Source organism: Heloderma suspectum, chromosome 1, assembly GCF_057233095.1.
Source record: "Heloderma suspectum isolate Gila_16-S chromosome 1, 16-S_ref, whole genome shotgun sequence".
Classification (NCBI taxonomy): Eukaryota; Metazoa; Chordata; class Lepidosauria; order Squamata; family Helodermatidae; genus Heloderma; species Heloderma suspectum.
The window spans coordinates 245,232,330-245,304,418 of NC_139458.1; the positions used below are offsets into that span (position 1 = coordinate 245,232,330).

Sequence of the window (72,089 nt, forward strand, 5' to 3'; positions counted from 1 at the left end):
ACCGAGCTGGCAGTCCGTCACCACTGATAGGCCACCTAGATGACTAACATGAGTTGAGTTGAGTCTTTTGTACTTTAGGCAAGGAGCCCCGAGGCACAGCCTGCTCCGGTGACCCTCCCAGATACACTTTCTCTGCCGGAAGGGATGGGATATCGGATGTGACAACACTGCAGACAGGAAAGGTTCCCCCACCCCACCCCCATCCCTTTCTTTTTTAAAATACCCCTCTAAAGATGAGGGATTGAGGGGAAAGTTAGAACGGCACTGCCCTTGGAGTTAGTGTTCACAAGTTTTCCCCCTCTTTTCTTTTGTTATAATTGCAAATAAAACTAAAATAAAAGAATAACAGTGGCACTTCCTTGGCTCTGCGAACTAGTCTGAATCTGGCCAAACCGAATGAATGAATAATTAGGAACGCAATTAGGTAAACAGAAGGGGGAGAAAAACCTCAATCGCCGGAATGCATGTGCTCCATTATTTTGCCAGTGACTGACAAAACAACAACAACAAAAAAGTTAGCTAGGAAAAGAAACTTATCCTTTCCTTCATCGTCATAATCCTCTGGGCATACAAGCATAAAACATTGGGTGGCGTAGATGTTTATCTTTGTATTAAGGAGACGGGAAGGCTTTGGTAACATTAAAATGGAAAGGGTTAATGGAATGAACTATAGATTAAATTGTAAAGCAATCAAAGGCGGAGGGGAAAAAAACACCCCACCACACACACACACACACACACACACACCAAAGTGTTTATAGCAGGCAACCATCTTCTGGTGTTTGGGTCTATGTCAAGCCATGGATGTGGAAAATTAAAGCCATACTGAGGAAGGAAATGAACCATGTCTAATACATCCACAGCAATAAAATGTTTTCACTAGGACTGTAAAACTGTGGCTTACATTAGGAAGGAGAAAATCAAACTATATGTCAATTCCACATCATGGGACATGAAGTGTCCACAAAAATTTATATTACTATTTAGAAGTGTTTCATTCTGGTGTTTTATTGTGATTGGATGCGCCCTTCTCGGTATCTTTTGACTGGTATGAAAATGATTTGAACTACTTTTTTTAGCATTTATTTTACATCTATTACCTGTTCTATTACTTTTTATTATTTTATTGTGCTTGTGTAGAGGGTTTTGCACAGTTTCCATTATAATGTAGCATTAAGTCAATTTATTTGTGTATTACATGCTGTATAATTGCACCTTTTTCTGGAACAATTTGGATTTCATTATCCAACAAATCAGCTGTGTTACATTTCAGAAAGCTCATGTTAGGAACCAAGTGCATTTTAAAACTATGACAGCAGAGGTTAAGTTTGTGTGTGTTTTTAAAGTGTGGGCGGGGTGGGGGTGTTGAAATTTGCCAGACCAGTTATTCAGCTGTGGAAGATCATACTGGAGACAGCTAGAAATGTCTGTGAGGAGGAGGAGGAGGAAGAGGAGGAGGAGGAGGAGGAGGAGGAGGAGGAGGAGGAGGAGAAGAAGAAGAAGAAGAAGAAGAAGAAGAAGAAGAAGAAGAAGAAGAAGAAGAAGAAACTATTTAAATTAACTTTACCTTGAGATCAATGGCTATCAATATTTCAAGCAAAGGAATACTGGTGAACAAGTGATGCTGATGTAGAACACAGAAATAGTTCACAGAAAGAACAAATGCAATAGAGAGAATATATCAAATATATTTTTGTTTATTATTCTGACTTTGAAGAAATCATTTTGCTCCTTAAATTACAAGTGCCATAAAATGCATAACTAACAATAGGGAAAAACTAAGCATCTATCCATCTGCTTGCGGGGGGAAAATGTTTTGCTATCAATTATCAGGTTTAAATCTCTCAGGAATTGGCAGAATGACTCATAAAGGTAAAACTAACAGCAGTTTAAAATTAGAATGTAAACTATTCTTTGATGTGTATCGAATCATCAGTAGATGACATCCTGTTATATGATTTTGCTCAAGTTGATGGCTATGAAACCTAAAGGAGATCACTGCTTCCAACAGTGTTTTGCATTCAGGGCCATGTCTTTAGGGGAGAGCCTCTTTATAATATGTATGCATTAAGGACTACAGTGAACATTGAACCATAGCTGAGTTACAGGTCCAATTTCACCATAGGAATCTAATGGTGGTAGGCAAATTACTTCATGAAGACTTCAAAAATCATGAAAGCAGCTGTAGTGGGATTGGAACAGAGTCCATCTAAACATATGAGTATTCTCCACTACATAAAGAGCTAGAAGGCCATACCTGGATGATAGTTTGCCAGTTGTAGTCCATGCTATCTTATCTTTGCCACTTGCTAGAGATTGTTGCAACTCAGGAGTGACATGAATTTAAAGATTTAGCCCACAGTCCAAACATGTGATATACATGCTCAGACATGGGCGCCCACCGGAATTTTTCCAGGAGGCAAAGCTGCACCGTGGTGCATGATTGTAATTCGCATACATAGCACGTGCTTCTACAACACACCTGTGCATTTTCCTTGTGTGTCTGCACATGCTTTTTTATTTTTTATTTGCTTAAAGTCATATTCTATTATATTTAGAAGCCTGTACAGAGTGGCAGAAAACCTTGGGAATTTAACAGCACCAATGCAGAACGGTATTCGAGTTAATCTTCACACAAGTGTCATACATCAACATGAGAGCCTCACAAGAGTCTTACATCAACGTGAGAGGTTTTAAAAAAGTGCCCGGTTTTAAAAAAGAAGCTAAATATAGTGGGCATAACGGAAACCTGGTGGAATTGAGAGGACCCATGGGAAACTGACATTTCTGGATATAAACTCTATAGCACGGACAGGGAAGGGCATACTGGGGGTAGTGTCACTCTGTACATTAAAGAGGGCATAGCATCAAGTAGGTATGGCCACTGTGTGAGCTGAGTAGCGGGCTGTTTCCTGAAAAGCAAGGGCAACAATTGCTTAATCTGTCCAAAATGACCAGTTGCTCCACATCAGAAATGAGAAAACAGCTAAGAAAATGAGGCTCTGCGGATGGTGCACCAGCCTACCAGCATAAATGCAAAGCTCTTCTTGATGAGGACACTGTTTAAAATGAGGCTCGAGAAAGGAGCCAGCTTGCTAGACCATGTAAATGCAGTCTTGCAACTTGTTCAGGAGCTGCAGGCAATTGGCTTAGAGACCCCAGAGGAGGAGGTTGTGGCCCTTGTTTTGTGCAGCCTAGATGACTCCTATGAACCCCTCATAACAGCCTTGGAAGGATGCCCTGAAGCAGAGCTAAAATTGGACTATGTAAAGGCCAGGCTGATTAGTGAGTGGAATCATGGGATGGAAAACATGGCTGATGCCTTGTGTAAGAGGACAACGGCTAGGCCAGAGACAAAGGCCATGAGGGAATCAGAGCAAGCCCTCAAGGCAAAGACAAAGGAATAGTACACGTGTGGGGCGAAGACACATTTCAAAAGAGACTGTCCTGAAAATGGCCAAAACAGGGAGTCAGAGAGCAACAGAGGGCAAGACAGAGTAAACTGCAAGCCATAAGGGTCCCATTCCTGCTGGTCTGTTTACCTTGGAGTAACCAGAGCTCAGATGCACAACCTAGTTTGGGTGCTGGACTCGGGAGCTAGCAGCCACATGACTAGCCAGAGGGAGTTCTTCGAGGAACAGGGTCGCCAAAAGCAGGGTTATGTTTGCCTGGCTAATGGGAAACAGATAAAAGCAGCTGGAATAGGAGAAGGCACCACAGAATGTATAGCAACACCGCAATATGGGAAAACAAAGCTAACAGACATCTTATTTGTGCGAGACCTGGAAGGGAACTTGACCATCCACTCTGACCTCTGTGGACCGATGGAGGCAATAACCCCTGGAGGGGGTGAGTACTTCCTCACCTTCTTTGATGATTATTCCAGGTTCACAACAGCGTACACCATCAAGCGTAAGGATCAAGTACTGAGCAAGCTGAAGGAGTTTGTTGCAGCAACCAAGAACAAATTCTACAAGAGATTGGGCACCATTCATACCAACAATGGAGGAGACTGCATCGGAAGAGAGATGGAAGTGTACCCCTGGGCCCAAGGCATTGCACACCAAAAGACGGTCAGCTACTCACCGGAACAGAATGGCGTGGCTGAGAGGCACAACAGATCACTCCTAGACATGGTAAGAAGCATGCTGTCAGATGCAAATCTACCCTTTAAATTCTGGGGAGAGGCGGTGTCTACAGCGGCCTACATACGGAACAGGCTGCCGACCAGGGCCACTAGCAGAACACCTTTCGAACTGTGGTGTGGAGCCAAGCCGAAGGGGGACCATCTTTGGGTGCAAGGCCTGTGCTCATGTCCCAGAACAGAGAAGGACCGAGCTGGCTGACAGAGCCATTGAAGGGGTCCTGGCAGGATACAGCCCCCACCATAAAGGCTACAGGATTCTTATTGCCCAAGACTGCAGCATCTAGCCAGCCGAAGTGTGCGGTTCGATGAGACTGCGAGGCCTGGGACTATGGAGCAGATAGAGGTGGACCTGACCACACCTGAGAGTGGAAGAGGGGAGCCCACAGCACCTGAGGAAGATGGGAGGGCAGCCGACCCATGTAATCCTGGCAGTGGGGCTGGTGACACCGGGGAGCCCAAGCGGAACGCAGCAGAGCAGCAAGAACCCATGAGGTTGGAGAGGGCCACCAAAGGCGTGCCGCCAGCCAGCTATGGCTATTACTTTGCAGGCAGAGCACAGTGGATCCAAGAGCCAGCGTGTTGGGAGGACATTGCCTCCTTGCCCAAGGATGAGCAGACAGGTGGAAGAAGGCAGCACAGGAAGAGATGGACTCATTACACCAAAATGGGACCTGGACCCTGACTGAACTTCCCCCCAGCCGCAAGGCAATCGGCCACAAGTGGACCTCCAAGGTGAAGCGCAACGCAGACAGTGAAGGTGAACGCGACAAAGCCAGGTTAGTAGCAAAGGGGTACTCAAGAGTTTGGGGAGGACTATGATGAAACTTCACCCCGGTGGTAAAGCGCACCACCATTACAGCAATGCTGAGCGTAGCAGCCAGCAGGGAGATGCCAGTTAGGCATCTAGACGTTCAAACAGCATTCCCGTACTCTGAAGTAGAGGAAGCCCTGTACACAATGCAACCGCCAGGGTTTGTAGATCCAGAGGGGGCAAGGAAAGTGTGCAAGCTGCACAAAAGCATTTACAGACTTAAGCAGGCTGCCGGGGCCTGGAACAAGAAAATTACTGGGGTTCTAGTAAATCTGGGCTTCACCAAGGGGAAAGCAGACTCCTGCTTCTCTACCAGACAGAAAGGGGGCAAGTGGGCATACATACTGTTGTATGTGGACGATTTGGTCCTGTGCTATGAGCGGGAAAATGATGGCACAGAAATTATGCTCAGACGGAATCAGAACTTTGAAATCAAGGACCTGGCTCCAACAGCACACTATCTGAGTATACAGGTCAAGAAGCGGGATGGCAGGAGCTTCCTCCTTAGTCAAAGACAGAAGATTGAGGAGATGCTGCTGGAGTTTGGAATGGCAGAGGCGAAGGGGGTCAAGACTCCCATGACCACAGATCACCTGAAGGGGCAAGATGACGATGTCTCACTGCCGGATAATCAGCAGTTTCAAAGGGCCATTGGTAAGCTGCTATTCATCGCGACAGTTACCAGACCAGACGTAGGTGCAGCCGTGGGCATCCTGAGCAGGAAAGTGGCCAAGCCGTCTCAACGCGACTGGAACGGAGTGAAGCGTGTGATGCGCTACTTGAAAGGTGCCACACGCACAAAGCTCAAACTGCCCAGCAGCATACCTGCAGGGCTGATCGGGTTTGTGGATGCAGACTGGGCAGGCGATGAGCCAGACCGCAAGTCCACAGCAGGAAACCTGTTCACATACAACAGCGGGACTATCAGTTGGGCCAGTAAGAAGCAGGCAGTTGTGGCCATGTCTTCCACAGAGGCAGAGTACGTGGCAGCAGTGTCTGTGGGGTCAGTGCGGGGAGGCTGGGAAATGTGGGATGAAACTAGGCTTCACCTCCATTAGGGTTTTTTGGCAGCCCCCCCCCAAGTTAATTAGACCTTTACATAAATTGTGCCTGCGATTTGCCTATTTTATGCATATTGCAGCCATAATTTGCTTAATTTGCACATATTTCAGCTGCAATATACTTAATTTGCACACATTCTGTCCACAATGTGTGCAAATTAAGTATATTAGAGCCGAAATATGTGGAAATGAAGCAATTTACAGCCGCAATATGAGCAAAAATAGGCACATTGAAGGGTACAATTTATATAAATGTTTAGTTATGGGGAAAAAACAATCCAGAAATCTGTGAGCTGGCCCAACTTGATGCAGATCAAGTTGGGCCAGTTTGCAGGGGTGGGGGAGTCTGAGTCTCAGGAGCCAAGTTGCCAAAAACTCAGCGGACTTGACAAAATCCTCTGACACACCCTGACAAAATCCTCTGACATCCCTATTGCCAAGCAGACTAGAAACCCTAAAAAGGACAGACTCGTCTGCAGAAGTGCTATGGCCTATGGGTGACAATACCAGGTTCAAAACATAATTTAGTACTGGGGACATGCTATGGTTCCCTGAACCAGAACATTCAGGTTGATTTTGAGATGAAAAATGAAATTAGGGAGGCATCCAAATGAGGAAGTGTTAAAATAATGGGTGACCACAATGCCTCCCATATTGATTGGATAAATGCATGCTCCAGTCATGACAAAGAATTTAAATTTCTCAGTGCCCTAAATGACTGTGCCCTAGAACAGATGGCTATGGAACCAACCAGAGGAAAGGTGACCCTGGACTTAATCCTAAGTGGTGCTGCCCAGGACTTAGTGTGAGATGTGTATGTTGTCAAACCAATTGGAAACAGTGACCACAGTGCTATCAAATTTAATTTATATTCAAATGCAAATTTGCTAAGGAAGTCCAACACAGTCACATTTGAGTTCAAAAAAGGAAATGTCTCTAAAATGAGGGACTGGTATAAAGGAAATTAAAAGGAAGAATCAAGAAGGTTAAATCTCTTCAAAATGTTTGGAGGTTACTCATAACCACAATAATGGAACCTCCGCTAGAATGTATGCCACAGGTTAGGAAAGGCGTCACCGGCATGTTTATGAGCAGTGTCAAGGAAACTATTAGAGAAAAGAAGGCGTCTTTCAAAAAATCGAAGTCTTGCCCAAATGAGGAGAACAAAAAGGAAGAGAAATTTGCACATGGAAATGTAAAAAATCATTTTGAGGAGCACACTGTAATAACATCATGGCCAACAATAAAGAATTCTTTAAATATATCAGAAGCAGGGAACCAGGTAGGGAGGCAGTTGGACAGTTGGATGACAACAGTTAGAGGAATACTAAAGGAGGATGAGGAGACTGTGGAGAAGCTAAATGAATTCTTTTCATCTGTCTTTACTGCAGAAGATGTAGGTCATATACATGTGCCTGAACTGATGGTTTCAGGAAGGGAGTCTCAGGAGCTGAGGCAAATAGTGATGACAAGAAATAAAGTTCTTGACCTTATTTACAAATTGAAAGCTAGCTAATCACTGGGCCCAGATCCCAAAGTTCTTAAAGAACTCAAATGTGCAATTGTTGATCTTCTAACAAAAATATGTAACTTGTCCCTAAGATCAGTCACTGTACAGAGGACTGGAGAATGCCCAGTGCAATTTAGACGAATCCAAGGGGGATCTGGGAAATTACGTAGCGTTAGCTTAATGTCTGTTTTGAATAATTGATGGAAAGCATTATTAAAGATAAAATTAGTAAGCTTATAGAAGCTGAAAAAGAATCAACATAACTTAACATGAGACACTGCAAATATCATACTGCCCTTATACAAATCCATTGTGCAACCACACCTGGAATAGTCTGTTATACAGTTCTATATAACAGTTCGTATTGCCAAACCTAAAAAGAGATACTGTAGAGTTGGGAAACGTGCAGAAAAGGGCAACTAAAATGATAAGGGATGGCAGAGAATTCCGCCACGGAATCCCCCCCGGAATCCGTGGTGGAACGGCGTCCTGCCCCCCCGCCCCTCCATGGAATCCCCCCAGGATGGAACTTACCTGGGGCGGATGTGGTGGATGCAGCGGCGGCGGCTCCGGTGCCTGGTCTCCTGGCCAGCTGCGGCCGGGCTGCTGCGGCTGCCATTGGAGTCCTTGCAGTTGTGATAGGCTACGTAAGTATTTACGTAGCCTATCACACCTAACCCCCCCCAAAAAACCCCAGCGTACGCAAATGGCGGCGGCTACAGCGGCCGCCATTTGCGTTCCCTATTTTTCACCGTTCTAGCCTACATAAATATTTACGTAGGCTATTACGGCAAAAAAAAGGGGAAGGCAAATAGCGCAGTGGGCGCTATTTGCGTTCCTTTTTTCCCCGCCGTCTTAGCCTACGTAAACATTTACGTAAGCTATTACGGCAGGAAAAAAAAGGAATGCAAATAGTGCCCACTATGCTATTTACGTTCCCCTTTTTTTTCGCCATAATAGCCTACATAAATATTTACATAGGCTAAAACGGCAAAAAATAGGGAATGCAAATGGCGGCCGCCGTAGCCGCCACCATTTGCATATGCTGTTTTTGGGGGGGGGGACTGCCATGATAGGCTACGTAAGTACTTACGTAGCCTATCATGGGCCGGCGTAGGGACGCAAATGGCGTCCCCTACACAGGACGCCATTTGCGTCCGCAGCAGCCCATCCACAGCCGGAACTCTGGCTGCAGATGGACCTGGCTGGCTGCTCCACGGAGCCGCCATGGAGCGGAGCCGGCCAGGCAGGGTTCCGGGGGGAGGACCAGATCGCCTCCCCCCCCATTGAGGATTCCGGGGGGAGGGACGGAGCGCCCCCCCACTGCGAACACAATCCATGAAAAGGTAAGTGACTTTCGTACATCCCTAAAAATGATGAATAGGCTGGAGCAGCTCCCTTATAAGGAAAAGTTATTACAATGTCTGGGCCTGTTTAGTTTAGAAAAAGGGGAGACATCATAGAGGTTTACAAGATTATGCATGGTGTGGAGAAAGTGGATAGGGAGACATTCTTCTCTTCACTCATAATACTAGAACCTGGGGTCCTCTCATGAAGCTGAATGACAGGCGATTCAGGACAGAGGAAGTATTTCTTCACAAAGCACATAGCTAAACTATGGAACTCACTACCACAAAATGTAGTAGTGGTCACCAGTTTGGATGGCTTTAAAAGAGGATTAGACATATTCATGGAGCATAAGGCTATTAATAGCTACTTAACATGATGGCTATATGCTGCCTTCGGTACCAGAAGCAGTATGCCTATGTACACCAGTTGCTGGGGAACACAAGTGGGAGGGTGCTCTTGCACTCATGTCCTACTTGTGAGTTTCCCACAGGCAGCTGGTTGGCCACTGTGCGAACAGAATGCTGGACTAGATGGACCCTTGGTCTGATTCATCACAGGTCTTATGTTCTTAGGAGGCATCATGAACTTCAACTAAACTCCTAGATTCTGCTCTCCAGACAGGCAGTAAACCTAGGCCCGATCTACATTGCGCCCGCCACCGCAATGAAGTCGGGCTCCTGCCAGCTTAAACACACCCGCATTAAAACGTGATTATCCACACTCACCCATCTTCCCTAGTTCCAGTGCTTCCTCGAATGCGGTATGCCGGTTCACACTCTACCGCCGTGCTGTTTACCTGCTCTCCAGCAAGGCGCCTGTCATTGGCCGAGTGGCAACTCCTCCCACCTCGGCAAACACATGCCCTCTCATCCCCCTCCCTCCGTGTCTTTCTGCTCTTGCTCAAGGCAAACCCCTACTGCGCCTGCGTTGCTCCCCCCCTTGATTCTCTTTGCACACCTTCCAGGCATATTGTATCCCTCTTCGGAGCACAATTCTGCCAGAAGACATGCCTCGAGAAATGGCAACATATTACTGGCTGCTTTTTGTCTCCACGAATGCCCTTATGTGCACTCTCAAGGCACTGATAGCTCTTGTCCATCTTGCATCCCAGCGCAGAGGTCCCGGGTCCAGATCCTGTGGTGGTACTGTCAGCGCCGTCTGAACCTCGCTTCAAGGATGCATCGAAACATGCTCACCCTCGCCCAGAACATGCGTTTCCTCCCCATCCCTCGCGTTTTCCGGAGGTACTGGGTACGGCCAAACAGCCAGGACTGGTGGGAGATGCTTGTTCTGAGGGTTTGGAATGACGAGAGATGGATTGATCATTTCAGGATGTCTCGTCAAACCTTTTTCCAAGTCGTGGCCGAGGTGTCCCCATTACCGAGGAGACATTTCACCCAGATGTGCGCAGCGATCCCAGTGGAGAAGAGGGTGGCCATCGCAATTTGGAAGCTCGCAAATCCCTCATTCTACAAGTCTGCAGCGGAGCAGTTCGGCGTGGGGAAATCTACTGTCGGGGAAATTTTTGTGGAGGTGTGCCTCACTCTGGAACATGTTCTACTACAGAGAACAGTGTGCCTGGGTGACATGGATGCGGTGAGTGGGGGTCTTGGGGGTAGGGGGAACACGGCTTTTTGGGGGGGAGTTGGGATCTTTGAAGAATCGAATCCTCGAAGAAGCGATGTTCTGCAGTTCGCTGCTGTCCTAACCTAGGTTTTCTGGGACTGCCTTGGTCACAATATGCCCCGCGTTGATAATTTGCGGAGGATAGTCCTGGAATGATCATGGGTGTGCCCCCAGATGTGTGTGTGTGCATGTGTGTGCGTGTGTGTTCGTGTGCACCATTGAGTCCCCGGGCGGGGTAGGCGAGCATGGGGGGTCCCACGGGGCGCTCCATGTTTGGCTGTGCAAGTGTGTGTGGAGATGGGGCAGGCCACGAGCGGGGATGGTCATTCACTTGGTGATGGGCTGTCATCCTTTCACTGCTCCCTACTAACTTGCCACCCCTCTTTCCAGGCACTGCTCGGCTTCTCCCAATTGGGCTTCCCGGGGGCCTTCGTGGCTTGCGACAGGACGCATTTGTCCATAGTCTCCCCACTCAGACAGGGCGGGGGATTTATTAATCGGAAGCAGTACTACTCCATGCTTCTGCAGGGCACGACAGACCATGCCGGATGTTTCATCAATGTCGAGATAGGGTGGAGTGGCAGAAATCATGATGCCTATGTCTTCAAGAACTCCGCACTCTGCGAGACCATGGATGCCAGGGCATTTGTTTCTGGGAACCCGATGTGGAGAGTGGGCACTGCGCTGGTTCCTCCAATGATACTTGCCGACGGTGCTTACTCCATGCGATACTGGCTGAGGAAGCCCTTCGGGGGAAACTTCTCCCCACAGGAGGCTCACTTCAACCGCTGCCTCAGCAGAGCTTGAAACGTGGTTGAGCACGCTTTTGGGAGGCTGAAGAGCAGGTGGCGATGTCTCACTGGGAGACCGGAGGTGGCCAAGGAAAATGTTCCCTTGGTGATTTCTGCATGTGTCATCCTCCACAACATCTGCGAGACCAACAGGGAGGCTCTGACAGATGCGTCGGGGGAAGGCAACCATATCGTGTTGGACATGTTGGGTCTTCCCTACGTGAATGACGACAATGTGCACAAGGAACAGGGGGAGTTGGTTCGGCAGGTGCTTTGCGAGTACATGTGGGAGAACCAGGGACGATTGTGATGTATATCGATTTCTTGCGATCCCCGGGGCGCACGTTCATGGGTGGGCAGGGATGTTGATGTGATCCCTACTGTCTCTCCCACTTGCTCTACATCACTTGAGGCAGTCTTCTGTTGCTGTTATTTCTCTTAATAAAACTCTTTGAATCACACGAAGGCTGTCCTCCATCCTTCTTAGCGTGGGGGGCGTGGTGATAAGTCTCACCTCTCTTCAAGGATCTTCGAAGATTCGAAGAAGTGTTTATTTGAAGCTCCGTAGACAGGTGGCACTGCACTGAAACAGGGCCAGCGAGGTACTCTATGGTCTCTGGAGAGGAACCCTGGTGTCCGTGGGCTGCCTCGAAAAATGGCGTCACGCAGGCTGGCCTACTTGTAGGACAGTGAGGTGGAGCTCATGCTTCAGCTGCTCCTGCAGGGCGGCTGCGCAGCACGCGTGATGCGCAGCTCAACACGCGTGAACGAGGCAGTATACAGGGCGGTGGCGAGGGGACTCTCTCAGGCGGGGTTCCCTCGCTCCCCCCTGCAGGCCAGGACCAAGTTTAAAGCCTTGAAGGCCTGCTTCTTTGACTCACTTGAGCAGCACTCGGGCCCACCACCCCAGGGAGTGGAACCTCCCCACTACTGCAGGCTGCATGAGCTGTGGGTGCGCGCCGGGCAACCAAGCTGGACTGAGCGGCACAGTGCGGGTCAGCCTGTGGTGATCTCACTGATTGATAATCTGGGGGTGGGCCAGGCTCTACTGATGACAGGGTTGGTGGCGTGCTCGCCACCGGCCCAGGCACCTCAAGGGAAAGTTGGGGTGATGGCCCCCCCATGGGGGGATGGACTGGGCTGAGACCAGGGCCCCCTGTATTTAGAGAGACACTGGTGGTTGTATCCCTTAGAGCGTGCTATGAGGTCTGCCCTTTCAAGGGGTGCCCTGACACAGGGGCTAAAAGCTCTTGCCAGCAACCTCCCCCCAACCGCAGCTGTGACAGTGGAACCAAGGGAGGGATGTCTCGTGGTCTCTGCCCTCTGGTATACCCAGGCCTCATCTGGGCGGAATCCCCCATTTTACATTGAGAGGGGTGAGGTGCTCACACAGTGGACCTTGCAGGGATTCTTTTGGGCCGTGGCAGAGCAGTCGGGCTCCCCTCACAATCCAAATGCCCCCGGGGGGGAACGCTCCCTAAAGTGGGACCCATCCTCTTGGTAGGATGCCGATAGGGTGGTGAAGGAGGCCCATGCTGTCCTGCGACTGAGGTCACACCATGTCTTGAGCCTTGCATGTGACTTCGTGGGTGGGTAGGGGACCAGGGCAGCGTGTGGTGTGAGTGGGGGCAACCGCCACCCTGGGGTCTGAGTGGAATGTTTACTATAGACCTCCTCCCCACAGTACTGCAAAGAGCAAGGAATCTCCCCCACGAGAGCACCTCCTCCGGCATGGGCGGAGCTGCTCTATCAGGAACCAGCGTGGCAGGCATGGCGGGTCCCTCGGCAACCAGTGTGGTGGCCGTGGCTGGTCCCTCCGGAACTGGCGGAGGAGGCGGAGCGGGGAGCAGCGGCCCAGGTGCCCCGGCGGCAGACTCCTCCAGGGTGCCCAGCATGAGGAAGCGTGGGGGTAACAGTGGTGAGAGCTGTTCTGAATCTCTGCCTGGCCATTGAATTTTCTGCTTGGTACTGCGTGCGTCCAGACAAGTCACGGCCACGGGACGTTCTGCACAGTTTGGCTGCATGGAATGCCAATTGACGCCAGGGGTCCCCCTCTGTGGGCACACTGGGGAGGCACCCCATGGGGTTTTCCACCAGACGTGCTATGCATTTTGGGCTGCCATGCGCTGCCCACAGCTCCCCTGACACCACCCTTAAACTGCCCTCCGACCCCCACCTGCTCCAAAGATGCCACCACTGAGGGGCTATGTTTGAGCAGCCCTCCCCTCTCTATACATGTACCTAGATGAACAGCCTGTGTAATGTCGCCTTACCTCCTATGACTACAGGTGCAGCTGTTCCAGGCCAGGTGGCGCAGCGCCAAGAGGGGGGGCCTGGCGGACCCACTGCAGGGCCATCCTCAGGTGTGGCAGGCAGGGGGAGAGCAGCACCTCCATTCAAAAGCGTGTGACCCGCCTGGAGAGGGAGGCCAGAAGCGCCAAGAAGACCTGTCAGGGGGAGGCGCTGGGGAGGGGGGGAGGTAAGAAGTAGGGATTTTCTCAGTTTTAGAGCTTTGTATATAAACCTAGAGCACTTACCACTCCAAAAAACATCAGCACTTAAATTTCTGTTAAACATTTGCACTTAAAACTATTTTTCCAAAAAAAGGCCTGTCTTGTGTCCTGTTTCCAGAATCACACTGGAAAGGAATAGAGCAAAACACTAAGCATTTGGGAATAATTTACTTCACAAAACGCATTGAAAAAATGTCCACGAAACATTACATTGGTGCTTGACAGGTGAGGTGGGTGGGTGGGTGGAGCACTCCAGGCCATCTCTCCGAGGAGTCACTCCCAGGCAGACCGGTGCTTCCTCGGTCCAGCTTCCAGCCCATGGAGCCTCAGGATTTTGGCAGTCATGGCACCGTCCTTGACAGGAAAAACAACACTGCCAACGACAGGAGCGGGGAATACGGATGTCAGAGAATTCCGCGATGGATCTCGGTGACGCCGAATGCCAGTGCATTCGGCCCCCCGAAATCCGTCGTGGAATGAAGCCCCTGCCACCCCGAACCCACGAAAGGCACACGGGACGAAGTTCCCGCTGCCCCCAACCCACAAAATGTGCATGAAACGGAGCACTTACCTGCTCCCGTCCGCGCTGCTTTGCAAATGGCGGCCATCCTGCGGCCACCATTCGCTTCCTCCTCTTCATAGCCGTGTTAGGCTACGTAAATACTTCTGTAGCCTATTACGGCTAATGCAGGGACGCCATTTGCGTCCCTGCGGAGGCCGCGATAGGCTGCATAAGTATTTACGTAACCTATCACGGCGGGGGGGCGGGGAACCCAGCGTACGCAAATGGCGGCGGCTACCGCCATTTGTGTATGCTGGATTTTTTTCCCCCCTGCCGTGATAGGCTACGTAAGTATTTACGTAGCCTATCACGGCAGGGGGGAAAAAACCCAGCGTACGCAAATGGTGGCGGCTACCACCATTTGCGTATGCTGGGGTTTTCCCCCCTGCCATGATAGGCTACGGAAATATTTACGTAGCCTATCATGGATCAATACAGGGACGCAAATGGCAGCGGCTACAAGAGCCGCCATTTGCGTCCCTGCAGGGCTGCCCAGTGGCCGGATGTCCGGCTGCAGGCGGCCGGAGTCGGCCGGCGGCTCCGCAGCTTGGCCGCGGAGCGGAGCTGGCTGGGCAGGATTCCGGGGGGGAGGAGCAGATCGCCTCCCCCCCCATCAAGGATTCCGGGGGGAGGGACGGAGCACCTCCCCCCCACACGGATTGCCCAGCGCGGAGCTAGGTAGGTGTTTCGTACATCCCTAGCGGGGAACAACAGAAACAGGGAAAGCGCAGCAGAGAACAACTTGCAGTGCCTATGAATGTGGCCAATCCCAAGTAGACACAACACAGCCCCGCCCACCCCACCAAGGGCAGGCCGGACACCTCACAGGGCCCTCCCTCATGGGGAGAAGTGGCCATTTATGGAGTCTTGCTGGCCTGACCTGACCACCCCCTGGGCATTTGGGTGTGGAGGTTACTGGGGACACCGGTTCCCGGCACTGCTGCGCAGATCTCCCCGGAGTCCCCGGATCAAGGCAGAGGTGCCCTCGCCCATGTGGTGTGAACGAGGTGGGTTCAGCATTCCGCCCACACGGGATGGGCTCGGGCTGGTTTTGGGAATGCGTGTGCGGTGCTTCCTCCCATCCATGCCGGGCAGAGCTTTGCCTGGAGCTGTGGTTGGGCATCTTATCGAGCATGGCTCTGAGAATGATGGCATGGGCATCGATGGAGCTGATGAGTGCCCTTCTATCCCTGCTTGCCACCTCGTCATCTAGGGCTGATTGTTGCACATACTCCCTAAAGACCTCCGCATCTCTCTCCATGACTGCGAGGACACAGTCATTCTCCTGGGTGGCATGATGCATGATACGCTCAGCAATGTCATTGGCTGCTCTACGCATCTTTCTATTCCGGATCATTGGCAGGCGCGTGGCAGGGGATAAGGTGGCCTGTCTGTTGGTTACTAGCTGCTCTGTTAGAGAAAGCAGAAATCATTTAATTGCACTGCGTGGACCTGCCTGTGGTGGGGTCAGGAAAAAAAACAAACAGACAGGAGCTACAGGGAAAGGTGCCCCTTGGCAAAACCAACTCTGTGGCTTTCTGCCGCCACAGAGGGAGTTCCATCCCTGGCCACAAGACATGGGCAAGGTGTGGGCAATGGTGGGATTTTCAAGCCAGTCTTCCCCAGGATGCTTGCCACATTAACTCTCCTCCTGAACAATATATCTCAACTCTCCTACTCTAAGGGAGCAGCGTTACTCGACCCAAGCCAGAGTGGGGGTGCCGGAGTCTCTCCAACCCCCATGGTTGGAGAAGAGGAGTTTTTTTGGAGAACCAGGAGGGGGGGATGATGGAGACTGGGGCTCACTGGGCACCCATGCCTGTAGGGGGGTAATTTTGCACCCAAGGGCCCCTGCTGGAGTGGGCACATGCAGCACATAGTTTACCCGTGTCCTCTAGCTCGTCGTGGCGGGCAGCGGTGACCGTGACCCCACGGTCACTCCAGCACGGGTCCCCGCCTAAAAGGCAATAGTAGCGATCAGCCACATTGCAGCACCCAGCAGTGCAAGAACTGCCCAAGAAACCAAGATTCATGAGGTAGCGGGCACGGGGTGACCCTGGGTAAGCATTGCAAGCACCCAAGCCTCGACCGACCTCACATCTTTGCACCCTCCTGTGTTATCACACTCATAAGTCATCCCCCCGAAAGCACGTGCCGGTTGCACAGTTCCCATTATACGTGCTTGGAACAGTCCATGAGCGGGGAGGAAAGCGGAATAGGCACCAAGAACCAGTGATGCATCACGCAACTCACCACTCCCTTCATCGGGCTGGTCCACCTCCTGTTCTGGGAATGGCCATTCCTCTCCCCGAACCATGCTGTCATCTCCTGTGAAAAGGCAGGAAACATGTGAGCTCATGCATACTTTAGACCTCGGCACCCCAACCCCCCAATCCCACCCAAAAACACACCCAGGAAATATTATTAAACATTGGGGTGCTGATTTCACGGTGAGGGAGAGACCATGAGCTACAGCTCTATCCGGGCCCATGCTAAGAATAGGGCCATTCCAGGACCCCCCTGAACAAGGTCTGTCGTGATGCATGACTAGGATATCAAAGCATGGTGCCCAGCATTGTGGATGCTCACCCTGGCCGGGACACCAAGCAACCTCTCGCTGCCCCAGGGCTAAGTGCCCCCCTCTTCCGCTGATCCCCCAATGGCTCCGAGGAAGGCACCCCAAGAGCTCTGGAGATTCCGCGCGCGCACAGGCCCCGCTGATCTGCAAACTCCCCGCAACATGTGCGGACTGTGGCATCCCCGTGAAGAATCCTGTGCAGCTGTGCGTAATACAGGTAGGTCGCCGCACTGTTTCCGAACCGTGAGTTGTGGTTCACCACCCGCCTGTAGTCCTGGCACATGGACTTGGTTTTGGACCTGCACTCTATTGCACTACGCTGGTGGCCACGTGCAGTCATCTCTCTGGAGATCTCCTCAAAGAAGTCCAAGTTCCTGTGGCTGCTACACAGCTGTTCTTGGATCTTCTGCTGCCCCCAAATGTTCAGCAAGTCCTCGATCTCTGTGTGCCTCCAGGACACCCCTCTTCCCTTGATGGAGGATGCCATTTTGGTTTTGCGTGGGTGGGAGAAGGCAACTGGGCAGGTCTTCCAACCTGCTCTTCCTTCCAACCTGCTCTTCCATGGGCCAGAAAGTCTGCACTGAAGGCCTGTCTGGATGGGATCCACCATGGAGGGCCCCTCCACAGCCAGTGTTTGAGGCCCCTGATCCTGAAAATAGGACAACAGAGGAACTCTGAGAGGGGGGAGAGGGGGGTCCTGAGCGAAGGGGGGGAAGGACACTCCCAGGGGCTGTGTGCCCTGATCTGGGCCATCTCGTTTGAATCCTGAAGGGAGATTCTGCACAGGAGCGTGTGAGCACCCCCGCCCCAGCTCACCTCCATTCCTTATTCAACCACGGGCATGCCTCAGCACGCAGCGTGACTGGAGAGACACGCCGCGGAGAGAACAACATCCATCGTAAAAGCAATTTGGGAGGGGGAGCATTCCCGGGGAAGTTATTCTAGGACCCTTGGGCGCCACGCGCAACACATGGGTACAGTCTCCCAAAAGCACATTCTGCGTTCCACCGTGGTGAAAGCAACTCCCAGCCCTGAAGTCCCCAGGTGGGTGAGGGGAAGTACGCTTGAGGAGGAGAGTTTGCAGAGAGAGGGGGAGCCGGGGAAAAAGCGGGTGTGTCATGAGGAAAGCGGTGTAGGGTTTGAATGGGAATACACACCGCCATTACAACATTCACTCTGAAAGAGGCGGGGTGGGTGAATGCGCATACAGTTTGAGTGCAGGGCACAGGGGAGCTATGGAGACACCTTCTGAACTCTGATTCTTCGAAGATTCGGAATTATTCTCCAAAAGAGGGGGGGGAAGAGAGACGGGGCAGGGGGGAAGGCTGGTGGCATGTTCTGGAACGCAGACTGGGGAGGAGGGGGCGACGCTATCAGTTGGCACGTGCTCAGAAGGGGGACAGGGAATATACTTACCACTCCAGCTCGGGAAAGGGAAGCTGCCACAACACTACTGGAACTCCGGTTCTTCAAAGATTCAAAGTTACTCTCTGAGGGGGGGGGGAAAGGGCACAGGGTGCGGGAGGGCAGAGGGTGGAACACGGACTGGGGAGGAGGTGATGCTCTCGGTGCCCAGAAGACGAGAGGGTGCCGTCGGGAGCTGTGATTGGGCAGGGCGGAAATCCAAAATAGGCCATATATGGACAGGCATGGGAGGGGCCCGAGACCACATTAAGTAACGAGCGCGGGAGCAGCAGAGCACATTGATGGGGGATCGGAAGCGGTACAGCAGAAGTGGGGAATCCTGATTCCGATACGAGGTGAGTGCTGTGTAGTGTGAAAGATGGGCGCTGAAAGCTGTTTGGACTCTGGAGGCATAAAAAAACGTGAGTGTAGATTGGCCCCTAGGTACCTTCACAACAGGGTTCATTATTACAATAAGGAGAAATCACTGACTTCTGAGGAGCTGCATAGCACACTATCTCAGCTCCAAGCCTTTACTAAAAGAGAGCAGGAGAGGCCCCACCCAGACCTCCTGCAAGAACTAAAATTTGTGCATTCTTGTAGAGCTATAAATGCACACATACAGACAGACAGATAACCCCCTTTAGTCCTTAATAAATTGCACTGCTGCTACAATCAATTTTGCAGCCCAACCCCTGCATTTCACTAAACAACCAGCACACAGGGGGGCTGTCTTCACAAGTGATTTGGTGTGAAGTTAGAGCAGTCTGAGGGCCTTCGTGACAGATGACATCATCACCAGTCCACTGCCAACCAGCCCCTTCCCTTTTGAAAAGCTGCATTTTCTGAAACTCCTTTTACTCCAACTTTTTTTTTTTTACTGAAAGCTGCTCCCTGGAGGTTTTACACAGTATGCCATGTCCCCCCCCCCACACACACACATTAAATCCTGGGCGTGCTTCTGTGACGTGGTCAAGGGGGTGGGGCACCCCATTCCCCCTTCTTTCCCCAATGGAAGTAGTTTTTCTCATTGAGAAAATCCCCAGGAGTGCAACAGCGACCCCTCACATTAACGCAGTAGTGGGGACACTCATTCACCTTAGGTAGCCTGCTTTTAATCTTTAACATAGCCCCCCCCTCTCTGTGCAAGTTTACTCAGAAGTAAGATTCCCCTGCAGTGAATCTTTAACATATCTCTATGCATTCAGAGCTGCGGGTCTCATCTACAAACCTCTTCCAGCTTCTCCAGGGTATTTCACTGAAGTGGTAAAGGGTTAAAGGCTAACTTCAGTAACTCGCCCTAAAGTGCTCTTCTCCGATGCTCTCTTAAATCACTACTGCAATGTTGTGCTTTTTTGATGTTCTGTAGTTTCTCCGATGTATAGTCCCTTCTCTGCTTTATCACAGCAACTATCAAGTCTATGGGAGCTTCTCATTGTGAGCAGGGAGAAGGGGCTGGGGCTGGAAGCAATAACACCACAGCCGAGTGCTGGAATGGGGCGAAATTGGGGGGCTGGGCTGCTCTCGGGGGTGGGGGCTTCAGATGCTGCACTCCAGAATTGGGGATTTTGGCTTCTCAAGGCAAAAGTGTGCACATTGAGGAAAAGTCTCCATTCATAATAATATTGTAGTGGGGGGAGCCTGAACAGGGGCGGGAAACAAGCCTCTCCCATTGGCTGAGCAGCCCCTCCCAGGTTGATGATGTTCAGTTCTACTCCCCACACTCCACCCGGAAGTATGTTCCTTTCAAGTGCTGTGTGACCCCCGAAAACCGGATTTTAAAGGTACAGTAGACTTGGCTTCATGTGTCCCATGAAACTCTGGGTAATACTCCAACACGCTTTTCATTCTGTTGTTGTGAAGATCCCCACTCCCACTGCAGTTTACACAGGATTGACTTTAACCCCCTACTTACTACTGGTGGTAAACCAAGGTTTGATCATGAGTGCATTTCTATATTTCAATGGCTGCATAATGTATATAAAGGGATGTCAACTCTCTTTCAGTTTGAGGCCCAAATTCAATTTGGAGAAGTGTTCGGGGGCCACATTTTAGTGGTGGGCAGGGCTGAAAGCAAGGCAGGTGGGGCCGGGGGCAAAAATGGTGGGGACAAAAATACAAACGAATACTAGCATATTATTGCTTAAAGTTTTTACTGCCAGTAACTAAGCCCCAGGAGAGGAATTTCAACCTTTTAGAATGGGGGAAAAAACTCTGCAAAAGCCAGGACACCACCAAATGATTGACAGTCAGGGGAAAGAAGTGGGACTAGGGGAAGGATGCCTGGCCATCCGGGGAACCCCAGATGGCTGGACTGGGTGGGCTGCATTTGGCCAATGGGCCTGAGGTTCAGCTTCCCTGGTCTATAATACATCAGGGGTCACACTTTCCTGCAAACCAAACACTCTGGCCCAGGCACTCTGGCCATACTTTCAAATATGTGTGGAAAAAGGACACAGCATAGGATTACCAGAGCAGGTCCTCAGCCGCTGTGAATGCTGATACATTTGGAGCTCTGAGGATGTGTGTGCTTAGATTCATGAGATCTAGAAACAGGAAATGGGGATGTGGGGGATTGCCAGAAAAACAGATTCATGACTGTGTATGAATCAATCCTTTCACCTGACATATGTCTCCATAGCTGTCTTTTGATTGGTGGTCTCTCTCTGTTCGGTGCCTCAATTATGTGGTGAAGCTGACTGTGTCCAGTTTTGATCTTTTAGTGCTACTGGAATAGGAGCACAAATATTCCATATTAATAATTCAGGAGATGTCCCTGATCTAATAGAACCTTGGTTATTGCGCAGTCTAAAAATATTTTAAAAATTAAAATAAATGGTAGTGAAAAGAATATAATACTCCACACCATCTAAACATCATCTGTTCACATGATCATACACCAGACAGTGGCTTATTTAAGCCAGAGGGGGCTGCTGTGTGTACGGGTGGCCATTTTGAATATCCAAGCTATGACAGCAGGTTGTTGTGTCATCTGAACCTGGCAGGGGGGTGGGTTGTGCAAGGTTTAAACAACACTTGCAAAACCTCTGGCCTGTTTTAGGGTTACGCGAGAGTTGTTTAACCCATGCACACACACACACACCAGGTCCAGACGACACAACATCATCATTATATCTACATTACAGGAGTCATGGTCTGATTGAGAGAGTGTGGGTTACATCAGCTCTGCAAAGTAGTCCAGTGTGTTATTCCCTTTATTACCTTTATTCTCATTTTCCTGGGGGAGGGGGTGGATAGAGTAGCGTATGACAACTCTGCAATGTACTCCAGTGTTGTTATCCAGTCTCTACTCCAAGCCATGGGTTGTGGTGTGGGTAAGAAGACATCCCTGCTGTGCACTATGCCAAGTCCAGACAACATGGCAACTCGCGCTGAATCACGGGTAATTATGCAAATCGAGCACGCAGCAGGTGTGGGGACGGGGTGAGGAGCCATAATGGCTTATTTTACCCCTGTGATTGTCCAAACACCCCCACTGTGTCTGTTCTGAAAATATATATAGGAGTGCCTAGCAGCTTTAAGAGAGGTTGGGTTTGCACAGTTGAGAAGTGCTGCGTGTTTTAAGGAAATAATTTTCATGAAATTTCAGCACCACACAAAATGTGTGGAGGACAGAAAATCTGAGCTAACTGCGTATTTGGCAGTCACGGATGCAAGTGTGGGTTGAATTACTACCTCTCTTGTCTTGTTCCTCCCTGCTGCTTGTAAATTCGGTCCTGTTTAACCTCAGAACTTGCACCAAATGGGTCTGAAGCACCCTGGTGGGTAACCAAGCTAGTCCCAACAGACAAACATCACCACAAACAAAATTGTAAATTGAAATCTATTTAAGGCTTTATTTCAGAAAAAATACAAAATAAATAAAGTGGCATGGTGGTTATATGAGCGTCAGAAACTTTCTCTACTATTACAGGGAAATGCAACAAAAACAGAAGATTAAGAAATAGAATTGCAGTTGCCAAAGCTGGTATTATGAATTTGGCTAATAAGATAACGGCTTGAGCTTCTACCATTGTTATGACTCGTCCTTCCAACTTTCTCCTGTTTACTACTTGCGGTTCAAAGCTAAACTAAAACAACCTAAACTAAGTTTTAACCCTCCCGTTACTTCCTCCTGCTTCCTACTTGAATATAAAAACTCCGCTAAAGCTTTATTATGTTCTTCTAGGCATGTGAAGAATATGGGTAGGAGCTAGACAGAATGGAAAACCCAAGACCTAGAAATAATTCCATTTGCCACCTCTGAAGATGGGATTCCAAATCCCATCCTCAGAAATAACCTCCAAGTCTCAAGCTTAGAAATCACTCTAAGTCCCAAACTCAGGAATAATTCTAAGTTCTACTTTCTGAAAATATCCTAAGTTCCAAAGTCTAAGAGTCTAAAGACACCCATAGTTACCCAAATCCTTGGGTCTGGTGGCACAGCAGAAAGAGTGAAGTGAAGTAGCAGCAGCAGCAGAAGCAGGAACCAGAGCCACCAGGAGCTCCCATTCCCTGGGCTTTTATACCCCTGCTCTGGTCAAAGGTGGGCCCCAAGGAGCAATGAGATGATCATCTTCCAATCAAAATGGACTGCACATGGTTAGAGCATTTACTCACCAATCAGAAGCAAGGTGCCCCATCTATCTCCCACAATTTCATGTGTTTGGGGAACATATCTGGCACCATTACAAACGGGTTACTTTGAAATGTCCCAAAATATGACCCAAAGTCTGCCATCTGGGCATGTTATCTTGATTGATGCATTTCTCCCTGGTATATCTTCTTTGAACTCCCGGTCATCTTTGGCCATCTGTGGTCATATCCGCCTGGGCACCTCCTCCCAGTTGTTGCTCATGCTCAGGGCTACAGCTTCCCTGCCCAACTAGCATCGAGTAAGGACATTCTCTTATCAGCAGGTGTACACCACAAGATGTCAAAAACAGTACTTTCCTACCTCTTAGTAGGCATTTGAGCATGCTCAGTTCTTCTGTTCATCTCACTCATACACTCTGCCAGCACACCACGGCCTTGAACAACCTCTGTGAAGCCGCTTGTAAAGACAGTTGCATCCCCCCCCCTTTCTTCAAAGACAGTCTTGAAAAAGCTTCGTTAGAGTAAGTAACCAGTCTTGGATGTAGGCTTAGTTACCTGGCTAGATATACTGACCAACATTTGTTGAGGCCAGAACAATTCTTATAGGCAAACTGGATTCACACAATTAGTGATTGTGTCACAGCTTTAAAAAAGTAAATACAGGCACAGAATGCCCGATTCAGCCAGGGCATCTGGAGCAGTGTGTGTGTGTGTGGGGAGGCCTTTTAAACTTTTGTCCCTGCAGAGGGTTAAATATGAATCCATAGACACACACCTGCCTTTTGCTTTGGAAGGAAAGCTCCCATTTGCACCAATGGAAATGTTTCTTCCAATACAAATAACAGTGGTGTGTGTGTGTATGTGGACCGGCGGCCAGCTGGGCAGAGATGATCTGATTTGGGACCACACCAAAGCAGGGGCTAAAGGGTTAGCACTCTCCTACGCCCCTCACCAGGGTCCTGGTCCAAATTGGGAGATGAGGGGATGCCTGCTGTTTATTTTTTAAAAGCCATTCACACCATTGCGGATTGTGTGGATGGCATCTTGTCTAGTTTGGCCCTCGGATTCAGCTGTAATGCATGCCTTGCTGTGAAGTCTGCTGCTCCAACAAATTGCACTGCACTGCAAACAAACCTATAATCTGGCCCAATCCCATCTAAACAGGGATTTAAAGCACAAAGGGGCAGAACTTTGCAGCTGCTATTACCCCCCCCCCCGGTCCATCCCAGAGGTCTTTTCCCCCTAGCAAAAACAAGCAAAGGAGTATCTTGTATTCCCCCTGCCCCAAGCAGAATATTACTTCCTAATTCCAGTGTAATAAACCAAAAACACTGCTAACCATATCTGCAGTTCAGTCTCTCCATCCCGTGCAGTAAGTAGAATTTGTGGATAAATTTTGTGGGGGAGAAAAATGGGGAAAAACCCCAGTTAAATCATGAGTGGAGAAACAAAGCTAACTATAGGTAGTGTCATTTCATTTGAAGTTCATGTGCCTCAGTAGTATCAATAAACTTTAAAAAAAATCATCCTGCCTCACATCCCATGATCCCTCATTAGTTGGTTTTGAGAGCTGCTGAAGGGGAAGGGGAAGGTAGCAGCAACCACGAGTAGCAAAATGAGCTTAACTAAGGCTCCCTGTGCCGTTGTGTTTATGTGTGTTTTCCTCTTACTAGGGAGATTCAGAATCCGAATTGCCAGCAGTACTTGCACGTAGATGTTTCCTCTCTTGTGAGAAAGATGGAAGCTGACATGTCAGTACAATTCTTTGTCAGAAATATACATCTGCATGAAGAGGGTAGAGTTAAAAATTTAATCTGCAAAGCTATTTGGAGAGTGGATAGGCCTTGACAGGCCTCCCAAATGTATTAAAAGAACAAGAACAGCAGAGTTATGGGGGGTGGGGGTGGGGGTGGGGGTGGAAAAAGCTGTTGCAAGCAAACAGAATGAAACTAAGCCTTCTTGACAGAATCAGTTTGCCAAATGACTTTAAAATTGCACCATGTCTTGTAGCCCCCCCCACCCCGCCGCCTCTTAAACAGACTTTAATTTAAATTATAAAGCAAAAGAAAGTTCCTTAAACTTCAGAGATCACCACTCTGCCCAGAGGGAAAAAAAGAGCCAGACAGTAACAATTAGTTCGGTCAGGGAATGGAGGGAACATGTATTTGTGATAAATGCACTGAGCAGAGATTCAGAGTTAATTCTCTTTCATACAATCATAGTCTTTTTTTGTCCATGTGTTTTTGTTTTGTTTTTAAAACAAACAGTGAAAAACCCTCTGTGTTACATCCAGAGAATGGGTGCAATAATCCCAATGATGCTATTTGAATTTCTGCTTTTTTATTTTACTCAGTTTAGGTACACTATTATATACACTTAATAAGCTTACTGGGGGCCTTCATTCATCATTATGATACATCAACACCAATGGTAAAGGCCCATCCCCTAGGGCAGGGGTGCAGAATCTCTTTTAGCCTGAGGGCCAGATTCCATTTCAGAGAAGCTCTGGGGGCCGCATTCCAGTAATAGGCGAGGCTGAAGGCAACTGCCAGTAACTGAGCCTTAGGAGAGCCATTTCAGCCTTTTAGAATAGGGAAGAAACTGCACAGAAGCCAGGAAACCAACAAAAAATAGGTGGTTGGAGGAAAGGGACGTGACCTCTGGGGAACTCCTAGGCCTGAGGTTTGCACCCCTGCAACAGGGTTGCCAGTATTTGATTTTAGAAATGCTGAATCTGGGGAGTGGGACCTAGGAAAAGTCTTGTGCTGGAGTCCAGACAGTGGATTCTGGTAGGAGCAGAATTAATACAAAGTGTTTCCTCCTTTGGCCAATGGTAACAGCCTGTGTTTGGGTTCTAATGCAGGATAAAGGAGCAATGTTATAGCTATTGCCACCAAGCCACAAGTGGGGTTTGCCAACTGGCCAGAAATAAACAACAGCCTGATCTGTTCCAGTGCCTTTAGCAGGGGCTGCAGGAATCAGGAGGTGAAGATTTCACGACATAGAGCTCATAATAATCACCTGCAAATTGCTGCACATAAAACTGCAGCATCCCATATGCCAAAGGCCACAAGGTAGACAGAAGTCTCCCAACACCACCTTCTGAAACTACTCCTCCAAGAGGTACCAGTGCCACCACAATACCATGCCTCTGAAGCCCAACCCAACCAGGCATCTCAGAAGGTTACCATGGTTGATGGCGTCTAAAGCCACCAGGAGAACTAATAGGATGCCACTACCCCTAGCCATTCCCTGGCTGTAGTGATTCACCAGGGTGACCACAACTGTTTCCATACTGAAACTGGGCTCTGAAACAGGATTGGAATAGACCCCATTTGAGTTTCCTCCAAAAAAACTACCTGGATTTCAGATGCCACCTCCCGCATTAACACTCTGCTAAAAAATGGAAGATGGGACACGGGTGGTAATTGTTCTTGATTGTAGGGTCAAGACTTGATTTTTTTCAAAAGGAGTCTCACTGCCACCCCCTTAAAGTAGCAAGAACTACCTGCCTTTTCTAAGAAGCATTAGTTACTGCTGAGCTCCATAATCCCAGGCCAGCTGTGCAGATTTCAGGAGCCAGGACAGGCAACGGCCTAAGGCACATGAAGCAGACCTCAGTCTTCCAAGTAGCATGTCCACATTCTCAGGTTGCAGAAGCGAAAGTATCCAGAAGGAAGGAAGAGGGAAGGAAGAGAAAGACCTCTCCAGCTTCCAGGTCTCATTGTCTGCTATGACACCACTGTTGTCATTGCTGTAGCTCCAGGACTCTGTGAGATCCCCATGCTCCTTCCATCCCAGTAGGTGCTGAATGATTTTTAAAATGGCATCGGAGGAAAAAATGGTCAAAATTAGCTTGCAAAGAAGCTATTTTTGACCTTCTGGTGCTCTGTAGCCACTATGAACGCCTTTTCCCTCCAATTTTTTTTAAAAAATGAATTTGGGGGTCAGCAGGAGCCACATACGGCCCACGGCTTGTGCATTGTCCACCTCTGCTGTAGCTCCTTCCAGGCCAGGAAAGTGCAGTATCTGGGCGCATTTGGAAACCCTGTCATAATCCTAATGATGTCATCAGAAGCACAACTGGGTTTTCTAACTCAGAGTTGGGCTCCAAAAAGCCAATCAATTCTTCTGTCTAGGAAAATAGACACGTTTATCAAACCCAGTCCTGGAGTGAGCCAGGAAGGGGGTACACTTATCTTACATATAGCTGTATATACCCCCACTGATGTGCGAAGATCAGCTGCAAAGCCACTTCCAAGTTTGGTTGGAATTCTGTGCTCCATTGTGGCTCCGGGGGCAGAGAGGGAGGAAGGGGTAGTGATTTTGAGCTTCAGCGGAGTGTCTTAACTTCCACCGCCTCTCTCGCCAGGATAATTTTATTAATGCTCAGTCAGGTTAAGCTCTAAGCAAGCATATGATCCCAACAGGACCCAACTACATCACACTCTTCCATTACCACAGCCCTGACAACACTCATTTTTATTTTTGGCCTGTGTGCTGTTCTGCTGAAGTCGTAGTTATGTTGGAACATTATACCAGCACAAACATGGTGCAACATCAACAGAGATGTTTGATACTGGCATGTCTTTGGACTTGCTGGGTAAACCACACATGCCAGTATCGAATTGGCAACCTCATATTGGCCTTAGTTTATCTCCAAATGCCAAAGGCAGCGACCATGCAAAAGTCAAAGCGAGAACTTTGGGACCACAGACTACGCAAGCTATAAATAAACTGACCTGACCTGCATAGCTATCAGCTTGGCTCTGCATGTCTGTGCGCATACATCCACATACAGCATACTTTCTTTTTCTTTTAAAAATGACTCTGAGTGCGCATAGCCAACATTTAAATGTGAGTAATGCTGAGACTGTCTTCCGTTTAACACAACAGCAGAATGCGAAAGGGTAAAAAAAGAAACGCATGTCACTGTTTAGAAGCAGATTCAGAATACTCTGCTAGTGCAAATGTCAACAATTGGCATGCCTGTTATTAGTACCGTTGCAGTGGTAATTATGTGTAATATATGTGGAGAGCTGTAGCCCTGATCAGGTGATCTTCTGAAGCAGCGTACAGGGAAAAGCAAGACGGCACCCGCTTGTTGCTCCTGGTCCCACCCCCAAATGCCCAGGTTGTATGTCTGTTGGCTCTTCCTGGTCAGTTACAGACCCGTGAATAGCCAGGACAAAGTATATGTGCCTGCACCGGGACATGCATAGGTTTTCCAGACCTTCTGCTAAGCACGCATATAGGCCAGGGGCAGGCACAAGTGAGTGCTGCTCCCCTGCTCCCCCTGTACACATGTTCAGAACCCCCCTGTCGGAATAGACATTTGTCAAACGAAAGCAGCGCATTTCCTTTGCAGATGTGAGCAGTCCTCGGGGGGCGCCCTCCTCCGTTGGGGATCCTGATGGACTTACTTGGTGGCAGGCAACAGCAGTGCTCCAGCAGCACCATGTCATGGGGTGCTTTTTCCATTTAATTTTTAAATTTCCCACAATGGCCTAGAGCAGAGGTGCAGAACCTCTTTCAGCATGAGGGCTGGATTCCATTTTGGAGAAGGTTTCGGGGGCTGTATTCCAGTGGTGGGTGGGGCCAATGGTAAAAGGGGTGGGGCCAAAATACAAAAAAACGCCAGCATTGTTTCACATAAAAGCTCTTCCTGCCAGTCGCTCAGCCTTGGGAGGGGCATTGCAGCCTTTTAGAATGGGGAAAAAACTGCCCAACTGCCGGGAATCCACATCAAATGATGATTGGGGGAAAGGGGGTAGGTGGGGCAGCCCTGTGCCATCTGGGGAACCACAGAAGGCCGTACTGGGACCCCAGGAGGGCTGGATTTGGCCCCAGAACCTGAGGTTCTGCACCCCCGCCCTAGAGTGACGCTCTATCAGGCTTAATTAAAACAGCAGTTATACTCCATCACCAAGTCCTGCTTGGAGGACTGGGCCCACACAGAAACGAATGAAAGAAGGTCCAGGACAAGCATCCCTAGTTGGCCTCGGAGCCCTAGCAGCTGCCTAAGGATGTCAGATGCTGGCGCCAGCTCTGGCCCTACCACATAGCTAATTAGTGTTTCAGAACTGTGGTGCAGTGGCTAGGCTGTTGGACTGGGAGCCAGGAGATCTGGGTTCTAGTCCCCACTCCCCACTCGGCCATGGAAGCTCACTGGGTGACTTTGGGCCAGTCACAGACTCTCAGCCCAGCCTACCTCACAGAGTTGTTGTTGTGAGGCTAAAATGGAGAGGAGGATTATGCACGTCACCTTGGGTTCCTCAAAGAGGAAAAAAGGTGGGATATAAATGTAATAAATAAATAAAATAAATAAACTGGCAGTGATTATGTTACTTATATTACAGAATTAGGATCCAACTATTCTGTTTTAAAAACACGTCCTATTTAACATAGATCTACTTTTTCTGAATTTCTAAAGGAGTTGGGCAGTTTCTAGCGGGTGGCCTGTGCATGATGCATGTAGATACCATAATGTGGCAAGGTCCGTTGTTGGCAAGGTACATTTCCATGTGCTGCTTGCCTGAAAGTGCACCATTTAGCAAGAGCGTTGGCAGACATGGTTCCGTGCCGCCGCTGCCCCCCCCGCTCCCGTGTGAGTAGTTTCATTTTTTGTGCGATGTCGACATTTTATTTTTCCAGGACCATAGATATGATATGAAAAAAGACCACAGTATAAAAAAGAAAACAAAAGTGAGTTCACACAATTAGTGTGAAGAATGTGCTTCTCCTCTCCCAGCATTCCTCACCTCACGAGACATTTGCTGGAGGTGAAGAGCAGGACTGATATGCCAGTAGCAGTTTCACACATTTCAATAATCAAGTAATAGCTGCAATTATCACATAATAAACATAAGTAAACTAACTCTCAGTGTCAGTAACAAGGGTAAACTTTGCATTGCTGTTTACCCCAACGCAGATGCTAGCTGATAAGCTGGTCAAAATACAGTATAATTACTGGAGAAGGAGATCTTTGGTCAACATTGATTTTTTTTTTTAAAGGTCAAACATTCAGTAATTCTATTTGTGCCAGGCTTGAAAAAGAAAGAGGATTTTGGAAAGTGTCAGGGGAATTTTGCTGCAGGGAGAGTGTGTGTCAGAGCGTCACTGACATCAGGTGAGGAGGCCACCTAGGGGGAATATTGCCATCAGTTTGAAGCCAGTTCCTAGCGTGTGTGTGTGTGTGTGTGTGTGTGCGCGCAGGCACGGGCGGGGGGTATTTTCCATGAGGCTCACTGTGGGAAGTGGATCACCCTGCCGGATTGCTGCTTTGGGGAGCAAGAAGGACAAGAGCAAGCCCATTTCACCCTAGTAGAACTTGTCATGAACTTTAGGTCGAGTGTGCATGCTATTTTCTGCACGGAGAGCCATATGAAGCGCTAAAGTCTGTGTTTCTTTGATGGGTCAGTAAAAGCTATTCACTTGCTATTTATGTGAACAATCACTTATGAATTCTGCTATATCACTAAACCCTTGCCACAGCATCTCAGAAAAGATAATTGCATCATGTAGACATCTTACTTTAGGCAAAAGATTTAAATTACATGAGGTATATCAGATAAATTCAGCAATTGCAGCAGAAATCCTTTATATGCGTAAGTACTAGGGCTGTGCACGGACCCCCCAGTATGTTTCTGATGTTGCTTCAGATACTCCTTAGCAACCCCTATCCACCTTGGACTGATTCAGACCCCCTCCACTTTGACTCAGATCCGAATCCAAAGTGAGATTTGGATATCCGGATCACCTGTTTTGGGCGTTTTCCCATTGACTTGCATGGGAAAACACAAACGATCATAACTCTTCAGTTTTTATGATACAGGCATGAAATCTGGTGACTTTGCAGCCCCCTGGAGGGGACTCCACCTGCTAAATTTCAGCCAGTTTGGCCTAGTGGTTTTAGCAGTAGGTGCTGGTGAGATTTGATGTTTTCCACAAAAACTCTCAACACAAAGAGCTAAGGATGTACGAAAGTCACTTACCTTTTCGAAGGGTGACATTCGCGGTGGGGGGGAGGCGCTTTGTCCCTCCCCCCGAAATTCTCCCTGGCCAGCTCTGCTCTGCAGTGTCTCCATGGAGCCGCTGGCTGGGGCCGCCCGCAGCCGGACATCCGGCCGCTGGGCAGCCTGCACAGGGACGCAAATGGCGGCCGCCGTAGCCACTGCCATTTGTGTCCCTGTATTTTGCCGTGATAGGCTATGTAAATATTTACATAGCCTATCACGGCAAAAAAAAGGGAACACAAATGGCAGCCGCCGTAGCCGCCGCCATTTGCGTTCCTTTTTCTTTTTTTGCCGTGACAGGCTACATAAGTATTTATGTAGCCTATCATGGCCTCCGCAGGGATGCAAATGGCGTCCCTGCATTAGCCATGATAGGCTACGTAAGTATTTACGTAGCCTATCATGGCTATAATGAAGCGAATGACGGCCGCAGACACAGACGCCATTCACAAAGCAGCGCGAATGGCAGCAGGTAAGTGCTCCGTTTCGCGCGCCTTTCGTGGGGCGGGGGGCTTCGTTCCGCCATGGATTTCAGGGGGCCGAATGTACTGGCATGAATGGCCTCACCGAGGTCCGTGGCGGAATTCTGACATCCCTACAAAGAGCTATAACTTTTCCCTGTGTCCACAGATGTGTGCGACACCTTGGCCCCTCCCAGCCCCCCTTGAGGGCATCCCACCCACCAAAGTCCAGGCAGTTTTGCCCACTGGCTTGTGTGCTAGGCACAGGTTGAATTTGATATTCTCAGAAACTCAGACCAAACTCAGAAGGGAAAGTGTGTTGAAGCAGAGGTCACAATCTCCAATCTCTGCTACAGGTTTCTCTGAAATGCTAAACAACCCTTATTCAGAAGAATCACCGGCTCAGCCTCTCTATGCCTGAATACATAGAGCATAGATGTATTCTGGCAGGCAGGCTGGAAGAGGTTATTTTTTTTAATCAGCTTTTATTTCTAGCACACACTAAATGAGTATTTTGAATGTATCGTGATTGAATATGGTCAGTGCCTTTCCCAGACAGGCCAGATTTTTGAAAGCCATCAGTGCCTAGCCCAGGAGGGCCGATTTTTGAATGTGGTCAGTGCTAGCCCAGAGGGGCCACTGATTTTTGAACATGGGAAACCTCCACCTGGTGGACCAATACTTCCCCTACCCCATCTCCTACATGGTGGCCTGCCTAAGCCTCTTGGGGGTGAGAGACAGAGAGCTTGCAGGAGTTTTGGCAGAACTACCAGCCATCAGAACTACCAGCCTTCTGCTTGCCCCTGCTGCCAGCCTGCTGGGAGGTGGAGGCCTCTTTCCTGAGCAAGACCGATTGGTGCTGCTTCCTGAAGTGCAGGAGCAGGCTGCTGGTGCTGTAGCGCCCTGGCTGTTTCCCCCTGCTCAGAGATGCTTTGCAGTGATGGCAGATGGCAGTGCTGGGATCTGCTCCCAACTCAGTGGTCCGGTCCCACACAATCCTGCCCTGACATTTCCACGGAGGAGACACAGACTGCCTGTCTTGACTCTACAGGGCGCACACGAGTGGGAGGAACAATGGAAGAGGGGTGGGGTGCCGGAGCCTCTGCCTGCTGCTCCTCCTCCAACACACCCTGGAGGATCTCCTCGTCTTTGCCCTTCACCACGCTGAGGATGTCTGACACCTCTGACCTAATGTCCATCAGCGGGCTCCCCTCTTCCACTTCAGAAGGAGATGCTGCTCCACCTTGGGCAAGAGTGTGACTATTGCACCTGCCCACTCCAGCCTCCTTGAATAGTGGCCTCCGGGCACTGCAACTGGCCTCCTCACTCTGCTGCCCTACTGCACCAGGACACACAATCTGGACTAGGGGACAGACAACTTGCCTAACGGTGCTGCTACTGACAGCAGCCCCTCTCCCACCTCTGCCCCCACTAACAACCCGAAGGTGCCTCATATCGCACTAGATTTTTTTGCCACACAGTGGAGTGTTATTGGAATAAGAAGGTAATTAATATAAATACTATGTGTCTAGTGCTTTTTCAATACTGTCTTGAAATTGGGACATGTAGCATTGGTGGAACAACAACCTAGCACACACGCACACATGGACAAAGACACACAAGAGCTAAAGAAAAGCAGAACTACCTAAGCAAATAATGTGTTTCTTTAATTTATTGTTTAATATTTCATGTTTTTTTATGGAAGGAAGGTTATGTTCAAGAAATACAGGAAGACAATGGAGGCAATAAGATAAGAGCCAACAGCAAGCAAACAATAAAAATAAAAACCCTTCTTTAATTTCTGTTTTGGGAGGATCAACACAGAAAAGAAACAGATGGTTCACTTCAGCGTGGGGGGTGGGGGGATCCAAACACTAAACATGTAGGCTGCTATAATATGCGTTTCTTTAAGAATTTAGAAAGCAAGAAAAAACTAAATGGTTGAATATTACTTTAAAAGGGGGTGGGGAGGAGGAACATGCACAGAAGTCAATGTTTGTTTTTAAAAATTGAAATAAGACTGGGTTTTTAAAAATCTAGAAGAGACAGGGTTGAAAGACAAAAATGACAAGGAAATAGAATGGAGAAAGTAGAAGTGAGGGTCAACCTTAAAAAACACACACAAACTTTTCTGGAGTCCACAAGCGACGTGAACAATGGAATGGCGGGGGAGGGGGGAAGCATGGCAGCAATGAGCAAAGAAAAGCTATGTTTGAAAAAATATTGAAAAGAGAGAATATGAATAATACACAGAACAAACAAGTCAGAGGTAGAAAGAAATAGGAGAAGGCAGCTGCAATGGGTGCAAAGACACAGTCCCAAAGGGGCAGCTTGCACAAGCAGCAAGGGAATGATCCCACGACAACCTAGCTGTTCATTTCCTTTTAAATATCAAGGAAAGGCTAATGGCGATCGAGAACGAAGAAATAGAAGGAGGAACTGCAAGGAATGCATGCACGCACACACACACACCAGATCATCTAACTATAGACCACCCCTCTCCCAAAGACACAGCTAGTGCAATAATGGAACACAGGCTTTTCCCGAAATATATGCTCCCTCCTCCACCACTCTCTCTGATTGGAGACTGCTGGCGTCAGTTCTGGCCGAGAGTTCCTATTCACCAAAGAACACTCCCTCCTCCTCCTCCTGCACTTGCCTCCCCCTGTGTCTGCTCGCCTTCCCCCTCCTTCCTCCACTTGAGCTTTCAGAAGTTGATACATTTTGGAGACAGCTTGTCTGGACTGCTCAGGCATTAAGTTGAGCTCTGCGCATACAAGGAAGAGGAGGCGCTTCATGGGGGAGGCGCTTCACCTTGGGGCGCCTCGGTTCTACTTTGATATGCTTCGTATCATGAGGAGGCTGCTCCGAATCTGCCTGCTTCGCATCGTTATTCAGGCTTCGTAATGAGGTGGTGCACAGCCCTAATATGTACATACATCAACAACAAAAAGGTAGCAAGGAGGTAACAAAGGTAGGGGCAAAATATGAACATAATGATCCTCTCTCCCCTCACTGGTCCCAACGTCTATATCCTAAAAGCTACAATTTCTTTTATGTAGGTTGCAAATTGGAACATAGAGAGGCCAATTTGGCTGAGAACACACAAGGAACTCTTGGAGTAGCAGGAAATCAAACTTGCGTCACCCAAGTAATCAAGCCAACCTTCGTTTAATATTTTAATGTTCCTACAAAATATCAAATGAGATAAAAACAGGACTTGGAACTTTCTTCAGTTGTCAATGAATTTTCTCTCATTGACAGGAAGTTTGTTCACCTACTTGCCCCATGGACTGTACCCTGGAAGTAGATGTGGCATGCAAGGGGCAAGGTGTGCACACATGCACATGCCAGCATAGAAAGCAGAGCCACTGGGGCTATACAAGCTCTCTCTGCCCCAGACCAAAGAAAGAGGAAGAGTGCACACACTCTTCCTCTTTCTTGGCCTCCACCTACCCTCCCTTTAAGACACAGCCTAAGAACACATGGTTGCATATGGGCTGAATAAGAATTTTTTGCCCTGCAAACACATTGGCCAAGTTTGGGTATCCCCCCCCCCACTCTACTCTGTGAGCTTGGAGGAAGGGATGGCATATATTGCCGATATGTGTATGTGTGTGGTCATGATTTAGCATGGCTGCCTGTGCGTGGTTAAATATGCTAGGTACGGATTTGGTGAGCACTCAGAGGCACCTTTAAGGTGATGGAGACTTCCAAGGCTCACCTGGTTGTAGATGGAGTGGGGTTCAGGTCCCTTTTGAGACTGACCTAGTTTGTCTACCTGGAGCTGTGAGGTCTGGGTTGGGAGAGTGATCCAGGAAGTAGGGATGTCAGAATTCCACCACGGATTCCAATGAGGCTGGATTCTTTAGAATCCGCCCCCCCAGAATCCATGGCGGAACGGCCTCCTGCCCCCCCCACCCCACGGAATCCCCCCGGGACAGAACTTACCTGGGGTGGATGCGGTGGTGGTGGTGGCTCCAGCAGCTCTGGCTGGTCTCCCGGCCAGCTGTGGCCAGGCTGCTGCGGCCGCCATTTGCATTCTTGCAGCCATGATAGGCTACGTAAGTATTTAGCAGGGACGCAAATGGCAGCCGCTACACCATTTGTGCCCCTGCTCTTTGCCGTGATAGGCTACATAAATACTTACGTAGCCTATCACGGCTGCTTGCAAGGACGCAAATGGCGGCTGCTACGACGGCCACCATTTGGGCCGGCCGCAGCCGGAACTGCAGCTACAGCCGGCAGCTCCGCGGAGCTGGCCGGGGAGGATTTCGGGGGGAGGGACGGAGCACCTCCCCCCACCGCAGATGCCCCAGCGCGGAGCCAGGTAAGGGATTTGTACATCCCTACCAGGAAGGCCTCCCAACACCAGGAATGGAGCGGCCAGGTTAGCTCATCCTAACTGCTAGTACATTGAGTATCCCGGTAGATCCAGGGTAAGCTAATAAAGCCTGCACACGTTTGAGTTGCAGATCTTATGTGTAATAAATAAATTGAGTCTGAGTAAACTAGGGCCACTTGTGATTTGTCTAATTATTCCAGTGTGTGCACACAGGAATACTTTACTAAGAATTCTTTAAAGTCTAACCAATGATTTAATTTCGACTATATCGATACACAAGTATCTACTAAACAGAACCAAAGTATTGGACCATCTATCAGTATTAACATAAAATTGATTAAAGGAATCAATAAAGGCATATTAGATTATACTGACCATGTTTTTCCATTTGCATTATTATTTTTATTTATTTATTCAAGGTATTTGAGTGCCACCTTTAAGGGAAAAACTCTCAGTTCATGACAACTAAGAAACAGGAACAACAGCTCATGATTGCCTTAATCCAGAGGTCAATATATCATTCCAATACAGACTTCCTATATGGTCCTGGAAAAGTTTTTGTGACTTACCATGTTAGTCTGTTGCAGCAAAAACAGCAGAGAGTCTTGTGGCACCTTAAATGAAGTGGACTCAACTCAGTGAAAGCTTTTGACATGCTAATTTGTTAAGTCTTTAAGGGCGCAATACTACACATGTTTAGACAGAAATAAGTCCTACAGCTCTCAGCATTCACAGCCAGCATGGCCCTAAGGTGCCACAAGACTCTTTGTTGCTTTCATTGGTCATGATAGCTAAATGGAACCTCCATGTTTAGAGGTAGCATACCTCTGACTGTGGGCTGCTGTGGTCTCTGGGCACAAGTGGGTGAGGTGACACCCACATACTCTGCTTTTGAGCTTCTTAGAAGCACCTGGATGACCATTGTAGGAATCAGGGTGCTGGGCTAGGTGGACTTTTGGTCTGATCCAGCAAGTCAATTCTTTACATTAGTTCCCCTTCTCAAATTTTGGCCGCTAGTCCATTACTGGGTAGGCATTGGGACAAGTACTAAAGAATGGTAATGTGCATTACAACAAAACAGTCATCGATGTTTAGAGCAATAGCCTTCCAGCATGTGTTACAGATTTTTCCCTTGTGGTGGTTGCTTGCCCCTATATTGTAAACAGCAAAACTGTACCTACACTGACAGATTTCAGGTAAATATTGTGATACTTCCAGCATATTTTATGTGATAAAGTTTTTGGTGTTTTTTTTAAACGTGCTAACACTTTCTCAATAAAGACATTTCAGCCTAAGGCTCTGCTCTAGATATATTCTAACTCAAAGCTTATGTATCTTTTCTGCAGCCTGGTAGGAAGAATCTGTTTGTCACACAGTGTTTTGCTTTAGGAACATCCAAAGGTATGTGAAGAGGTCCCGGAACAAGCCTTCATTTGGTGACAGACTAGCGAGAATTGATTTTCTGATGAGGTCTTCCTTACACAATGGGGGATGTGACACTTTGACCTCAGGATTCTCCTGACTGAACCATTTCACTGGAGTTATATTTAGACAGGGAAAAAAAGGATCCTGGATTCTTTTAGCCAGGCATCCTTGCTTCATGCTACACCGTAGGTTATTCTAGCAATGCAGATTTTACTTCCAAGGCTGCCATTTTGCAAGGCTGGAACTTTTCTTCAAAAGATCTGCCACCCCTTGTGAAATAATTTTTGTGTGTGTGTTGAAGAATAGCAGCTCTGGCTTAGACTCTAGAGGTTTGTTCACAACAAAGACTAGAAGTTGAACTTGAACTCAGGATTTCTCCAGTCTTCCCAGTATGGGAAGTGGACTATTGTTCAAGGAACCCATTTTAGCTGCATTGTGGAAATTCACTATTTTGTAATGAGGTTTGGGGGGAGTGGCAATGTTGCCGTCTACTTCGGTTTGCACTCGTCCCACAAATTTCTAGCTAGGTGGGCAGGCTTCACTTTTGTAACTTGTCTCCCTGGCATTTACCTGATTTTACTCTTTCAGCCCAAAGAAAAAGAAATGCAAGAAAGCAAAGTGGCTGTCTGATGAGGCTTTACAAGTAGCTGAGGGAAGAAGGGAAGGGATAAGCAAGGGAGAAAGGGAAAGCTATATGAATGCAGAGTTCCAGAGAATAGCAAGGAGAGACAAGAAGGCCTTCTTAAATGAACAATGCAAAGAAATCAAGGAAAACAGCAGAATGGGAAAGACTAGAGATCTCTTCAAGAAAATCGGAGATCTCAAGGGAACGTTTTGTGCAAAGACGGGCATGATAAAGGACAAAGAAGGCAGGGACCTAACAGAAGCAGATGAGATTAAGAAGAGGTGGAAAGAAGACACAGAAGAACTATAGAGGAAGGATCTGAATGTCCCTGATAGCCATGACAGTGCAGTCACTGAACTTGAGCCGGACATCCTAGAGAGTGAAGTCAAGCAGGCCTTAGGAATCATTACTAACAGCAAAGCTAGCTGAGATGACAGTATTCCAGCTGAGCTATTAAAATCCTAAAAGATGATGCTGTTGAAGTGCTGCACTCAATATGCAAACAAATTTGGAACACTCAACAGTGGCCACTAGACTGGAAAAGGTCAGTTTACATTCCAATTCCAAAGAAGGGCAATGCCAAAGGGTGTTCAAACTACCATACAATTGCGCTCATTTCACATATCAGCATGGTTATGCTCAAAATCCTACAAGCTAGGCTTCAGCAGTATGTGAACCAAGAACTACCGGAAGTACTTCGAAGAGGCAGAGGAACTAGAAATGGGTTTCGAAGAGGCAGAGGAACTAGAAATCAAATCACCAACATTCGCTGGATCATGGAGAAAGCAAGAGAATTCCAGAAAAACGTCTATTTCTGCTTCATTGACTACGCTAAAGCCTTTGATTGTGTGGATCACAACAAACTCTGGCAAATTCTGAAAGAGATGGGAGTACCAGACCACCTTACCTGTCTCCTGAGAAACCTGTACGAGGGTCATGAAGCAACAGTCAGAACCAGACATGGAACAACCAAGTGGTTCAAAATTGGGAAAGGAGTACGACAAGGCTGTATATTGTTGCCCTGCTTATTTAATTTATATGCAGAGTACATCATGAGAAATGCCGGGTTGGATGAATCACAGGTCGGAATTAAGATTGCCGGGAGAATTATCAACAACCTCAGATACGCAGACGATACTACCCTAATGGCAGAAAGTGAAGAGGATCTAAAGAGCCTCTTGTTGAGGGTGAAAGAGGAGAGTGCAAAAGCTGGTTTGAAACGCAATATTAAAAAAATTAAGATCATGGCATCTGGCCCCATCACTTCCTGGCATATAGAAGGGGAAGAAATGGAAGCAGTGACAGATTTTATTTTCTTGGGCTCCAAGATCTCCGCAGACGGTGACTGTAGCCATGAAATTAAAAGACGCTTGCTCCTTGGGAGGAAAGCTATGGCAAACCTAGACAGCATAGTAAGAAGCAGAGACATCACCTTGCCGACAAAGGTCCACATAATCAAAGCTATGGTTTTCCCAGTAGCAACGTATGGCTGTGAGAGCTGGACTATAAGGAAGGCTGAGCGCCGAAGAATTGATGCTTTCGAACTGTGGTGCTGGAGAAGACTCTTACGAGTCCCCTGGACTGCAAGGAGGTCAAATCAGTCCATCCTAAAGGAAATCCACCCTGACTGCTCATTGGAAGGACAGATACTGAAGCTGAAGCTCAAATATTTTGGCCACCTAATGCAAAGAGAAAACTCAATGGAAAAGACCCTGATGCTGGGAAAGATTGAAGGCAAAAGGAGAGGGGACGGCAGAGGATGAGATGGCTAGATAGCATCACCGATGCAATGAATATGAACTTGAGCACACTCCGGGAGAGAGTGGAGGACAGGAAGGCCTGGCGTGCTATGGTCCATGGGGTCACAAAGAGTCAGATATGACTAAACGACTGAACAACAACAACTCTTTCAACATTTGGGGGTGGGGATTTTTTTTGCCCGTTTTCCCAATGACCTGGGTTTACTGTTCCAACAAGTTTGTTTTCCAGGTAGGGATTTTTGTTTTGTTTTTTGTTTTCCAGGAGGGAGACTATTCCCTCTGGAATTTTGGGTCATTTATCTGGTTCTGCTGTTCCCAGACCATTTCCCCCCTCACATGCCTGCTTCTTTCTTTTCTTCCTGTAGGCTTCAGTGCTTATTTGCTGAAGAGTCAGCCAAGACCTGTTTGAGGAGCAACCAGCTGTGTCCTCCAAATCCAACACCAGGCTCAGCAGGCGGCAGAGTCAGAACATCAGGAGGTGGCTCTCTTCATTGTGGGAAATGGAGATGTTATCCTCCTACTATGGGCACCAGGGCCACCTGCTTCTCTTCAGGCATATGAAATGACGGGCATTCCGAGGATTCCTTGAGATAGCTCAAGGAATTCCTTGAGTTCCTGAATGGAAATTTCCTTCCCAATAAAGTTGTTGCAGATCTTGCTTCAGTGGTTGCTGATGAGGTGGTCAGAGTCCTAAAGAACCAAATTAGCACCTCAGTGCATACCACCACTGATTTCTGGACAAGCTTCTAAACACTGATGTGTCTGCTGAGCGGCCTGCAAACTAGGGACTAGCACTTGGCAGTGAGAAAGCTACCCTCTCTCTGTCAGCTTTTCCAGAAACTCATACACCAGAACACATTGTCACCCAGGATTGAGTAGGACTGTGGACAAGCGGCTCACACTGTCTGGGCTGGGTGTAAGGGAGGGGTAGTCAGCCTTTTTGAGCTGTAGTCACATTTGGCAATTTGAAAAACTGTCCTGGGCTCCAACAAAAAATGGCTGCCATGGAGGCATGGCAAAAGGCAAGTAACCTACTCAAAAGACTGAGTGCAAGACAGAAGTGGAGTCTGAGCCTCAACACACTAAACAACTCCTTTGAACTCACAGTTTTCAGCACCAACAGAAACCTATTTCATAGAGATCCCAGCTGGCAGTAAGAAAATGTATTTTTTCCCAGTGGGTGGGGTAGGGCACAGTAGACAATGGTGTGGGTGTATGGACAGCCGTAAGGCGATAGGGAAACTGTAACCCTCCAGACATTCAACTACAACTCCCACCATCCCTGGCCATTGGCCATGCTGGTTGGGGTTAATGGGAGTTGGAGCATCTAGAGGGCCACAGGTTCCCCACTCCTTGTATAAGAGTTTTGAGGCTTGAGCACATGCCACTTATGTCTTTTCCACATGATTTGGACACAAAAAACTCTGTGGATATTTTGTGGCTGCTACAAAAGCTATGGCAACGACAATGACAAGAGTCCATGAACTTGCCAAAAACTGACTGAAGAAGTTCCTGCCTGTTCGAATTCTACATTCTGCATGCTGCAGACAATGCATAACACGTGGCGGGCACTTTGAGAGCCATGCAGACCTTGAGATGACACCTAAGGGTGGCAGCTCAGGAAGGCTTTGTCCCACTGAGGAGAAAACAAGGCTGGTCAATCGGCAGAATACCAAGCCCAAGCCCAAGGCAGAGCCTTCAGTACATGACGCAAAAGACACTGATGCTGGGGCCTGCCATGCTCTATGGATGCCAGTTGCCCTGAAGAACAAGAAACAACAGTCACCTACAGAAAACAAAAGGATCCACTGTACAGAACTGCTGTGTTCTTTGCCCATGCTCCAGAGACACAATACACCATTCACTGCATGGCAACATGGCTGCTCTGCTAGGAGTATTCAAGGGCCCTTAGATGGAACTTGCCTGGGCATCATTCGCTCCCTCTGAGGCAGGCAGGCAGGCAGGCAGCGAAACTGTGGCCCATGCCTAGGGATGTACGGATTCCCCACCGTCTGTTCCAGTGGGGAATCAGCGCGGGGGAGGAGGCGATCCGTTCCTCCCCCCCGGAATCCATGTGGAGCGGTTCCGCTCCATGAGGATTCCACAGAGCCAAGGGTCGCCCCATTCCGCCATCCGCATGCCCCAAATTCCCCCGGTTTTTTTCGGCTCCCTGAACTTACCTAAATAATTCTGTAAGTACCGCCGAGAAATCCTTTTCGCGCACGCGCTGTCAGTCTCCGTGAGAGTAAAGCCCTTTGCGGGGATTCCCCACATAACTTCCGGTCACCTGACCTCACCAGACCTGACCTCACCGGAGCTGTCCTGACCTCACCTCACCTCACCTCCACAGACAATAAACAGAAAAGATGGAGGATTTCTGTGGACTTTGCAACTCAGCCCCAGTGAAAGAAAGACTCAGGAAAATGCCTCATAAAAAGGGTAAAGCCGTTCGCGTTCTTCTTCCTCCATTTCCGATTTACAGATTTCTTTTCATGATTATTTTCGTAAAATCCGCCATTTGGTGGACAAAAAAAAAAAGGGTCCGTGGGAGCTCCGGTCTGGATCGACCGGGTCTCCCCATTCCGAGAAGGATTCCACGGACTGGATTTGATAGAATTCGATCCCATTTAAAATCCGGGCGGAATTCTCTGATATCCCTACCATGCCAAAAAGCCCTTCTCAGTCCCTGGCTATACCACTGCTGGGGAAGGAAACGACTGAGTGATTTTGGACTCTGATTCTGAGCGGCAGGGAAGAAACCAGACAAGGTGCTGCAACAAGTGATGTGACTGACCTGAGTTTGTTGTGGCTTCTATTGTTAGCATCTTATTAGATATGCTGCTTCCTCCTCATTAGGGTTTTTTTTGGTCATCAACTAAGACGCCACCAATTTGGATGGCTTTAAAGGGGGGTTGGACAAAAAGGGGGTTGGAGGAAAAGGGTATCAATGGCTACTAGTCCTGATGGCTATGTGCTACCTCCAGTACCAGAGGCAGTGAGCCTATGTACACCAGTTGCTGGGGAACATGCGTGGGAGGGTGCTGTTGCACTCATGCCCTGCTTGTGGTTCCCGGTCGACAGCTGGTCGGCCACTGTGTGAACAGAATGCTGGACTAGATGGACCCTTGGCCTGATCCAGCAGGGCTCTTCTTATGTTCTTATGCCAATGTCTCACATTGACTGTCGCTAAGATTCAGCAAAATTCCAAGCATCCTGCACAGAGCTGGATTTTTCCATTGCTGTTAACCATTTTAATCCATTATGGCTGCTCTGATATCTGCTGAATTCAGTGGTGTTCTAGCCATGGGCAGACCACCATCGTATGGTGCATAATTTAAGTAAGCAACCATTACCATTACCATTCATTCATTCCATTCCATTTCTGTATCACCCAATAGCCAAAGCTCTCTGGGCAGTTCACAAGAATAACATATATAAATATAAAAACTTTAACATACAAAATATAAAAACAATTTAAACAGCTAAAAACAGTTACAATGAGATATTGGGACCTGATAAAACATTAAAATCCACTACGTGTCATGAAATGCCAGGGAGCAGAGGACAGTTTTAATCTGGAACCAAAAAGAAGCCAGTGTTGGCACCAGGTGTACCTCAATGGGGAGATCATTTGGAGCCCAATTCAAGGTGCTAGTTTTAAACTGCTTACATGGCTTGAGACTGCAAAACCTGGCGAGTGCCTCTCCTGACCTGAACCTACCTACTAGACACTACAATCAGTATCTGAGGCCTTCCTCCAAGTGCCACGTCCAAGGGAGGCTTGGAAGGTGGCAACAAGGGAGAGGACCTTTTCAGTGGTCCCTCAATTATGGAGTGATCTCTCCACTGAGCTCCATCTGGCACCAACACTGCCATCTTTTCCAACGCCAGGTTAAGACTGTCCTCTACTTTCAAGCATTCAGTGGAATATGATGGGGCATTTATGCCAGCTGTTTGAACAGGACTAGTATTTCATTGAAATTGTTTTTAGCTGTTTAAATTGTTTTTGAATTTTGTATATTTACATTTTTATGCTGTATTTTATCTTGTGAATGGTTGTGAACTGCCCAGAGAGCTTCAGTTATTGGGCGGTATAGAAATGAAATAAATAAAAATAAATAAATAAAATCCCACAATTAGGGGGCTGCCACTGAGAAGCCCCTCTCCCTTGTTGCCACCCTCCTAGCCTCTTTTGGAGGAGGCACCCGGAGGAAGGCCTGAGATGTTGACCGTAATGTACGGGTAGGTTCATACCAGGAGAGGCGCTCCATCAGGTATTGTGGTCCTGGGCCCTCTAAGGCTCTATAGGTCAAAACCAGCAGCTTGAATCAGGCTCAGAAATGTACAGACAGCCAGTGCAAGCGGGCCAGCACTGGAGCCGTATGTTTGGGCCTTCTTGTCCCTGTTATCAATCTGGCTACTGCATTTTGCACAAGCTGCAGCTTCTGAACCATTTTCAAAGGCAGACCACCGAAGAGCGGATTGCAGTAATCTAATTAAGATTGCAATCCTATACACACCTGGAAATAAGTTCTATTGAACTCAGTGGGGCTTACTTCTGAGCAGACATGCATAGGATTGCATTGCTAGTCTCCTATTTGCATTTTCAGTCATATATGAAAAAGTATAGTTGTATAAAGCATGGTGAACACTTAAGAATCAGGACAATACAGTTCTCTTGTATTAATATGAAGCCACTAGTGATGCAGATATTGCAATGCTTCTCCAATGCTCTGACATTTCCCATAACCCCAATGACTTACCTTAATGGTGCAATCCGATGCCCTTTGAAGGAGCACTCTGAATACCGAATGATCTGCCTGCAAGTGCCCAACAGAGCAGAAGGAGAGATGGAAGCGATTTTCGCCTCTCTGTCCTCCTTGATGATGTTTTTTTCCTCCAGACGGGCTTCTGAGACTGGGGCTGGAGAGGCCACGGAATACTGCAGGTCCTGGTTTCTCCCCTCCACTCCACTCCCTTCCCCGCTCACTGGAATGCCCTCCTTTTCACCTCCCCAAGATTGCTTCTGTAACCTTGGAAAGCCTCTGGCTGCGGGGGGGGGGGGGGATGGGGAGGGATTGGATCTCAGAGTTCCCCTTCCTAGGCCATGGGAGTGTTTATTCCTGGAGGGGGGGGGTGTGAACAATATCTCCCAGGGGCCATAGGATTGCTCTCTGAACTCCTGAATGAATTAAAAAACTCCTGCTTTGTGATAATTACCAGAGGAAAAGCTTCAAATAAACCAGTAAGGAGGAATCATGGAAACAAGAGGCTGAACACAACACCAGCAGATTTTAAAAATTTACTTCTACATAAAGATACTTAACCTGATTCTACAACCAACACAAAAGATCTAAATATGGTTTCCTTCCCCTCCTTAATTAGACTTGGACAATATAGAAGACAAGAAAACATTGCTAATGTTCAGGTGATTGTGCTTGTGCTAAAGTATCACCCACTTATTCCTAGATATTCTTCACTACATTGCCCTTAACATACATGAACACTGAGATTCTATACGGAACTTTGGTGTCCTGGATTTAGAATCTCTGCTGATTTCTATGTGCACAAATTGCTAATTACCAAGTTCTGCCTAAAGCCAAGACCAGCCTTTTTAAATCTTTCATAATGCACTTAACTAGAACATATTCACTCGTACCCAGCAATGTGCTTATGAAAATTTACCCACTACCAATTCAGCACTTTCTTTCTGGATTTGCTGCATGCAACCTCCCAAGTCTGTCCAACAATATTAAACCTAACTATGTGCAATGATTTTATTTCAGCTGCTTAAGCCCCTGATTTAAAATTGTTCATTTAAGACCTTAAACACAGATCTTGTCTTGAAATGGAAAACAAAACCATACCATACCAGTGTACCAACATACATTGGTCTGGCTTTTGAAATTATTTAGTTTTGACAAAATCAAAGGCAGAAAAGCTGCAAATAGTCCTTTGACCTGCAAATAGTCCTTTGATATTACCTGCAGGTGGTGTTGGTGTTGGTGAGAATGAGGAAATGGTTGTCATCTTATCATCCAGGGTTGTTTCCACAGTGCTCATTCTAAAGTATCACTGTTGTTAATTTTGTTATATTCTTATCTCTGTCCAGTAAACCTTATGCCGTAATAAATTTATTAGACTTTAAGAGAGCAATTCTGTGGTCCCTGGGAGAACATCTCTCCCACACTGTGAGATGGTCCTTGGTTTGCTCAGAAAACCATTCTGAGGTCGGAGACAGTGCCCTGACCTCAGACGTGAGAGTTGGAGATCCAACCCCAAGCCCCTCCCCCTTGCAGCTGGCACAGAGAGAGCTGCGCTGGCTGCCTCTCTGAGATTGGAAAAGCAACCTCTGAAGAGGAAACGGGACACTCTGGTGGGCGGGGAGGAGACTGGAGAGGCCAGGACACAAGTTATCCCAAGCCTCCCCCAGCCTCCTTCCCTCCTCCTTTAAACTGAGATTCTTAAAGCGTGCACACCATATTCTGCCAAACACTGGGCTGGGCTCTCTGCGCAATGCGCATGCTCTGCACCAAGCAGCTTGTCAATACTCTACCATCTGTAATGTTTGGCTCCTAGATGTCCAGAGTTTCTTGGTCAAACAGCTTCCCAGAACACAGACACTTCAAAGAAAGTGATAGAGTGATGCTCAAAAATAAAGTGTAAAAGCCATCATGGCTGAGCTTCTCTGTAACACATACCCACCCCACCCCACCCTGCTATGGAAGGGTCTTGGGGAGACTGTGAGAAGTTGCCCTGTCTGCTCTTTGGGATCTTCCTGCTAAGAATGAATGAAGCCAACCAAGAGCAAACAGACAAATGATTGTCATGTGTCAGTGACACTGGCCTCTCCATTACAGTCAATGGAACCTGCTTGTTCAGGTCTCCTGCATATATATGGTTCCCTTGCTACGTTACCTGCAAACAAGCCACACCGAACCAAGTTGGTCTTACTTAGAAGTACACATGCATGGAATCAGGCTGGAAATCAGAAGTGGGCCATTTTGGTGGGTGGGAGCTGCAACTGGAAGTGGCTGAACAGCCAGATTCCCAGGAATTCTGCTGGGAAGCAAGGTGCAGGGACAGCATGTGCCTTTCTTCCCAGCAGCATCTTGCTCCCCCAGCCTTATAGGCAGTGGTGGCAGGGGACCCAGTGGTGGTCACAACCCCCACCCCCACCCCATGGGGGACCACAGGCTGCACCCCTGCTGAAAATGAAGGTTAACTTAACAATGCCTCTAGATGAGGCTTAAATAAATGGAAAATTGCAAACTTAGAATCATTATGATAATAAACAATGGTAGCAGTAATAGGGATTTTAACAATTCCTACTCTTTACTGCTCCAGTATCCCAGGCGATGCCTTGCTGCAGTGTAAAATATTGCATGAGGAAATGAGATTCAGACATCCTTTGGGCTTGAGTCCTCAATGCACACCGCAACTATTGTTACTATAATGAAGAGTGTTGTTTCAGTTCAGCAGCGGCATCCTTTGCAAGTGGTTTTCCCTTTGTAAGGCCAGTCCAGCAGATCATCGTTACTGTGTGCGTGGCCTGCCAATCTGATCAACAGACTACTCAGGCATGTGCTGCCGGATTTGCCCAGCCCCACCATTTGCAGCCTAATTAGCAGCTGCTCAGAGATGGGAAACAGGTGCAGATCCAGGCACAAGCCAGGGAAGCCTGCCTGTAATTAACAAGGAAAAAAGGGTCAGATATTGGGAAGAATATCAAATCTTCATCCACTGGGGATGCCAGGCCAGCCTCCAAGGCATAGTCACCTGAGATCTTAGCCATGCTAATATAAATTATGCAAGCTTTCAAACAACATGGCTGCATAATGAATTGGCAGAGAAGCAACGACTGGTTTCTCCAGCTCAGTTGGACTGTGGAAAAGGAAACAGTTTTCAATATTCTCACGTGTTGCCTTTTTGCTTGGCAAATACTAACATCCTGCAATTGGGAGATACAGATTGAGGAGACAGGGAGAAACCACCAATTAACTTTTTTTTTCCTTCCCAAAGAACAGATTACCTTTAATAACGAGTGCCTCGCAGTGGGAATTTCCCAATGCTAAATAGTCATTATCTTCATTTTTTTTTTTACTATAACTGTCATGATAATTAGCCCTTATTATAATACTTTGTAAGTTGATAGCTGGGGGCACAATCCAATGGGAACTTCTCCTGTGCAGACCTCATGGGAAAGCATGGGAATCTTGCTTGACTTCATTCCAATGGGCCAGGTGCAAGAGAAATGCTGCATGCAGGAGAGCGCAGGGGGTCCTGCTGTTGCCAATGGTCAGGGTCATGAACTGTCCATGTTTGCGCTTGGCCCCTGGATGAAAGAATGGGAAAGTATCTGTATACGATCCGGGGGGGTAGTTTGCTCCTACTTGTTTATCAAGGAATAATGAAAGCAGGCGTTGCTGTGCATAACAATATCTCCTCGGAGCAATTTTAAATACGGTGAGGAAGCAATGGATGTGGACCTATTGCTGCGAGGAATGAACAGTACCTTTCACTCCTCTTTCTTTCACTGCAGATGATACTGATGATTATGTTCTGCTCAATGGGAAAGGAAAAGCCTCTCCTGCTGGAGAGATCCCTTTGAGGGATCTGTGACATCGTGTTGTAGAGGGATCCCTTTGGGGGATCTGCAGCGTCATGTGTGGTGTAGTGGCTAGAGCGTTGGACTGGGAGCCGGGAGATCCGAGTTCCAGTCCCCAGTCAGCCATGGAAGGTCACTGGGTGACTTTGGGCCATTCACAGACTCTCAGCCCAACCTACCTCACAGGGTTGTTGTTGTGAGGAGAAAATGGAGAGGAGGATTATGTACACTGCCTTGGGTTCCTTAAGGAGAAAGAAGGTGGGATATAAATAAATAAATAAATAAATAAAATGTGCCTCCAGTGGTCTGTGTCAGAGAACACACTATCCCTCATACTGTTTATGTGAAGGGTGGTGTGGGCTGCTTTCTGCACACCAAGCTAAGATTTTGCTTTAGCCACTGCCACTACCTCTGGCTAGGTGTTGTTGGCTAGGGGTTGGATCCAGGTTTATGCTGGACCCACTGTGCTGATGGGCTTCCCCACCACCTCCTTTTCATGGCAGTCCCTCCAGTCCTCTGAAAATGCCACAGAGTGTCTGTCAGGTGACCCTGCTGAATGGAGTGAGCCTTAGTGTGGGGTGGACAGGGGGATCCTTCTGTGAATGAAGCCTTCCTCTCATGGAAGGCAGATCCTGGATCCAACCTCAGGACTGCCACTTTCTATTTTCACAAATTCTGGCATGACAGCTTGGGTGCCACCAGTGAGTATGTGTAGAGTGACTTTTCTTGGAGCACAACAAAATGTATTTTTTTTTCCAGAAAATGGAGGCAGGAAGGTGCTCAGGGCAAAGTGAAAACTGCCTCTCCTTTTTGTCAGAAAGCAACTTAAATGCACAACAACAACAAAATGACAGAATGCCTTTGAACATATACAGAGTTTCCCACTCCTAAAATGTAGCATCTTTTAAAAAGTATCTTTTAAAAATGTTGTGGCAAATTGTCTTGAAGTGCATCCTGACTGCTTCCCCCTTTCCATGAAAGTTACCACCTTTTAAAAATAACGAAAATAAATGTATTGGACAGAAAGCAGGGAACTAATAACAATACTGAATAGCGAATACACCGGGGAGGGGGGCTTTTCTGGTCTCCTGTTCTGGCAGCTGACCAAGAAGATGAAATTCTGGTCCGGCTAGTAACGTTCTGGCTGGGTGGCAAACCTAGCTTTGACTCATAATTTTAGACATGTAGCTAATCCAGCAAATTATTCCTAGGCCATTTGCACCATCTGCTGTGCTAAGTGTTGGCTGATGGGTGGGTGGCAAGACACCTGCTGACAGCAGAGTCAAACTCCTGTCATGAGAGAGACAGAGAACTGGCACCTGGCAAAGGCACAGGGAAATGAAGACTTTGTCATTTGAAGAAGCAAAATTCCAAATAGCTTTCCAGTGTAGCAATCTGGTGTACAATCAGCTCACAACGGATGTCTGCATCTTTTTCTGAACCCCCCAGTCTTAATTTCTCCTTCTAAAATGTTGCCAGCTAGGCAACAAAGCTTTGATCTTGATGTCATTTTATTAATACTCATGTATTATGAACGGTAAAGAATCCTGGGGCACAAAAGACTGACCAAGGGCGCTAAAGTAGGTTAGCTCCCTCTAGCGGCAGGCATAGTGCAAGCTGATAAATTGCAAGGTACATTGGTAAACACCCCGAGGCACCATCGAGATGAAGGGAGGCTCACCCAAAGCAATCACTCACCGTTTACTGGCTCAAGGGAAACTAGGAGGGGAGTCAGTCCTGGGCACTGGCAGCTTCATTGAATCCACAGGCTCAGCATCTTAGGAATAATTATACCTTCAGGTGTCTCCTTAGCACCTTTAACATTGCTGGAAATGAGGAGCAAAGGTATGTTTCAGGACTGAACTAAAGCTCTGGGCCAAGGTGGGATTGCCAGAGCAAGGTAGACATCACCTCCTCGCTCTGCCCTTAGAGGTAGGAACCCACACTGGGAGTGGAGTACAGAAAGAGTACATTCATTCATTCATTCATTTGATTTATATGCTCCCTAACTGACTGATGCCCTCAGGGCAGTTTCCATTCGTAAAAAAAACCCCAAACAACAATAAAATAACAACCAAAAAATTATACAACTAATGAAAATATTAAAATATTAAAAACATAAAAAATATTAAAGAGCGAGCAATAAAGCGTAACATGAGAGCAACAGATAAAAGCTTAAATGCCTGATGGACGAGGAAGGTCTTAACCCAGCATTTGAATTTCTCCCATTGCAGGTTATTCTAGTTTAATTGATGAAGTTGTGGTCCTTATTGGCTCCATATTTGATTCTTCATCCTAGGTATGGAAGCCACTAGGAGAACTATGGAATGTTTGAATGCAATAGAGCCAGATAGGAGACATAGGCTGATTATGTGGTGGGGAGGAAATGGGGAGAGAGGGAGATGGTTAAGAACCTGGTGGTTGGAGTCTACTACCGGCCACCCAATCAAGGAGAGAGGACAAGGATGAAACTTTTGAAAAGCAAATTGCCAATGTTTCAAGGAAGCATGATGTAGTAGTAATGGGGGACTTCAATTTCCCCGATATTTGTTGGGAGACAAATTCTGCAAAACATGGCTCCTCCAGGAAATTCCTGACTTGTGTGGTGGATAACTTCCTCCTACAGAAGGTAGGGGAAGGAACTAGAGGATCGGCTATCCTTGACTTGATCCTAACCAACAGAGATGACTTAGTGGATAAAGTAGCAGTTACAGGAACTCTGGGGGAAAGCGACCATGTTGTACTTGAGTTCTTGGTTCAAAGGGAAGCAAAAGCCGAGTGTAGTCAAACGCGTACCCTGGATTTTAGGAAAGCTGATTTTAATAAACTCAGAACAATGATAAGTAAGGTCCTATGGCAAGCGACTTTAACGAGAAAAGGAGTCCAAGATGGGTGGGAGCTTTTAAAGAAGGAAATTCTCAAGGCACAATCACAAACAATTCCAACAAGAAGAAAAAGTGGAAGACAACAGAAGAAGCCAATGTGGCTTCACAAAAAGCTTAGGGATGACCTGAAAACAAAAAAGGACACATATAGGAAATGGAAAGAAGGCCAAGTAACAAAGGAAGAGTACAGGTAGGTAGCACAGAATTGCAGGGATGGCGTCAGGAAGGCTAAAGCTGAGAACGAGCTGAGGTTAGCGAGGGATGCTAAAAACAACAAAAAGGCTTTCTTCAGCTACGTGCATAGTAAAAGACAGAGGAAAGAAATGATGGTTCAGCTATTAAATAAGGATGGCAAAACGATAACAGATGACAAAGAAAAGGCAGAGGTGCTGAATTCCTACTTTGGCTCAGTCTTCTCCCAAAAGAGGGACTATGACCCCCCTGGCAAAGGCGAAGTACAGGCGGAAGGGGCAGGATTGCAGCTTGAGATCGATAGGCATATGGTCAAGGAACACCTAATTACTTTGAATGAGTTCAGATCTCCAGGGCCAGATGAACTACATCCTAGAGGAATATAGGAACTGGCAGAAGAACTCTCAGAACTGCTGTCTATTCTCTTTGAGAAATCATGGAGGATGGGTGAAGTGCCAGATGACTGGAGGAGCTAATGTTGTCCCTATCTTCAAAAAGGGTAAAAAGGAGGAAGCTGGGAACTACAGACCAGTCAGTCTGACATCAGTCCCTGGGAAAATTCTGGAGCAGATGATAAAGCAATCCATCTGTAAGCACCTTGAAAACAATGCAGTGATTACTCGAAGCCAACATGGATTTGTCAAGAACAAATCCTGCCAGACGAATCTGATCTCATTTTTTGATCAAATAACCTCCCTTGTGGACCGTGGCAATGCTGTAGACATCATATACCTCGACTTCAGCAAAGCTTTCGACGAAGTGCCCCATGATCTCCTGATAAGCAAACTCGCTCAAAGTGGGCTAGATGAAACAACGATCTGGTGGATCCACAGTTGGCTACAGAACTGGACTCAAAGAGTGCTGAACACTCGGACCTTCTCAAACTGGGGAGAGGTAATGAGTGAGGTACCGCAGGGCTCAGTCCTGGGCCCAGTGCTCTTCTTTTAGTAATGACTTGGAGGAGGAGGTGCAGGGAATGCTGATCACATTTGCAGATGACACAAAATTGGGCGGGATAGCTAATACTTTGGAAAACAGAAACAAAATTCAAAGTGATCTTGATAGACTGGAGCACTGGGCAGAAAACAACAGAATGACATTTAATAGGGATAAATGCCAAGTTCTGTACCTAGGAAAAAGAAACCGAATGCACAGTTACAAGATGGGGGATACGTGGTTCAACAACACTACAAGTGAGAAGGATCTTGGAATTGTTGTTGATCACAAGCTGAATATGAGCCAACAATGTGATGTGGCTGCAAAAAGGGCCAATGCTATTTGGGGCTGCATTATTAGAAGCATAGCTTCCAAATCCCGGGAAGTACTAGTTCCCCTCTACTCAGCACTGGTTAGGCCTCATCTGGAGTACTGTGTCCAGTTCTGGGCGCCACACTTTAAGAAGGATGCAGACAAACTGGAGAGGGTTCAGAGGAGGGCAACAAAGCTGATCAGGGGCCTGGAAACAAAGCCCTATGAAAAGAGACTGAAAAAACTGGGCATGTTTTGCCTTGAGAAGAGAAGACTGAGGGGAGATATGATAGGGCTCTTCAAGTACTTGAAAGGCTGTCACAGAGAAGAAGGCCACGATCTCTTCTCAATCATCCCAGAGTTCAGGACACGGAATAATGGGCTCAAGTTACAGGAAGCCAGATTCTGGCTGAACATCAGGAAAAACTTCCTGATTGTTAGAGCTATATGACAATGGAACCAATTACTCAGGGAGGTGGTGGGCTCTCCCACACTGGAGGCCTTCAAGACGAGGCTGGACAGCCATCTGTCAGGGATGCTCTGACTTAGATTCCTGCATTGAGCAGGGGGTTGGACTCGATGGCCTTGTAGGCCCCTTCCAGCCCTACTATTCTATGATTCTATGAAGAAGGAGGCAGCCTTGCAAAGAGAGGGATGGCAGGGGGAGGCTTTGAGGGAGGCCTTAACAAGTCTCCCAGGTAGACAAGAGGCTCTGGGGATTCTGGGTGTGGATCAGAGCGGTACAGCAGTGCTGCTTGGCCAGGTAGATGGCAGAGAAAAAGAAGAGAGGATGAATTTATAACGGATGAAATGAACCCCACAGGCGTATGTATGGAGCTATTGAATGGAATGAATGAGTGAGGCAAGGGTGGGATGATTTGCTGGGAAAGGGGGCAAACATGTTAAGAGCTGAGGACAGGGACGAAGAAGGAAACTGTGAAGTCTAAGGAGTGGGCAAAATAATCTAAGAAGACAGATAGGGGTAATGCTTCAGAGAAAGCCATTGGATCAAATGGCTGCATGTCACAGATGGAGCAGGAGGCTGATTATCGAGGAGTGGGGTGGGGGTGGACTGGGTGCCATGTTGAAGGCGATCAGATCACACAGGGAAATTCTACAGCAAAGAGTTCATACAGCAGTTCTTCTTGACACCAAGATCAAGACAGTGCCCAAGGTAAGGCAACGGGTGGGGTGCCTGTCCAAAACCAGAAATCAATCAAGGGCAGGGAGGTTCAGGAGAGAAGGGAAGCTGCTGGGCCAATGTGGAAAAATCCAAGGAGCAAAGTAGAGGTACTGTCAGTGAGGAGGAAGGTGAACCAGCCATCAAGGTATGAAAGGAACCTGGAACCTTCTGCCATATGAGCCCAGCCGATTCTTCAGATCTTTGCAGAGGCCCTTCTTTCAAGACTGCCGCCTTCAGAGGCAAGTTTGGTGGAAATGCAAAAGAGGGCCTCCTTGGTGGCTGCCCTCTGGCTGTGGAACTCCCTGCCAAGGGAGGTTAGGTTTGCACCCTCTCTGCTGTCCTTCCGCTGGCAGGCAAAGACTGCTTTATTCAAGCGGGCCTTTGGCGTGTAAGTGAGTCTGTTGGGCTGGAGGCTATTTTTGCTCTGTTACTGTTGTGTTTTTAATTGTGTTTAATATATTTGTTTTATCATTTTTATCACATTTTATTAGATGTTGTAAGCCTCCTTGAGTGCCATTTTTGGTAGAAAGGTGGAGTACAAGTCAAATAAATAAATAAAATGATGGTTGAGAGGGAGATGAAGTGGGTGGTGGTGGTGGTGGTGGGGATAATATAGACCAGAAATACAGAGATGCAAATGGGTGTAGGGTCTCACATAATTAACTTCAGATTCTCTAATCAGTGGGATGGGGGTTGTCTTGGGCAGGGGCTGTAACTGGCAGCATGTGGAAAGACAAAGACCAATACTGCTACCATGATCTACAGGACAAGTGTGGGAGACGTAGAGACTTCCAGCGGAGAGGACAGTGTCAGCGGTAGTGTTGGAGCAAATGGCAGGAGCCAAGGTTCAGTAAGGGCAAGTTGCTGGAGGGATGGAAGAAAGAATGGAGGGCGATTGCTTCTTGGGTGACAGAAAGGCACACCCAGAGCAAGTAGGAGGAGGGAGGCAATGAACAGGGATGAGATTCAGCAAGCGATGACAATAATGACTAACTAACTGACTGTTGTTGGCTAACTGACATCAACTATCCTGTGGGGAAGATGAAGGAGCAAGGGAGACAGGAGCAGGCAAAGGAAAGATCAGGGCCTGCTCCAGCTAGGCTGACACTGCCCCCCCCCCCACGGGAGATGAGAGGGGAAGCACAGCCATTCCACCAGCCCTGCCAGCAGTCTACTTGGTTTCCACCCCTCTTCTCTCCTCATCCCATTTTCCTTGTGTGTTGTGCCTTTTTAGACTGTAAACTCACGTGCAGGGTTCTGTCTTGGTTTACTGGCTGGTTGTAATCTTCTCCGGAAGCCTTTTTGAGCTGTGGAATGGGATAAAAATAGTACTACTAACAACAAAAACTTCTTAGTTTGGGTTAATACACATCTTTTTAAATTTTTCAAAAGTTTTATGTTGTTGTTATCTGCTATCCAAATCCAAATCTCTCTCTCATTCTTTGGGAGAGATGGTTGTATTTCAAAGAGCCCCTCCCGCCGCCCCCGGCTGATGCTGTGCGATACAGAGCAGGTGAAACAAAAGTGCAGTTCCCAGGAGACAATATAATAACGTGCCTGTGCATAGTCCCACCAGCACCCCTGCACCAAAAGTATGAGCTGGGAGAGAACACTAAGAAAATAGATGGGCTTTTTCCAAATCTAGGAATCCATTTTGGATTACAGCATTTCAATCTAAAATTTCATTTTAGATACCAGAGGCCCCGGTTCAAACTTGACAAAAGTGACTCTGGTGACATCATAGCACAATGATATTATCATAGAGGAATGCATCTCTGAAGCAGATCTTCTGGATCTGTAAAGGCGGAGGTCGACATAATGCAGGAGGGGCAGCTTGTGGCCCTTCAGATGAACTGGCCTACAGCTCCCAGCATCCCTTGCCACTGGCTGTGCTGGCTGGATCTGATAGGAGTTGTTGGCCAAACCATCTAGCAGAGCCACAAGTTGCCCCCCCCACCCGGCATTATGGGTTGGATCCAGTCTTCGTAATACTTAGAGAAGACCCATTAAAATTAATGGAACTTAAATATGTTTGGTCTACTTGAAGTATGACTAAGTCTGGATTCAAAGAAATATATAAAGAGAGCTCATAGTCTTTCCCTAAGCCATGGTGTGAAGAGAACTCACCCAGACTGCAAGTAAAATGATAGATGTGCACACTAGCGAAGGATGGTTTGGCTGAGGTGGCAATCTTGTCTCTCCCCATGGACTGTCGTTTTACAATTAAAAATATATAAATGAAATCACTTCATGAAAAATAGTTGCAGACTAACTTTTATGATAATGTCCAGCCACATACATCATTTTCTCTTTTGACTTCATGCATCTATGAAGTGTCCAGTGTCCATGAAAGCTTATGCCAGAATAAACATTAGTCTTTAAAGTGCCACAAGACTCGTTGTTGTTTTTGCTGCATCAGACTAACACTGCTACCCATCTTGAAATGTTTTCTCTTTTGTAGGCATTATTTGCTTTTTTATATTATATTTTATAATAAAAATGATAAATTGCATTGTACATGAAAATGCTCATTTGCCACTTGGTTAATGAAAAACGGAATATATTCTTTTAAAGTGAAAAACTGCCCCGGGGACTAGGGGGGAGGCTCGCATGTGGGACAGGCAGTCAGCAACACGCACAGCCAGCAGCACCAGGTCTTTTTCAGAACTCAGCCACAGAGAGGAAAAGGTGCATTTGGACTACATGCAATGAGGGCGCTTCCAGAGCACTGGGATGCACTAGTGGGGAACATAAAGAAATCCTCGAGAAGAAAGAAAGAAAAAACTGGTGAAAAATATCAAGCTCTTTTATTGTATCCCAAATGCGGCCAGCACAACGGTTAATCCAAACAGGGGTGCATCTATGAATGGCCACTGAAGATAGCTTTATGATTTATCATGAATCTTAAAGCCATCTGTAGGGTTTCATGCCCAAAAGAGACAGAGGTAATTTGTCCAAATCTGCATCTCCTAAAATAATACTTGAGCATCTGGGATGATTCTGTAATATCAGTGTCCCACTATGCAATCTGCTATGTTGCCTTATTTTTGTATAGCAGAGTTTGCCTTAGAGTGTTCTCTTAATTAATCATGTCCACATATTAACTGACATCAATTCTTGGGTGCAAGTAGAACTTCCCCCGGGGCACCTTCTTTGGAAATGGGAAGCATTTCCATGCTGAAAGTCAACTGGTTGAAATGCCCCGATAGATGTCGCTATTGCGTACAAGAGACAAACACTGTGTGGCCACTGAGAGGAGGCAGGCTGAACTGATCCTGGGAATATCTTGAATAGAAAATTAAGTGTTGTCTGTTTTGATGGCAATTGATTCAAAAGACAGCTAAGAGATCAATTTGCCACATACATGCTGTTCTTAGAAATAATAGTGTAAAACTAAAATAATTCAATTGTCAACTGACATGAGCCACCTTGAGAGCATTCTGCTCTTAAAGGCAGCCTAAAATCATTTTAAATAAATAAAATAAATACCTGCTTTTCCCACCATTAGCATGTAAACTAAGATTTCATAACATAATGCAGGCAAGAATCCCTTTACCCTTGCTAAAGTAAACATAACTCAGAATGAAGAGAAGGGTTTGCTCTGAGTCACGTGGGACTCATAAGCCAGTCCATCCCCTTTTTCTCCCTAGACTTCTTATAAATAGACTTCTAGTCCAATCTTTCACAGAAATCATAATATTGTATAACCTAAATTGTAACCTGAAGGACTCAATGAATAGTTGGTCTAGAACTGTGGTCTAGTTCTCTGTTTGTGGAGAACAAAAAGATCTATTGCACCACCCCCTTTTTGCTTTTCAAGAGTTTCTCATGGTGCATTCATACGGTGTATATGCCTGTTGTGTTTCATGTGACATTTAGCATGAGTGTTATCTTATTACAATTTCATTACAATGAAAACCTTGCATCAAATCTGAATGCTAATGTGGTCCTTATATCTACTTGGGTATGATTTGCTATTACTCTACCAAATAATATCAGAAAAATCATATAGGATTCCATCATGTACATGCCGCCCAGTATTGTTTATACCATTTTGCCTGACAACAATACCCTCCCGCTGTTTTACGTAGGTCAAACAAACCAAACTCTACATTAGAGAATACATAGACACAAATCAGACGTTCAGACAGCAATATTTAGAAACCTATGGGTGATCATTTCAGTATCTGGGGACAAAGTGTCTTCCCTTAAAATTACCATTTCATGAGCAAATTGGATGCATCTCCAGTGGTGCTGTCAGAGGAGGCCTTCCCATGGCTCACTCAGCAGGATGAGCAGGAGGGGACCTGAACCCAGCAGGGCTGGCTCACCACATTTTGAAAGACGGGAGCCCTCTAAAGAGGGGGTGGGGCATCAGACCATCAATTCCAGAGTGTAAAATTGCCCGCATGTGCCACTGGTTATCTCTTGGCTTCATAACAATTATGGGTGATTACCACATTCAAAAGGTAATTTCCTACAGTGTAGGATTATAATCTGATTCATACATACTGAACACTAATTGGCTTGAATTGGGCTCTGGAAAGGATGCTAGAGAGGCACTCTGTGAAGGAAGAACCCCAGAGCGGGAAAGAACTCCGCTGCTACTGCTGTGCAGCGTATTTCAAAAAGTGCCCTAATTCTGCCCTCACTCAGGCATCCATCTTGAAACCACTTACTCTTTTGTCTTCTGAGTAGGAAGGAACGTTCCTAGACACTTCTCTGAGATGCTTATTTACAAGCCCTTGATGCTGTTATCTGAGTCTAAGGCCAGAGGACTTCTATGGCATCTTTAAAGGGTGGTGCATTCTACATTTGATTTTTTACTGTAGTTGGAAGTGTTTTTAATGTGTTTTAATGTTGTGTTTTTAATACTGGATTTTAATATTACGAACTGCTGAGAGATTTTATTATATTCAGCGGTATATGAATGCCACAAATAAATAAATAAATAAGCAAGCAAGCAAGCCTTGCTAAATTTGGAACTTTGATCTTCTCCCCACGTAGGGCCAGTGTGTCACTCATCAGCTTGACTAGTTAAATCCTTTTCACCCAGCCAATGATCTCTGGAATCTCTGAAATGTGTTTCCTAGCCTGGCTTGGGAGAACTTCATTGGCATCCCAAACCACGCAGAAACTGGATTAGATCCAGATTTATGTGTATGTACCTGGGCTGGCAGAAGTAGACTCCCTTGCTACCTCCTCCCCATGGCAGTCCTTCCCCTCCAATGCTACACAGAGGGTTGGGGGACCCTGCTGAATGGGATAGGTTCTGTTGTGGGGAGTGATAGGAAAAGGGGGGATTGCGGGTGCAATCTGCCTATCAGCTGAGCATGTATAGGGAGGGGGGAACCCCAGGAGGCAACGAGGACATGTTGGAGGTTAGGGATGTATGGATTTTGTAAATCCATTCTGTCTGTGTTTTGCTGATTGCCAGCATCTTTTGTTCTATCATCCACCCATGAATGGAATCTCATTTTTTTAGGGATGTATGAGAATTTCATTCCTGTTTGCAAATGTGCATTTGTGCTAATGCACACTTGTGCAAGTGTGCATTAGTGCAAATGTGCACTTGCACAGATGTGCATTTGTGCAAATCCCCTCCAAAAGTAAAAAAAATTGGTCCACAAATTCAAGGAATCTATGCGACTCAGAAAAAGCTGGTCTGCTGTGCAATCCCTTGCAGATTTCTCCAACATCCCTGTTGGAGGTAGAGGGGAAATTGAATACGCAGGTGAGAAAGAGCAACATGGACCTGCACTGAGAGATTTTGCAGCAGTGAGTAGAGCAGGATGCTCTCTCAGTGATGAGAAAAAGGCCAAGGACCAAGTGAGCCTGCTGGAATTTTTCTGCCTGGTGACTTGGTGACTGACTGATGAGGCCTTGGCTGGATGACCTAGAGGGGGTGGAGGAGGACAGGGGCCTCTAGCCAAATGTTGCTTGATGGGACTGGGGAAACCCCTCCCCCATGGCCTAGGACTGGCTCCCAAGAGGCCTTGGTGGTGGTGCTTGGAGCCAAATCATCTCCTCGTTGAAAAATAGCGAAGATTGCTGGCATAGATCTATTGAGTGAGGCTGCTGCCCTTGATGTTTTGCTCTCCTAAAAGTCCTTGCTGGAGAAGCCAGACAGTACAGTTATAGGCTATTTCATAGCTTCATAGTCTACGGCACCAAGACACAGTCGACTCCTTTCAGTCCCTTAAAGACTCACTTCATGGGCTGTCAATCATCAGGCTGTGCCTGGCGATATGTACTTTGTTGGGTCATCCTTCTGCTGTCCCTGGGAGCTCCAGCTATACCTTAACCATCTCTCTCTGTTATGTAGCTCCTTTCTGGCTTCTGCACCCCACCCTTGCCATAGGATCGTCTTCTGCTCCAGGTTCCCCCAGGTTTCTTCTCAGCCTGGCTGGAACAGGACAGGGCCAGGCCCTTCTTTGCCTCAAGTCAGAGAAGCAGATGGTTTAGTCTGTAAGGGACCTCTTTCAGTTTATTTTATGTTGTCGTGTAAAGTAACATGTGCACTGATACAACCACATAAATGAAAATAATCATACCATTATTGTTTTGAATTCAAGACTGACACCCTACTAACTATTATGTTTGCATATATTATCTTGGAATCAAAGGGACCTATGCATGTGTCAGAAATCTCCAGCGCCCAGAGAGAGCAAAGTATACAATAAAGGAAAGTGTTTAGACATCATATGTGACAAATTTTGAACCCAGGATGTCTTAGGGTGCAACAAGAATTAAAGCATTTGTATGTAGCATTTATCCTTTATGTAAAGCACTTGTACAGATCACATTGATCAAGAAGTATGTGAACCCTAGAGAGAGAGACTGGATGCAAGTACAAGAAAGTGGTGGCCAATGAAATAGATGCGTGTTATTGTCATAAATAACCTCTCCCTGTATACACCTGCCTGAGACTTAAGGTCTGTTGAGGGTGATCTCCTCTGCGTCCCACGATTGGGAGCTGTACATTATGTGGAGAAATGAGAGAGGGCTTTCCCACTTGTGGCACCCCAGTTATGGCATGCCTTCCCCTCAGAGGCCCAGCTGGAGCTGACATAGATTTTATTTTGGCACTAAGTTACATCCTGGCTATTTCCCCAATATTTGGGTCTCATTGACTGTAACTCAGTTTGATTTATTTGCTTGGGTTATTAGTGTTGATTTTAGTGATGATGATTATAGTGGATTGTGGATTATTGTTCTTTTATAGTCTGATGATTAATTGTTCTTTTGATGGATTGTATCCCACCATGAAATCTATTGATATATGGTGGGTTAGAAATATTTTAATTGATTAATTACTTAATACCTTAATGAATAAAAATCTGCTGTGATTGGTATACCTTCCTACTCAAGGGCTGTAGGAAATTCATAGTGTCCGAAAAGGATCTTAACCATATGCTAAAAGCCAGACACTTGTTTAACGCTTCCTTTAATCAGAGATTCAGAAGTTTGTCGATCCATTCCAGACAGTTTGTGAAAAACAATGCTCACTATCATGTGTATGAGGAAAAAATAATAGATCGATAACTTCCAGTTCTAAAACAACTGTACGATAATTTCAGTGGAAATGGTAGTATTTCTGTTGGAATCTTGCTCCATTTTTCCCCAGACAAATGCATGCTGTATTCAGGAATGGATGGATCAGGCTATTTTCAGTCCATGTCATTTTCACGTATGTTCATTCAAAAGTCCTGTTTCTGCATTAATCTGCATTATTGTTGTTGTTTTTAAATGTATGGAAATTCATACACATTTTATATCAATTTTATGGTAAAATTTGCATTATGCATATTTTTATATGCATTTTGGTGCATTTTGAAGTTGAAAACTGCACTGCAAAATCCAGAGAAGTGAGGATTTGGAAGGATAGATGTGTTCTGAACCACACATTAGTTCAGGAAGTGCAAATCAAGTTAGTTAGTTCACTTCCAAATGCAGGCTGAATGAAATGCATCCCTGGTTGCATCCCATAATTCTGCTTTGCATTTTTGGTTGATTCCCCTTGCTGTCTAAACTGTTGTATTGTTTTGTGAGTGCTGTTAACAGCTGTCACATCCCACAATGGAATTGGCTCTATTTCCCATTCTGGGTGAAGTAGTTTTTCTAGTTGATATACTTCTGGCATGGCTCACAGAGGGATTGCAAGACTTCATTAGCTCATATTTTAATGTTTTCATGAAAGACACCATGGAAGCGCACATTATTATTATTATTAGTATTAGTATTTTATTAGTATTGTTTATTGTTACCAGCAGTATCATTGCCGTTTCCAAAAATGAATCTATCTAAAAATTATCACAGACAAAAAATATAAATTAATTGCCCTTTGTGACCAACCCCCTTCAAAGGATCTTAAAAGAAAATGCATGCATACCGAAGCTATCTATGAGGCTGTTTATTTCTATTCACGCCCTGTTTGAATTCTTTTAAAGTGGTGAAACAAAATTATTTATTAGCTTGGATTTATTTGCAAGGAAGTTTTCAGTTGCCCTTTATATTATTGTTGTATCTCAAGACAATGTTTCTTTACTTATGAGCAGATGTTTGAAATCCTCCAGGAGATTTTTTTTTATAAGACTATGGAAATGAACTTGGCATGGGTACTGGTCTCCCAGGTGGAGAGGGTGCACACAAGCCTCCTTAGAAGTCTCAGATCAAGGCTAGTCGGAAAGAGCAACAGAGCCCAGCCACCAAAAGCTCGTGCTTTGGTGACTGACAGGTACAGGCTCTTTCTGAAGCATAAAAAGGAATGCTAAATGATCTCACTGACAGAATAAATCTTCTATTTGTTTGGTCTGGACCAGATGTGCTACAGGCTGATGCAGAAATGTCTGCTGATGCCAATCTCAGTTTAAATCACAATTTGGCAGCAGGTTCGGGTGTTTTTATTTTTATCAGCATTATTAAATGTGTGGCCCACTTAAGGCTTTTAAAATAATATTGGCAATCACAGTTAATTGGGGAAGGACCAGCATGACTCAACTGGAAATGTGAGGAGCTGCCTTGCAGGGGGAGAGGCAGGCTGGATGTCAGGGACCTCTGTGGAGCCTTGGATGAGAAATCGGGGTTTGTCCTCAAGGAGCTTATACATCCAGCTCAAGGCTTAGCCAGCAGTGCCTTGAATGCATGCCCAGTGCATTTCTGAAGCTGGCTCCAGTCCAGATTTCAAATCCAAGTTTGTTCCAAGGAATCTGGGGACTGCAGAACACCAGGCGAAGAAAAGACAGAGGAAGAACTTCCGCGCACAACAAACAATTAACATATGGAATTTGCCAGCTCAAGACATGGTAGGGGCTGCTAGCTCAGAAATGGATTTTAGGCAGGACTAGACAAACTGATGGCGGATAGATTTACTGGTAGTTGTTTTGTCATCATGATAGCAGGCATGACCTGCAGCACAGTTAACACCACCATCTACACCCTTGGGCAGCTGCTGGGGCCCAGTACCCTGGCAGGGCCCACTGCTGATACTTGTTCTGGAGCCCCCTTTAAAAAAAGATATTCTAGACTGCCACTGCAGAAGCTGCTCTGGATGACTATGCCTGACCACCATTTTAATTTCCCACAATTTCCCAGAGTGACACTGCATTGGGAAGGCTGTGGCCGGGAAATGAAAATGGCAGCTAGAGGCAGCTGTCTGGCACTGCTCAGAGCACTGCTGCCCCCCACTGTCGCCACCAGGTAAGTCTGCCAGGGCCCACTGGTGGAGGCAACGTACCTAGTCCTTCCTTGGATCATTCAGGTTGGATCATTCCGAATGACTTGTAAGGTGCCCTCTGGTTATTCCAGCCCAATTCCCTGGCTATGCTGTCAAAACCCTATCTGATCTGTGGAATGGAGAGCCGACTCAGATGGTAGATACAGCTCAGAGGCATCCTCTCCTATGAGCTAGAGCTCATGTTTCTCCCAGGTACTTTATGGGTGATGGCTTGAGTGGCAAAGCTTAGGACAAATCTAATCACCCACCGGTGGAAGCCAATTTGAAGGTGTCTTCTATGGCAGAGATAGGTGTGTGCATTCATTTTATAACCAATGAAAACCTGAAACGAATGAGGCTCACTTTTCACTCATTCGAAAAGAAAGAAATGGGCTCTGAATGTCATGCATTCATTTGCTTGCATTTGTTATTCATTCTGTCTTGCTTGTTTTGTTTTCTAGCAGCCAGAACATATCAGATAGAGGTGACCAAGGTGTGTGTGTGGGGGGGGGGAGAAAGGGGTTAAAAAACAAACCCATATAAATCTATTTCTAATCCAAGTCCTGGGCATCAGTTGCTGCTCACAAATAAAATAAATCCCAAGGGGATTTATAAGGCTTCAGGTACAGGAGGCAAGCCCTGTCTCAGGGAGAAGGTTTAGGGAGAAAGGAGCTAGGCAGAATCAGAGTTTGCCTAACCAGCTCTAGTGATGCTTCCTAAGACAGTAATAAATGCCATTACAATGGTGCAATTAGATAATTTTAGACTTCAGACTTAATAGCTTCAGCGGACCCCCTCTTTAAATGGTAATGTCTGTTATGTCACTTATTTTTAGGGAAGGATGGACTCACCTGCACCTGGCTTCCTCAGGTGTTTGCCAAGTTGCTGCTCCTGCTTCTGCTCCCCCAGACGCGCTTGATGAGCCGCTGTGCTCACCGGGATCCACTCCCCGAGCAGTCCCGTGCTGCTCTTGAGGCCTGTCAAAAATCTGTCAGCCCTCAAAAGCAAGGGAGAGACAGGGAGCCCTACATGGAGCTGGGAAACTCCCCCTTTCTTCTGAGGAGAGGCACCCCATGGGCACCCCCTCCCCTCCCCCTCCCCATGCCTGGCACCCTTGCTTCCTCAGAAGAAACAGGGCACAACAAATTTTTTTATGTCTTCATTCCATTCTTGCGCAAGATAGGGATGGCGGAGAAATCTACCACGGACTCCAGTGGGGCCCGATTCTTTGGAATCCGGCCCCCCGGAGTCCGTGGCGGAACGCACTACCCCCCCGAAATCCCCCCAGAACGGACACCATTTGCATCCCTACGCTAGGCCGTGATAGGCTATGTATTTATTTACGTAGCCTATCACAGCTGGGATGCAAATGGCATAGGGGACGCCATTTGCATCCCTAAACTAGGCCATGATAGGCTACGTATTTATTTACGTAGCCTATCACAGCTAAAGCAGGGACGCAAATGGTCTAGGGGACGCCATTTGCGTCCGCAGCAGCCCTGCAGCGGATGGAGGCCCTGCTGCGGATCGGCCTGGCCAGCGGCTGTGTGGACTGGCCGCGGAGTGGAGCCGGCCGGGCAGGATTCTGAGGGGGAGGACCGGATCACCTCCCCCCCTGCAAACCCCAGCGGAGCAAGGTAAGTGGGGTTTTGTACACCCCTAGTGCAAGAACAGAACGAAGACATTTAAAAAATATGAAAAATAGGGGGCAGGATGGAGTACGCGTGGGGGACAGCCAAAGGGGACGCTACTACTCAGGCATCTTCTTTTCCCCCTGCCACACACCACCTTCTTCCCCCAAAAAGGCATTTTTTTCCCCCAGCCAAGAGGAGGATTCTTCTAGCCGCTTGCATTTTAAAAGGCAGGTGGCAACTAGAGGGATCTTTCAGCTGGGCAGGGGGGAAATGCCTTTATTGGGGTGAAATTCACCACCACAAAGGACTAGCTTGCCCGCACAGTCCTTGACAGAGGGTGGATTCCCTCCCCCAATTTTCCAGAGGAGCACCTTGAAAATCTAATGGAAGTGAATGGACCAATTCACTCACATTAGATTTTCAAAGTGCTCCTCTGAAAGTCAGGGATGGGGGTGGGGAATCCCAACCCCCTGCCATGGGTCCCGTTGCCCCAAGGACCCATGGGAAAGGGGTGGGATTCCCCATCCCACCCCTGATTTTTGCAAGGAGCACTTTGAAAAACTAATGTAAGTAAATGGAGCCCCTCCACTGCTTGCAATTTTGCACATATCAGGGCCTTTACTGCCCTATGTGCTCAATATTACATTTACGGAAGTTCCCAAGGGCACCATTTCCCCCTCACAAATTGGTGACCACGAGAATGTCAGGCTCTCAGCAATGGCTCGTGGGGGTGGCTCAGCGAGCATGGGGCGGCGTGACTGGGAGCAGTGGCTTGATGGGCTCAGCTAGGGATGTACGAATTACTTACCTGCCATTCCGACGCAGGGGGGGTCCACGGCGGGGGGAGGCGTTCTGTCCCTCCCCCCAGAATCCTTGCCGGCTGGCTCTGCTCCATGGCGATTCCGCGGAGCTGCTGGCCAGCTCCAAAGCCCCAGCGATATGGCCGCCATTGCTGGCTGGACTAACGTACTGCGGACGCAAATGGTGTCCAGCGTAGCGGACGCCATTTGCATCCCTGCTCTTTGACGTGATAGGCTATGTAAATCTTTACGTAGCCTATCGCACAAAGGAAGAGGGACACAAATACGCCATTTGTGTCCCTGTTTTTTCATGCAATAGGCCATGTAAAAGTTTACGTAGCTTATCATGTCAAAGATCAGGGACGCAAATGACGTAGCAGACGCCATTTGCGTCCGCAGTCCAGCCAGCAATACAGCAATGGCGGCCGTATCACTGGGGCTTCAGAGCCAGCAGCAGGCAGGATCCAGCTGGCGAAGACTTCACGGGGAGGCGGAGGTAAGAGATCCAATCCTCCATGGACTTCGGGGGCAGGATTCAATAGAATCCGGCCTCACTGGGGCCCGTGGAGGATTTCTCCGACATCCCTAGGCTCAGCCCAGAGATGGGAGTGTGTTGGGGAGTCTTTTGGACTCCTGGACTGAGCCGAATGCCTGCGTCATCCCTACTTACTTTAGGATGTGGCAAGCCAGCAGTGGAGGCTGGTGGCTTCACTGTCAGTGGGGCAGTAAATCTGCTCCGGGTTTCAGTCAGAACCACTCCGAACTCCAAAGGAGCTATTCAAAGTGCGAATGAGTTCTGATTGGTTCTGACTGGAACCTGGAGCAGATTCACCGCCTCACTGACATCAGAGCCACCAGCCTCCACTGCAAGCCAGCCTTTGGGGGCTCCTCTGCACATTCTGCTGACTGGGGCCCTGGACGTCTGCACAAAAGCCCTGCCCCGACAGTAGCAGGGCTCTGGTGCAGACATCCAGGGCCCCAATGCACAGACCCCCTAATTCACTCTGGATGCTGATCTGAACCTTCTGAATTGGCCCAGCTTCACTTCAAACTGATTCAGACCCTATCTGATTTGCTTTGGATTCAGATCCAAAGCAAGATTTGGATATCCGAATTATTTGGATTTTACATTTTCCCATTGACGTGCACTGGAAAACAGAAATGACCATAATGTTTTCCATTTTTAGGATAAATACATGAAATTTGGGCACCTGGCAGTCCCCATGGAGGTGATGCCATCTGCCAAGTTTCAGACAGTGTGGCCCAGTAGGTTTTTGTGTGTGTGCTTGGCGCAGTTAAAATGTGCTTTTTTCAACAAAAACTCCCAAAGCAAAAAGCTATAACTTTTCACTGGTTCCACAGAACTGCATGAACTCTGGGCAACTGGCAGCCCCAGTGCAGATGACTGAACATGCTGTGCTTCAGACAGTTTGGCCCAGTAGCTTTTGTGCTAGGCACAGGTGAAATGTGCTGTTCTCAGAAACTCAAACCAAAGGTAATAAAGGGATAATCAGAGAAGTTAGGCATTTTAGAGGTGATTAGGAGGAGGTCACTATCCGTAATCTCTGGTGTAGGTTCTTTTGAAGTGCAAAATAACCCGTCTAGTATTTTCCTGTTCAGCATGACACTGGCTCTCTTTGGCTGAACGGAATACACATTGCCTGGGAAAACAGGTCTGTGCGGAAACAGGACACACTCTCCATCCGACTGGGGGCGAGCCAGCCTGGCTACTGGTGCTGCTGGTCCCACCAGCACCTCGCCCACCTCTGCCCCTGCCAGGACCCCTTAGATGCCTCATATTGGGCTTGCTTTGCACCACAGTCTACAAACAGATGGTGTAGTGCTTCGCCCACTATATATTCTATAAAATGTATAATGAACGTGTAGTGCTCTGCCCACTATATTGTATGGACTCGTGTGTAGTGCTTTGTACACACAACAGCACACACACACACAAGAGCGAAAGGAGAGGAGAGACAGAAAGAAAAGCTACCTACAAGCTGGGAGGGGGAGAGAGAGTACACTACAGGGAGGGATTTGAACCCGGGTCTCCCCAGTCCTAGTGCCTACTCTGAGTGTCATTCAGAAAATAACATACAAACATGGTTGGAAAAAACCAGACAAAAAGATAGCAAACTGCTGACGGGAAGTTGTTTAAAGTTTCCCCAGTATTTTCAGACCTTTTGCTCAATGACAAAGTGAAACTTTCTCCCACCCTGTTGCCATTTCCTAGTGATCATAGCCAACTCAGGCCTGACTCCATCTTAAATAATAATCTCCTTCTCCTCCTTTCTCTTTAAATTATTCTGCCTCAGTCTGAATCTAGGACAGGAAGAGGAATAAAATAAATAAATCAATAAAGCACGCAATCCCTCAGCTAAAATGTCAGGAATGCACACGGTGCAGGTGGAGGTGGTATCTGTGATCAATTATGGAACCCCATAAACAAAAATGGATTCATCACACACGAGCGGATCGGCCCTTTCCAAAAGATTAGTCTGAATGCTCCAGTTTCCTGGCCAGCTGCGGAAAGATGCATTTTAAACATAACAAGCCACAGCAGAAATATCTCCTCCTACTGGGTGTAAGAGCTGGGATAACTAATTTGAGGAGGAACAGCAAGATATATTATGTGTCACTGCTCCTGATGTCAACCCTGAACGACAGGCCAATATTATCATCCCTATGTTACGGACATAATAGTATGAGACAGAGACTGGTGGCTTGACTAAGACAAGTTCATGATCGAGTTTAAATTTCAACTGGAAACTTCCTAGCTCACACTCTTAGGGCACAATCCTATGCATGTTTAGACAGAAAAAAAAAGTTCTACAACTCCCAGCAGCCCTCCAGAGAGCCATGCTTGCTTGGGCATGCTGGGAACTGTAGGACTTTTTTTCTGTCTAAACATGCATAGGATTGTGCCCTTAGCCACTAAACTATCATTGAGTGTTGCAATATTTTTAAAAATATCCATGCAGGGCAACATCGCCACTGCCAGTCGACAATTTTGCGCTCTGACTATTTTTCTTTGAGTGAATGTTCCAGGAAGAGGTAGATCTTTTTTCCCTTTGAATGTTATAGCCACTTACATGCTAGAGACCCTGTCACTTGACACTTCAGCAGGTATTGAGCTGTTTTCCCTTCTCTTGTGAACATGGGCATGCGTGCCCATTGCTTCTGATGATCACTCATTGAACAAAGGAAGTGCTGAAGAAATGTACATGAAATCAGTGTAGCGTAGAACTGTTGCTAAACAAAGAGCCTTCCAAAGTTCCCTCGGAAGTCTCCCTAGTTCTTTTACGTCTATCAGGAATTCAATTGTCGTTGCTTTCCAGCTGCTGCAGGGACACTCCATTTGTCTCTCGTCTTCTGGACATGTTGCAGAGGGGAAGCAACTATTGCTGCTGATGTAACTCTGAGAGACCAGCACCATAGGACAAAGACTAGGCAGATTAGATTTTCCCAGTCTATTTTTCTTTTCCATATCGATATATTTGACTGGTGAGGTTTTCAGCAGGGCAGTATGGAGTCCCGTGGTGTTACAGTCACCTCATGATAGTTCGCACACATCTTTTCTTTTTTAGTGCAACTCACTAGTTTAGTGGCAACTCACCAGTTTAGAACTTGCATGTGATAGGAAAGCTATGGAGAAACATATACTAGGAAAACGATGGTCCATGCTATTGTCATTGTACAGATGCGTCTATAGATATAGCTATAAAACTTAGGTTTACAAGCCATCCAGAATGATCTGGTGGGCAGTGATAATAACCAGAAACCACCACTCGATAAGCAAGTGGTAGTTTCTTTAATACACCAATATTAAGCTATTTAATATATTCATTAAAAGAAAAACTCAAAATACCCCCCCACACACACACACAAAAGAGCACACATAAGTCTTAGTCACAGCTTTCATTGTGTGTTAATTATCTATCTGTGGAATGCAGGGATGACTCAGGCAGTTGACATGATCGCGCCCAAGCGCCCTCTCCCTCTGAGCAGAGCCCAGCCAGCTCCTTGGTATACACTAGGGGTGGACGAAAGTCACTTACCTGTCCTCGAAGCTTGTTCGCGGTAGGGGGGAGGCGCTTCGCTGCTCCCCCCGTGAAGTTCAGGCCGGGGGGGGAGGCTTCCCGCCTCGCCTGGCCGAAATTCAGGCCGGGGGGGAGGCTTCCTGCCTTGCCTGGCCGAAATTCAGGCCGGGGAGGAGGCGCCTCGCCTCGCCCAGCCACGAACTCAAAAGTTTTTTGTTTTTTTTAAACGCCCACGTGATAGGCTACGTGACGATTAACATAGCCTATCACGGCTAGATCTGCAAAGTCAGCCGTGATAGGCTACGTTAATCGTCACGTAGCCTATCACAGGTGACTTAAAAAAAAAAGCGCGTATGCAAATGGCGGCCCCCATAGGGAGCCGCCATTCGCGTTCCTTATTTGATCGCTGTAGTCTACGTAAAGATTTACGTAGACTACGGCGAAAATAAGGGCAACGCAAATAGCGTTGCCCTTATTTTCGCCATAGTCTACGTAAATCTTTACGTAGACTACAGCGACCAAATAAGGAACGGGAATGGCGGCTCCCTATGGGGGCCGCCATTATCCGTACGTGCTTTTTTTTTTTTTAAGTCACCCGTGATAGGCTACGTGACGATTTACGTAGCCTATCACGGCTGACTTTGCAAATCTAGCCATGATAGGCTACGTTAATCGTCACGTAGCCTATCACAGGGGCGTTTTTTTTTTCTTTGATTGGAATGGCGGCGGTGGCAGCCGGTCGAAAGACCGGCTGCTGCTCCCGCCCCGGACGAACACCCGCCGAACCGCCGGCCGGACCCGCCGCCGGGAGGGACATTCGCCAAAGGTAAGTCCCGTCCCGGGGGGGGCGGGGGGGGTGCGGAGAATTTCTCCCCGAAACTTGTTCGGGGGGCCGAACACGTTGGCGCTCGGCCCCCCGAAGTTTTGGGGAGAAATTCTCTGCCATCCCTAGTATACATCTGAGATGAGGGCAATGAAGCAAGAGGGGAGACGGCTAGAACACAGGTGGAGGAAAACTCGTGCTGAGTCTGAGTGAACATACAGGTAAGAGCTCACTATCGAGCCTACTTTGTGGCAGTGGGGGTGGCAAAGGGACAGTTCTTTTCCACCAGCATTGCACCTTCTCAGTGACGCCCAGCGGAGCTTTTCCAAGTGGTTTGCAGCCTGTTACATTCTGGGCCAGGGAGAGAGACTGTGGAACCCTCGGTTGCACGGTGTGACGAGTTTGCATGGCACTTTGAAGACAAAGTCGCTCAGATCTGTCATGAATTGGACACCACGATTAATGCAGTTCCGTTGGTAGAGGCGTTCAGAGCACTGTCTGGTCCAGTTTGTAAATGCATTTACAGAGTATAACTTTCTCTTCTAGACAAAGGCAAGCCGGTTCTCAAGTTTCAGTCATGCATACGCATGCATGCGCGCGTGTGCACACACACACAGAATAGAACTGGAGGAGGAGATATGCAGATGGCAGCTTATTTATTTCTCAGCCTTCCAGTCAACCTGTCTTCCATTGGATAAAGTGGCTGGCTGGCAATGTGGGACACGGTGGAAACCTCATTCTCACCCAGACACTAGAATCACCAGGGGTGGGAATCAAGTTCAGCTCCTATGCTAGAGATGTTCCCAAGTGCACCCCTTCATTTTTCCCATAAATGAATAGTTCCCATTCATTTATATGGAGAAAATAAAGTGCTGGACTTAGAGAGAACATTGCAGTGGACCTTCTCTGACAGAGACGCTAAGGATTCTCTCTCTCTCTCTCTCTCTCTCTCTCACACACACACACACACACACACACACACACACACAGCTCCAGGTATCTAGAAGCCATCGCTCAACTGCCTGTCATTATAATAGGCACTTCCTGAGCAGCATGAAATAACTATCACAGTACGTTGAATGAATATAATATAGGTTATTGACATTGCAGGTAATAGGGCTCCATCATGAGCCATGCACACAGCTATGCAAAACTGGGCAAAAGCCAAATATTAAATTTTAAAAAGTTCTAAAGCAGATGCTACACGTTGGAAGCATTGCCTGAGATGCTGGTAAACAGTGGTTTGAAAGGAATATGGAAGTACCTCTTCCCTGAACACTGAGAAGAATAAAAGATAGCGCTGGGCTGTCACTTCTGTACTTTGTGGTTTGGTGTAGGCGCTATGTAGACAGAGGTACAGGAAAACATTCAGCTCACAGAG

At 47.3% G+C, this 72,089-nt stretch overlaps 1 protein-coding gene across 1 annotated transcript; it reads right to left on the reverse strand.

Annotated features, from left to right (window-relative positions):
• Window positions 1-13,959: 13,959 nt before the first annotated feature.
• LOC146358898 (uncharacterized) lies at window positions 13,960-44,624 on the reverse strand. The gene is made up of 6 exons (XM_084830355.1): window positions 44,344-44,624; window positions 20,976-21,081; window positions 18,366-18,757; window positions 16,961-17,598; window positions 16,625-16,699; window positions 13,960-14,182 (listed from the first exon to the last, which is right to left on the reverse strand). The coding sequence occupies exons 4-5, from the start codon at window positions 17,557-17,559 to the stop codon at window positions 16,693-16,695; spliced, it is 606 nt and encodes a 201-aa protein (XP_084686481.1). The 5' UTR covers window positions 17,560-17,598; window positions 18,366-18,757; window positions 20,976-21,081; window positions 44,344-44,624; the 3' UTR covers window positions 13,960-14,182; window positions 16,625-16,692.
• Between the last annotated feature and the right edge of the window lie 27,465 nt (window positions 44,625-72,089).

Excerpts from the sequence above, each read along its gene's own strand:
- LOC146358898 (XM_084830355.1), bottom strand. The coding sequence starts at position 17,559 with ATGGTGGATCCCATCCAGACAGGCCTTCAGTGCAGACTTTCTGGCCCA.